This window comes from Sinohyriopsis cumingii, unplaced genomic scaffold (genome assembly GCF_028554795.1).
Source record: "Sinohyriopsis cumingii isolate HCF-2022 unplaced genomic scaffold, ASM2855479v2 utg000360l, whole genome shotgun sequence".
NCBI lineage: Eukaryota > Metazoa > Mollusca > Bivalvia > Unionida > Unionidae > Sinohyriopsis > Sinohyriopsis cumingii.
In genome coordinates, this window is record NW_028315892.1 from 2,854,348 (window position 1) to 2,915,295 (window position 60,948).

At 36.5% G+C, this 60,948-nt stretch overlaps 1 long non-coding RNA gene across 2 annotated transcripts; it reads left to right on the forward strand.

The window, feature by feature from the left end:
* The first annotated feature begins 9,978 nt into the window (after positions 1-9,978).
* Positions 9,979-55,317, forward strand: LOC149774258 (uncharacterized). 2 transcript variants are annotated; one of them, XR_016416916.1, is made up of 7 exons: positions 9,979-10,028; positions 14,449-14,496; positions 25,415-25,477; positions 34,862-34,939; positions 35,197-35,274; positions 49,939-50,057; positions 51,079-55,317. It is a non-coding gene; the product is annotated as an uncharacterized LOC149774258 (long non-coding RNA). The 2 variants fall into 2 exon arrangements; XR_016416917.1 differs by having other exon boundaries at positions 49,939-55,317.
* Positions 55,318-60,948: the final 5,631 nt, after the last annotated feature.

Sequence of the window (60,948 nt, forward strand, 5' to 3'; positions counted from 1 at the left end):
CAAGTCTGCGTTGTAATAAATGCTTTGTTATGCGATAAGACATTACAAACCGAACAAGTTTCACATCTCAAATGAAATGTAAATTTAACACTTATCCCTATGGCAGGAGAACAATGGAGAGCGTACACTCCTTGACGTGATCCAAAATGACCTGTGTCGGTTTTAGAAATTGATCTTACTTAAATCCATAAGAGAGTGAGCAAAAGTCAGGGTAAAATAGCCGTGCATATCATGTTATTAATGTCCCTTCATTGCAAGTAATTTCCGGTGAGGTACATGTTAATACAGTCACTTACCTTGAAAAGAAACTTATTTACCTTAGAAAAATAGTCAAATAGTTCTAAGGCAAAACCAAGTTATTTTTTGCCTAATTCTGTGACAGCAAGAATGTGACATTTGATTGCTATGTCAGTTGCATGTTTTTGCTTTAATTTAACGATTGTTTCATGAATGGAGTGACTCTGCCATTTCCTTGTTAACTCTTCTCTTTATATGTTTTCACACAGTTTAATGCTTAGTGTTTCTTTTTTATCTGGTATAGAAATCATGGGTGTTTACTGCCTCTTTCACATACATAATTTGACAAATAAAATCAAGAAGACCACAAAATAGTATTTTTCTTCTTCATTTGCAGGATTGCAAGAATGTGGCATTTGATTGTTATATCAGTATCATATCTTTCCTTATATTTTGTGACTGATAAACTGGCAGCAATATTTTATCTTATATAGAAGGTATGGGTAATTAATGTTGGCTTTACATACAACCATTTCACAGATGAGATCAAGTAGATCCTGAATTAGCTCGAGTTATTGCTATATTGCTGAGTTATTGCTATATTGCTGAGTGTCATTTGTGTGTCTTTGCTTTGATTTTATGATTGTGTTATGAATTGATTGATTCAGCCATTTCCATGTTGAACATTGTGCACATACACTGTTTAACATTAATTGCATTCATACAACTGGGAGCAATTATTTATCTTATGTACAGAGTATAAGTAGTTGACTTCTGTTTTACAGACAGTTTGACAGATGAGGTCAAGAAGATCACGCAAAGGCTTGAAGGTAAGCAGGAGGTCATTACGAAATATTTGGGTAATATTGCATTGTTGCTTTACTGTGCTATCTTTTGTACTCCCTTTATTTCTCAGTTTTGTTACACAGCTGTCTTCTCATTACCTCACTTTTCTGTCTTATTTTGCATCATTTGCAGCTATGCAAGTATGTTACATTTGATTGATATGTCATTTTATGTTTTTTCCTTTTGATTTTATGATCGTTTTATGAATTGATTGACTCTGCCACTTCCTTGTTAATTCTGCTCTTTATATGTTTTCACACACAGTTTAATGTTAAGTGTTTCTTTTATCTGGTATAGAAAGCATGGGTATTTACTGCCTCTTTCACATACAAAATTTGACAAATGAAATCAAGAAGACCACAAAATAGTCTTATTTTGCTTCATTTGCAGGTTTGCAAGAATGTGGCATTTGATTGTTATGTCAGTATCATGTCTTTGCTTTGATTTTATGATGGTTTCATGAGTGGAGTGACTCAGCCACTTTCCTTTTGAATTCTACCCTTATGTGTTCACGGACAGTTTTATTCTATGTGCATTGATAAACTGGAAGCAGCATTTTGTCTTATATAGAAGGTATGGGTAATAACCATCGGTTTTACATAAAACAATTTCACAGATGAGATCAAGTAGATCCTGAATTAGCTGGATGATCATAAAGGGTTTATCAAGAGTTATTATCTAATTTTGCATTGCTACTATATTATGCTGTGATTTATTTTAGCTCTACTGATCATAGACCAGAAGAGCTTATGGGATGTTCTGTTGTCCATTAGCACAAGTTTGTGATCATTACTCTTCTGTGCTTCTTGGAGGATTGCCTTGACACTTTACACACACACATTCATCTCATGGTCTGGTTCATCCTAAATGAAAATATTGCTGCTCAGACATCCAATGTGACTGTCACAGTGACCATATTGGAAATCATGTAATCACTACTCCTACTGACCATATCAACATTGACTTTTCACTGCAAGACTTCTTCATATGTGATAATGGAGCTGATTAGATATCCAATGTGGCCACCACTGTGGTAAGCTTGAAAATCTTGTTATTGCTACTTCTCCTGGATGAAAGTAATATTGCCATTGGGTTTTCACTTGAAGACTTGTGATGGATAGTTGGTCCAAAATGAAAATTGTGTCAATCTGTTGTATAATATAGTAACAGCAGAGGCCATCTTGAAAATATTATCACTTTCACATGCTGAATGGCAGGTTGTTTAAGCGCAGCTTCCTAGTCGGTCCAAATAGTGCCCTTCAGGCATTCAGTTTAACTGCTGTCATGGAAGCCATTTTTAAAATATTATAACTATTTCTCCTGAATGAATGGACATATCAACATGGTATTTTCACTGAAATACTTTTATATTGTGTAGTTGGTTGTAGATAAACATGGTGCTGAGCTGATTTCTAATAGGACTTCCATAATGGCCATCCTGAAAATCATTTTATCACTACTTCAGATAGATGGCTGATCATACAGACATTGCGCTTTCACCAAAAGATCTCTTATGTTGGTACAATACTGAAATGGATCCAGTCTGATACAAAATATTGCCACCGTAGTATCTCTCTTGAAATTCTTACCATTGCTTCTCCAAACTAGAAAGTGATATCAGTATGGAGTTTCTGCCAGCACACCTCATTTAATGCCTTATTGCTTCTAAATGAAAATGATGCCAAGTTGATAACCAGTATGTACACCACATCATCTGTTTTGAAAATCTTGTTATACTGCCAAAGAATATCAAAAATAGTTTCAGCACACTGCAATTAAAGGGAATAAATTGTTTTTTGTCTTGAATTCTTGGTAATTCCTTTCAGCCAGTATAGTGTCGGTTCTTTTTTTTTTATCCAGTTGTCGTTCTGTTCGCTTGTCTTTCAAACAAATCATGTTTGTATGAATGTGTGCAGAAATATAGCAAATCATTGCTATATTACTGAGTGTTATTTGCATGTCTTTGCTTTGATTTTATAATTGTGTTATGAATTGATTGATTCAGCCATTTCCATGTTGAACATTGTGCACATACACTGTTTAACATTAATTGCATTGATACAACTGGGAGCAATTATTTATCTTATGTGCAAAGTATACGTAGTTGACTTCTGGTTTACAGACAATTCGACAGATGAGGTCAAGAAGATCACACAAAGGCTCGAAGATAAGCAAGAGGTCCTTATGAAATCTTTTGGTAATATTGCATTGTTGCTTTACTGTGCTATCTTTTGTACTCCCTATATTTCTCAGTTTTGTTATACAGTTGTCTTTCTGTTTACCTCACTTTTCTGTCTTATTTTGGGGGCCCCGAGTGGCCGAGTGGTCTAAAGCGCTGTCCGTTACTGATCACTGCCATCTCACCTCTGACTGCGTGGGTTCGAGTCTCGGATTCGGCCAATGTGGGTATGTGAGAAAGCTTGCCAGTAGCTTCTCGTGGGTTGGTGGTTCTTTCCGGGGTTTTCCTGGGTTCTTCCTCCACCATTGATACTGGCCGCCATGTATAGCCTATCGTGTCCTGAAAAATGGCGTTAAACCCTACAACAACAACAACTGTCTTATTTTGCATTATTTTCAGGTATGCAAGTGTCACAGAATAGAAACCGTGTGGGTTTTCGAACTAAACGAATAAGACAAACAGAATGTGGGAAAGATGGAAATTTATGAAATGAATTAATAAAGAAAAATATATGATGTAAAAATACAATGATTCTCTCATGCTCTCAACACGCGATTGACCCAATCACTCTGCACAACATTCACCCATTGAAAATAAACCAAAAATATGAAATCAATATGAAGTATAGATCCAAGAAACTTCATGGACTGCAGATATGCTTCAAACAGTATTATACACTACAATAGAGATTCACATAACCTCAAATATGAACTCCGATTAAGATTGAAAATAATCTTATGAACACAACTAAGATTCAGAATAATCTTATGAACACAAGTAAGATTTAAATGAACATAAAAAATGCAATTGGAACAATAATTGAATCAAATGTATGCTTCTAGAGCCCTTGTACAGTCGCACAATTCCTTGGGTTGGCCCACACTCTTATCGGCCACTCGCACCCGTTATGGATAAACCAGATGTACAGTCATACATATACACATATAGACAGCATACAGCCATCTTTTGAATTGGCTGCGTCTACGTCCGTGGCACAGACATACGTACATATGTATCGACAGCACGCAGCCTTAAATACTCTGGAAACTTCAGACAGCTCTAAACAGCTTCAGAAAGCTGAAGACATCTCTAGTAAACTCTAGTCAGCTCTAGTCTTCGTCACAGTCACAATCACAATGACAGTCACAATCAGCTACAATAAAACCAAATTGGTTATAATAGTTTCTGTAAAATCTCTAGATATATGCTAATGCATTAACCTCTAATAGTGACTTGTAATTCAAAGTTCAAGTCTGCGTTGTAATAAATGCTTTGTTATGCGATAAGACATTACAAACCGAATAAGTTTCACATCTCAAATGAAATGTAAATTTAACACTTATCCCTATGGCAGGAGAACAATGGAGAGCGTACACTCCTTGACGTGATCCAAAATGACCTGTGTCGGTTTTAGAAATTGATCTTACTTAAATCCATAAGAGAGTGAGCAAAAGTCAGGGTAAAATAGCCGTGCATATCATGTTATTAATGTCCCTTCATTGCAAGTAATTTCCGGTGAGGTACATGTTAATACAGTCACTTACCTTGAAAAGAAACTTATTTACCTTAGAAAAATAGTCAAATAGTTCTAAGGCAAAACCAAGTTATTTTTTGCCTAATTCTGTGACAGCAAGAATGTGACATTTGATTGCTATGTCAGTTGCATGTTTTTGCTTTAATTTAACGATTGTTTCATGAATGGAGTGACTCTGCCATTTCCTTGTTAACTCTTCTCTTTATATGTTTTCACACAGTTTAATGCTTAGTGTTTCTTTTTTATCTGGTATAGAAATCATGGGTGTTTACTGCCTCTTTCACATACATAATTTGACAAATAAAATCAAGAAGACCACAAAATAGTATTTTTCTTCTTCATTTGCAGGATTGCAAGAATGTGGCATTTGATTGTTATATCAGTATCATATCTTTCCTTATATTTTGTGACTGATAAACTGGCAGCAATATTTTATCTTATATAGAAGGTATGGGTAATTAATGTTGGCTTTACATACAACCATTTCACAGATGAGATCAAGTAGATCCTGAATTAGCTCGAGTTATTGCTATATTGCTGAGTTATTGCTATATTGCTGAGTGTCATTTGTGTGTCTTTGCTTTGATTTTATGAATGTGTTATGAATTGATTGATTCAGCCATTTCCATGTTGAACATTGTGCACATACACTGTTTAACATTAATTGCATTCATACAACTGGGAGCAATTATTTATCTTATGTACAGAGTATAAGTAGTTGACTTCTGTTTTACAGACAGTTTGACAGATGAGGTCAAGAAGATCACGCAAAGGCTTGAAGGTAAGCAGGAGGTCATTACGAAATATTTGGGTAATATTGCATTGTTGCTTTACTGTGCTATATTTTGTACTCCCTTTATTTCTCAGTTTTGTTACACAGCTGTCTTCTCATTACCTCACTTTTCTGTCTTATTTTGCATCATTTGCAGCTATGCAAGTATGTTACATTTGATTGATATGTCATTTTATGTTTTTTCCTTTGATTTTATGATCGTTTTATGAATTGATTGACTCTGCCACTTCCTTGTTAATTCTGCTCTTTATATGTTTTCACACACAGTTTAATGTTAAGTGTTTCTTTTATCTGGTATAGAAAGCATGGGTATTTACTGCCTCTTTCACATACAAAATTTGACAAATGAAATCAAGAAGACCACAAAATAGTCTTATTTTGCTTCATTTGCAGGTTTGCAAGAATGTGGCATTTGATTGTTATGTCAGTATCATGTCTTTGCTTTGATTTTATGATGGTTTCATGAGTGGAGTGACTCAGCCACTTTCCTTTTGAATTCTACCCTTATGTGTTCACGGACAGTTTTATTCTATGTGCATTGATAAACTGGAAGCAGCATTTTGTCTTATATAGAAGGTATGGGTAATAACCATCGGTTTTACATAAAACAATTTCACAGATGAGATCAAGTAGATCCTGAATTAGCTGGATGATCATAAAGGGTTTATCAATAGGTATTATCTAATTTTGCATTGCTACTATATTATGCTGTGATTTATTTTAGCTCTACTGATCATAGACCAGAAGAGCTTATGGGATGTTCTGTTGTCCATTAGCACAAGTTTGTGATCATTACTCTTCTGTGCTTCTTGGAGGATTGCCTTGACACTTTACACACACATTCATCTCATGGTCTGGTTCATCCTAAATGAAAATATTGCTGCTCAGACATCCAATGTGACTGTCACAGTGACCATATTGGAAATCATGTAATCACTACTCCTACTGACCATATCAACATTGACTTTTCACTGCAAGACTTCTTCATATATGACAATGGAGCTGATTAGATATCCAATGTGGCCACCACTGTGGTAAGCTTGAAAATCTTGTTATTGCTACTTCTCCTGGATGAAAGTAATATTGCCATTGGGTTTTACTTGAAGACTTGTGATGGATAGTTGGTCCAAAATGAAAATTGTGTCAATCTGTTGTATAATATAGTAACAGCAGAGGCCATCTTGAAAATATTATCACTTTCACATGCTGAATGGCAGGTTGTTTAAGCGCAGCTTCCTAGTCGGTCCAAATAGTGCCCTTCAAGCATTCAGTTTAACTGCTGTCATGGAAGCCATTTTTAAAATATTATAACTATTTCTCCTGAATGAATGGACATATCAACATGGTATTTTCACTGAAATACTTTTATATTGTGTAGTTGGTTGTAGATAAACATGGTGCTGAGCTGATTTCTAATAGGACTTCCATAATGGCCATCCTAAAAATCATTTTATCACTACTTCAGATAGATGGCTGATCATACAGACATTGCGCTTTCACCAAAAGATCTCTTATGTTGGTACAATACTGAAATGGATCCAGTCTGATACAAAATATTGCCACCTTAGTATCTCTCTTGAAATTCTTACCATTGCTTCTCCAAACTAGAAAGTGATATCAGTATGGAGTTTCTGCCAGCACACCTCATTTAATGCCTTAATGCTTTAAAATGAAATGATGCCAAGTTGATAACCGGTATGTACACCACATCATCTGTTTTGAAAATCTTGTTATACTGCGGAAGAATATCAAAGATAGTTTCAACACACTGCAATTAAAGGGAATAAATTGTTTTTTGTCTTGAATTCTTGGTAATTCCTTTCAGCCAGTATAGTGTCAGTTCTTTTCTTTATCCAGTTGTTTTTCTGTTTGCTTGTCTTTCAAACAAGTCATGTTTGTATGAAGCTGTGCAGAAATGTAGCAATTCATGCTCACATTATTGAATGCCATTTGCATGTCTTTGCTTTTATGACTGTTATGAATTGATTGATTCAGCCATTTACATGACTAGGTATACCTTAGTATGTTCAGAAACACACTTTAATATTAAATACATTGATACAATTTGAAGCTGTTCTTTATCTTATATGGAAAGAATAGACAATTACCTTTTGTTTTGCAGGAATTTTGACAGCAGAGATTGGGAAGATCACAAAAAGACTGGATGATGATCATTGTGGTAATATTGTATTTAATGCTTGATGACATCTTGGAATTTTCTCCAATATTTTTCAGTTTTGTTACCTGTCTTATTTTATGTTTGCCTCTCATTTAGTCATATCACATAGCATTGACAGGTGTACACACTGTAGAATTTCATTGCTGTATTACTGATTGGCATTTCCATACTTTTGGTTTGAACTTATGATTATGCTATGAATGGATTGATTCAGCCATTTCCGTATTGGATTTGACCATGTAAGTTTGTACATTAAGTGTCTTGCATCACTGAGTGTTACTGCCCCTTTCCACCAAAAGCTTTTGTCATTGTAAGCTACACAGACCTGTCAACCCTTATGATTTTGCCGTAAGTCTTATGAAAATGACTCTTAACACTTATGGAAAAAAGCAAAAACTACGGATGATTTTTGGCGAAAAATCTGGATAATTGGTTCAACCTTATTTGCATCTGGGTTTCATATTACATTTAGTGGATTTAGTCAGGGACACAAACTAAATTTACAGCAGTACCTCAGACACTCTAAACTGCAGATATTTTTTCATGCAAAACATCGGCACGATCAGATTGTTGATCACATAATTTTTGTTAAAAATGGTATCCAGCAAGCAATGCATGTTGAAGACGAAAGTTAAAATAAGCCTTGTAAAAAGTGTTAACAATCAGCGCAAAAAATAAAAATGAATATTTAGATTCTTGTAAATAAAAGCAGAAGGGACACAGTTAAATTTATTGGACATCATGTGTCAATTTGAGTATGACAAGTGGCGGGAGATATAATTGCCATGAAATGGAGAAAAAAATTCCAAGAATTACATGCAGTTGAGAGATAGCAACATTGAGCTGCAGAGTGTTTGGAGCTGAAGTTTGTGCAAATGTACTAGTTGTTAATAAGGTCTACATGTACTTTACAAACTTTTCAGTTGAAGATAATGTTTACCGTCACTACATTTTTAAAATACCTTTAAATACATTTTTCAGCTTTACAATAGCAGTTTATGATATTTTGTTACACCTTACTGAAAACTGGTTAAACTTACAGAAAAAATCAACTGCCTTACTGAGACAGTTTCATTAGGGTTGGGCAGGTCTGCCTATAATTCAGCCAGAGATATGCATTGTCCTTTGACACCAGGAGTCCTGTTCTAAACACAGGACAAGTACCTGTTGAAGGAAGGAAATCCATTAATTTGTATCAGATTATGACATCTGAGCAAATTAGTACACATGTACTATTAAAAGCTTATTGTGCTGTACCCTGTTTGCAGTGAAGACAAGGACAGACAGCTTGACATAACAATGGTCATAAAATCAATGACAATTGCTGTGACCTGACTTTGGTATCCATCCCATATAGAGGGTACTCAATTCTCTCTAATCCCATCCCCTCTGACTCGTTGATGCTGATATATCATGGGTAATCTGAAAATCATGGCGCATGTGATTTTATTTGTATAAATTTTTTATTTGGTCATGGATGAATGAAATATAACAATTTTACTTGTCTGGCACCAATGTTGGACAAATTAAACTCAACATTTATATCATGATTTTCTTAGTTATGCTTGATGATATTTAAGATAGTGGTTCTAAATATAGACTCAGTGAATCTAAATATAAGGATACATTTTTGAGTGGAAACTATAAATTTACCTAGTATCATACTCAGTATTTAGTGAAAACTGTCACATTTCAGTTTGGTAAAAAAGATACAACAGTATACTAGGAAAATACAATAACTTTGGGTCATTATTTAACAGATATGGCTGGTATCTATAGGAAAAACTATTAAGATGAGACCACTATTCATCTTCAGATAAACATAACTATCCGGCCTTTGTTCTAATCTTAGTCTAGTACATCTTTTATTTTTTATGCAGGTAGCTGGGCTTTAACATTTGCCATCTTAGTTTTTGTGATTGTGTTGTTGGGTGCATCACTGCCAGTTCATATCCCTTTGGTGTGGAAAATGCTTAAAAATGGCTGGCTCAGGTGCAGAAAACGTAAGTTCTGTTTCTTTTCAAGTAATTATTAGCTAACTTGACCATATGGCCTAGTGAACATGTAGTATATTTCTGTGTCCATTGTCTTTTTAGTTCTGTGTCCACTTAGACTTCTTGTTTTCAACATCTCTAAAATCTCCTGGACCTATATGGACTAAGTTTTACAGAAGATATTTTGGCATCAAGGATTTTCATTTTTTTTTTCAGTTGATAATGATCCACATCAGGTGTGGCTGTGGACTGTAAAACTCGGAAAGGTGAAGTACAGAGTTTTTATTCTAAAAAATTAACTAAATTGAATTTGACTCATTGGACTGTCAGAACTGTTCAGTTGAAGCCACATTCTGACAGAGATATGTCTGCTGTTACTGAAAACAGAAATGAAATTGGGGGTGGGGTAGGGAGAGAGAGAAAATAAAATAGACAAATTTTGGCTCTTTTACCTTGCATAATTGTCATTTAATTTTATTCTTTTTGACTGGTTTGTTAAAATTTGAAACTTTTCTCTTACCAAAAGTAGATATAATGGGTTAAGAACAGTGGTTTGAACAATAAATATTTAGTTGCACTGGTAGGTTAGAAAATGGAAAATTTATGTAGTGATTATTGAAAATAATGTGGAATGAAATCTTCACAAACGAATTTAGAAATATAAGATTTACTGTTGCAGACTGGGTTCCCTTGTATAGAATTTATTGCAGAGATGAGGTGGTATTGGGCTGATCACATATGTCACACATACCTGACTTGTGTATACCTCCTGAAGAGTGAACCTCAACCAGAATTCATACCATGCTGGTGTCCACTGACACTGGAGCACATTCTTATCAAATGTGACCCATATTTCATGCTTCACTGACTTTGTTTGAGTTTAGTACATTATTTTTCTTTTTCAAGTTCTGTCCATGTTATGGGGAGATATGGTAGCTCAGTTTGTATAGTTTCAGACTTGTAATTCAAGGGTTGTAGGTTCAATACCTGCCCAGTTCAGCTCCTTTGTGTGTGTTTGGCAGAGGTACTGCCTCCTTGCAACAAAAGAAGGTCAGTGTGATCTGCATTTATATTTTATTGCTTGGGATAAGTTTGTATGCACCCACCTTAAGGTACAGCATATTATGTTCATCTGTCCATCCAACTGTCTGTTAACAATTTTAATTTCTGCACAACAACTTTGTTGTCTGCATTCTACAGTTAGCAGACTCATGGCTTGCACTGGTGTTAAGGAAGACCCCTAGTGATTTTAGGGTAAAATGTTCAGAGGTCAGGGTCACTTGTGACTGAAAGAAGAAAAATCACTTGATTTTCCACCATGTGCAGTTACCAAACTTTGTGGATGGCTTGCAATTGGAACCCTATCACCTGAGAGCATCAAAGTCTCTTGTTTGCTTGTATATGGATTACACTTTTCTGTTACAGTCAAAACTCAAATAAAAATAAAAGAACAAAAAGTTATTTTTGTCATTTTTATTATCATCTCGTTAATTTAACTCATCATTAAAACTTGGGAATGTTTAATAAAGGTTACATAACAATATTTTAATAATCAAGAGAGCCATATTACAGTGAAGTTATCAAAGAGTGAATTGCAGAAGTAAAACTCAAGCAGTCACAATAGACATGTTATGAAATGAAATAGGAATAGCATGGTTCAGAAATCTGTCATATTACATATGGGTGGACCAAAAGTGGTGTCAAAAAAATTATTTCATTATGTTTATTCTAATAATATAATTACATATCTACTTGCTCTCTTCTATGAAATGATAGAAAGGATATTGTGTCAGGTTAGATATTATAATTGTATTCTCAGACTTCATCAAGAAATAAGAGACTTCCATGAAGGAAATAATTATGCTAAACATTCTTGGTTATGTGAATGTGTTCTAAATTTTGTATAAAATGGGTATTGTAGAATGAAATGTAATAATCATCTACTTAAGTTTTTCACATACCATACATACAAATCATGTTTATTAGGAGCAATACCATTATATTGATAAAAGAAAGAATGATTATGGCTTGTGATGAAAATAATATAGGATTGCTGGAGTGTCTTTGCAGGATTTGAATTGTGGCATGGGAAGAATGGTTAATTTGATTAATAGCCACATATCAAGGGAGAAAGGCTACGGTCACATAGTAATTTTATCCATTGTAATTGTCTCAAGTCTGGTAATAACGAAATTATGTTAATTAGTAAGCACTCAAAGTTATTCATTATACTCAACTTGATATACTTAATAACCTTACTCTTAAGTCTCAGCCTCTCCCCCAAATATTTGTTTCCGGTTGTCCAATCATCCCAGTTTCTCATTGCTGACCTTAGTACCTTTTTCCCCAGAGGTAGGAAAAAAAAAGAAGAAATTCCTGAAATTGATTTGTGCATCTTACTGAACCAGATTTGCCCAGTACTTTGAAGCAATTCATACATTATATATATATATATATATATATATATATATATATATAATGTTTTAAAAAAACTACATACCTACCCTAATTTTAAAATCAGTGCAATAGGAAGCATGCATATTTATTTGGCCTCACCATTTGAACTAAAACAAGATGAAAGAAAAAATACTTTCTAGGACAAATATGTTATAAGAAGATGTACACAACAAATCAACCCCTGGGGAAAAAGGTGTGGGGTTATGGTTGCAGGGCAGTGGAAGCCCAAGAGTATGTGTTAATGAAAGCTTTGTTGTATGCAGATGTATTTTGTGTATATACTTCACTCATATTTTGGATATTACATTGAAATTGGAATGCATCAAGCTTGGTTATTTGATCACCTTTGTATTGTGCCTCTTGTGATTGGCTCTTCTTGCATATTTCAGCTTCTCACTTGGGGATATAGTGTTGTTGATGCAGGTATCTGGTGGGAGATATTAATCCTGGCCCAAGAGTGGATAAATGTCTCGCACATCTGTTAGGTTTTGTCTTGCCCTGCTATTTGAATATCTCATTTCAGCATGTCTCTCTGGATAATTTTTATAAACTTGACTTTTCAGAAATGCATGCTGCAAAGTCTACAAGTTGCCTAATGTTGTGATGATGACAGTAATGGATCCATCCCATTCAGTGGATCTCTTCTTTTGGAAATCTAAAGAAATTCTTAGTCTGACTCAGTACCTTGCTCAAATTATTTTTGCATTCAAACACAGCACAGAGGAACATTTATTAAATCCTTCACACACATGTCAATACAGAGAAACACTCAGTTATACGTATTGTTTCCCACCTCTTTCAATTGCAGTGAATTGACATGATAGTGAACAATATGGGACAGGTGCAATGAATCATGTAATGATGTCATGTTAAATATACATTTCTTGGTACTTGTGCAAATGACTGCATATAATGTATTGTAACTTCCTTTCAGTGCTGCTGTGTTGAATTGATCCAGGACAACTGAGTAATATAACCACAACCTTAATTATACGTTCCTTTGTTCCTTTAAGAGGCTGTTTATGCATTTCCATTGAACTTTGAGGTATAAACGGATAAAATAGAGAAAGTGACATGCCTTTCAATATACTCATATAAAGTAATGGAATTTGTGTTATACACTTTTTAAGGTGCACTGAAGTAAAGATTATATTGTTCAATTGATATGAAAAATTAAACTTTTGCTTTGACTTCACAAATATAAACATGTTGCTGCATATGTGAGGTCACCTATTGCTTAATTGGAGGGAATTAAAGAAACCCACTAATGTAATTTATTCAAACACAAATTATATCAGCATTTATCAGTAATCATTTTATGCACATATATTATTGCCAGAAAGAGAGTCGTATTGCAGGATTAACCACAGGTGTAAGGAATATTGTCATCATTTAGGTAGATTTCACATAATATCCTGATAGCTGATCTTTATGGTAGTTTTAAAGTCTGTACATTCCGCATTTTCGTCCTGTTCATTTCTTACAAAAGATCCTGGAGCTAACAAGCCAGTTCATGTACAAAGATTGCATATAATATACAGGTAACTGGTTGACCCAGTCATTTTGAAATCTGCTACTGAGTCCTGGTCAGTTTTTCCAGAAGTTGCTGGAGCTACATGTACTGCACATGCAGAAACATTTATAATTTCTATAATTTGAGACAATTGTTGGTTACCTGCTTTTTGAAAAAAAATGAATATTTTCATCTTCTCACTATTAAGATCTTTGTTTCAGTGCATTTTACAACTTCATAATTAGCAAACAAATTTAACTTTGCACACCTGTTTCAAGATTACTTGCTTTCTGATGAACTCTTTGTCAAAAGTTATTTGAAAATAGCAGACACATAAGCAGTCTCTTTACATATGTATCCTTCAGTGTAAAGAAATAGAGTAACATTTGCTTGGGATGTGTGTGTTGTTGAAGAAATTCATAGTTCAGATACATTTTGAAAGGTATGGGGGTGAAAACGTATTGAAGAGAACTGGAAGATATCTATTGAGGCATATGTCTATTATGTTTATGTTCACTTAATTTACCTTTGTAAAATATGTTTACAACCATTCCTATGAAATACACTGGTAGATCTGATGAAGTGAAGAAATGCTGAGGTCGAAGTTACCAGTTGTGAAAGAATACTAATATTATATATTTATTTTGTAATTTCTTTATCAAATAAATTCTGCATGCCTTCATTAGCACGTTAGTGACAATTCTTTTTACTTTCAGCTGTAAAAACATCAAAGAGAAAGGGAATGCAAGAGTCAAATCAGAGAGGTATATAAATTTTCAAATATGTGCTTTATGCTGACTTTTCAGTAATCAGGCATTAGAAAAATCTTTGGTGTTTCTTTAATAGTTATGAATACATAATTGAATCAAGTTGATTGCAGTTGCAAAGGTCTTGTTAGTTAAATAATGACTCTAGGTGCCAAACCTAGACTTATATTCACAATGGTTCCATATTTCCCAAGGTAGACTTCAACATTGTAGCTTCTTGATTCAGTTATAACACATCAAGAAAGGAGTTTAAAATATAATACAAAGCCAAAGAAACAACAAAGCAATGCCATTATTTTATATGAATTTTATGTTTAGTTCATTTCATAACTAATTTGGCAATATGTTTAATCTTTCTTGCAAAATGTAAATATTTTCATTAGAACATTTATGTACAATGATTGAAAGTATTTTACATAAAACATGAAGTACTAATTATAAAAAGATATATATTTAGATTTTTTGAAATTAAAATTTTTATTTTTATTGATTGTGTAAAGAAATTTAAGTGTAAAATAATTAGAAAAATTATGGTCTATGGGAATATAGGTTAGATTAGTTGGAAGATACTTTATTGGGGTTGTGTTCTTAATATAATGTATATGCCTGTTTAGGGAAATAAATGGTCATTTGTTCACTAAGATAGTTTATGTAAGCAATGTCAGATCCATTAGAACCTCTTGTTTTTTTTTTGTGGTATATTGGAGTTTATTATGATTATCTTTGGTGGTTTCAGTATATAGCAATTAAATGGAATAGAAGGAGGGAAAAAAGAGTTCTTGTCAATTCCTGTAAATTCTTTTCAGCCTTTAGTGAGATTAGTTATTATTCCTTTAGAACATTGAACCTGGTCCACTTGCATATTGATCCATATTTACAAATGACATATTTTTGGGTGTCTTTCCGGAGATGAATTATCACCAATTGCCTACAAAGCAGCCCTGCAGAATCTGCCCACATGAAATCCAGTAAACCTGTTTTTGTTTCTGTTTTAAATTATACCTGAAGTATAACATAACAAGGTGTGATTTTCCATTTCATCATCTTTGCATTTTTGGTATAGTTCATTTATGTCGATTGTGGTAAATAAAATATGCACCCAAGTTTCATTAATCTTTATAATTGCTTTATTTAGCAATACCTCAAAAATGACTATTTTTAATTTATGCAAAATAAGCTTTGTGTCACATTATGGAAGAAGTCAAGTAATTTTAATTTTGTATTTGTCACTTGTTTTTAGTATATCGAGAGGAGAGAGGTAGAAAAGATTCTGGTGTCAGTTAAGAATGGAGTAAATGTCATTGTCTAAACAAATTTGCATTAAGGATTTTGTTATAGTTTTTTCATTTTATTAGCTTTAATAGTCATAGACCAGAGGAAATTTTTTAAGGACCTCTTTTCAATCATCAATTGTCCATAGTCTGTCTGGCATCATATATCCATTAGCTTAAGTTTGTAATCACTATTCTTTCTAAATTACCTTGAGGATTGAGTTCATCCTAATTTCCTGATGAGCCTAAATGAAAATCTTGACCCTGTGACATCCAGTATTGCTAATCTACCTGTCATGGATAGTTGTATTATCATTGTTTTTATGGTGTCTTTTTGGTCATAAAAAGATTGGTGCTGATCTAACATTCAATATGGCCAACATGGTGACCATCTTGACAATTTTGTTAATATTGCTACTCCTCATGAACAGATGGTCATATCAACATGGGGTTTTTTTTGTATGCGGGATGTTGGGGTTTGTCAAGGATATCAGAGGATATTTTCAATACTCAGCTGTTGTAAAGAATATAGGACTAAACAAACAGTATTATCATAGCTTCATGGTTTCCATGCAGGTCCTGACCTTTTTGTTATCTCACTAATGTAAAATAAGTAAAATTGACACAGTATAAATTTTGCGAGATTGTTTTGACATGGTTGTATTATTACAGTTACTACATAAGTTTCATTTAAAAGTGAAATAATCACATTTTCAGTTTTATGAGCCATGTGTGGTACATTTGGAATTTTAGGGTTTTGATTTTAATCAAACTTTTAAGTACATTTATATGATAAAGTTCATGCATGAGTATGATTATGAGGAAGATCCACAACTAAATAAGATGATTTTGAATCTGATCTCTCCACACTCAAGCATCTCAGTTGCTGATCTGATTTTGATCAACTTTTTTAAAATCACTTTTTTCACTGTGTTTCATGCATTTACTGATGAGCAAGAACCATGCATATTTAAAATTTCATTATTTGAGTTTGCTATCACTCAGGAGACTGAATTGTGATAGGAATTTGCTGAAACTTGATAAATAAGTTTTAATTACATGTTCACTGATTGTATTGCAAGTTGAATCTGCCAAAATCATAAGTAAAATGGACATCCTCAAATGTGAGGTGCCATACTTAGGGTTGGGTTCCTACTATCCTTCATCAGCCTGATATGTGAAATGGTCATCTGTTAAGTTATGCAAGCTAGGTAAGTAGTATCAGGTTCACTTTGGATCTTCATTTTACTTAATTTGCTTCTCAACAATATCTCAGTTGGTTTCATTACCTAGCTGTTAAAGGAAAATTAGTAGAGTGCAAAATGTGCGTTGTCATAGAGTAGACTGTATAGCTTATGACAGCAATAGAAAAATGTATGGGGTGTTACTAAATTGAGAATGTCCACCACTGCTCTTCCTCTTCTACATTGGCATACTGGGTTGCTTCTGGCATTGAGGAGCTCAGCCATTCCATCCGTCTTCCCCTACAGTCAGGAAAAATCATGGAAATTGTCGAGAATCAGATTTCCAGGATCAGTGACTCAGGTGATTCCAAAGTCCTTTTTTGCATTGTGCAAATACTGGCTGATGATAATGAATTTCAAGCATATCAGTCTATTGGACATTGGGAAAGTCACACTGGAAATACCAGTGTGTGATTTTGAGCCCAAAATTGTTGATAGTCTCATGTATTGTTGGATGGACAAGCAGACAAGATGCTGTTGTTGTTGTTGGGTTTAATGCCATTTTTCAGCACACGATAGGCTATGCATGGCGGCCAGTATTAATGGTGGAGGGAGAACCCGGGAAAACCCTGGGAAGAACCACCGACCCACGAGAAGCTACTGGCAAGCTTTCTCACATACCCACATTGGCCGAATCTTTGACTCGAACCCACGCAGACAGAGGTGAGATGGCAGTGATCCATAACGCAGACAAGATGCCGGTTAACCTACTATAAAATGGTATTTTGAAATTATGCATCCTGGGGGAGTTTAAAAGTTTTGTGCAATTTTCATTTCTTTTTCCCTAACATTCATATGTTATTATGACTCTGTAGTCTTAAACTACATTACAGAAAAGAGTGGAAAGCAAAAGGTTTTGTAAAATTGAAATTAAAAAGTATAACTTAAAGTTTGATGAATGAAATCTTAAGGTCCTAATTGTTCTATGAAGTCCAAAAGTATTTAGTAATGCAAATTAGTTTCAGTGGTATTCTGAATGATGAACTAAAATGCATTTATATACCGACAGTACTGAAAGAATCACTGATATAATCCAACTATGGCTTTAAATGAATTCAAAGTAATTCCAATACAACTATAAATCCAAATGCCTTTAAATAGTTTCAACACCTAATAGTTCCAATGAATTATTGAATTAAATAAGTGAATCCTCTCAAATACACAGAACTAACTGTAACTTCTCTGGGACTGATGATTATTGCTAGGAATATCTAATTCTTCGAGATTCATTGCTCATATAGTTACCTAAGATGTAATACAAAGAATGAAGTACGAGGCATGAATGAATCACATTGGTATTTCAAAATCACTATCCATAAACAGATCAACAGTTTTAACTCTAACTAATCAGGATTTAGGTCAGCTTGGCCTTTCAGAACCTGTATCCTGAAAATCAGGTCACATGATGTTTACTTGGATTAACAGTATTACTAAGCTTTGATTACACAAATGACCTCTTCTTTAAAGTACAAATCTACAATGATACAGAGAATTAGTATTTAAAATATCATTAACTAAATGACCTTTTTTGACTAGAATATAAAATTAATACACATTGTATAGATATACATAACAATGTATGATGTAAAGTTTTTACAGGATGAAGTGTCTTTACTCTTTAGAGAAATTTATGCTATTAAAAGCTAGATGATCAGTCTACTGCTAAAATAAAATATGCACAAGGCTGTAAATATGAGTACATACAAAATTCATACAAAGATTGGTACTGAACCTGTGTAAAACATTACAGGTGAGTACATCAAGTAACATTGTTTTAAAGAATAGTGTAGTCCTGAATTACATAAAATCATACATAGCTTGACTCCAGAAAAAAAATGTCTTCTAATAAAACTCTAAATTTGTAAATGTGAGTTATTGTTTGAGATTGATCTTAGTACATACTTATTTACATTTTTGACAGATTTAAAGTTACATTTAAGTTAATCGGTAGAAAATCCATTTAAGGATTTATAGATTTGGATTTTGTAGCTGTCCTCTCCTGAAAACCCAATGGTTTTATAAAGATTTATTAATGTGTATATAAATCTGCATCAAGACTAACTCCAGCTGTTTTTTACTGGCTTATTTTATGTGTAAATTTCAGCATAAACCTTTCTTGAATTTTTGAATCACAATTACCCAATATTGAACAACAGTATTCAAGGGGTGGCATGATATTGGCACTGTAAAATATCTGTATCTATCCTTGAGGAAGTTAAGATTGTATTCTGTTCAAGAGATAAAGCAGTTAGTTAACTTTATTAATGATCTTGTCAGCTTGCATGTTCCTGCATAAGATATTTTCTATCATGATGTAAGTAGTTTTTAATTTTTAGACTGTTGTATATCCATTCCTTTTAGCATTACTTTGAAGCCATCTTTCTCAGCTTTTACTCTAGGTCGACTCGTATCATGGCTTTTGATATGGCTGCATTTATCTTCATACAATTTCACTCATGCCAGCTATTTACTTTAACCGAGTCATGACTTAACTTAGTGCTAAGCTCAAGGTCAGTTGATTCAGTGTTCAAAAAGATTTATTTGAATCTTTTGGACATCAAGCATAGCAATAATTATTGTGAGCTCTCTTTTCGTCTCATCCAATGGCTTTCATTTATCCTTCTAAACTAACTGTGTCTGACATAATTTTGCACTTTTTGCAGCAATATCTTTCTTAATTGATAGTTCTTCAGACTAATTTGTTGGGGTTGTTACACAAAATGCTCTGTTGACAAAGGAAGTTACATTGTCTTATGATCGACTGACTATGGTCTTGTACTCTTCCAAACACATCTCATAAACTACTAGGCAGAAGCTATGATGGGTAACATGCCATTTTTACTTTATTGTGACCTGGACAATGTGCCACTCATTTGTTAGTTTTTGTCATCTCGACTTTTATCAACAGTCAGTAGTTATTAAAATTACAAAACCATTCATCTAAGAAACTAGAAGCAGTAAGGCTAAGTGGATTTCTTAACTCTAGGGCTGTGAATTCTCCTTGGATTTCTGCTGATTTCTTCATCCCCAGTGTCATTTTTGAGATCAGTGAAATTCATGGAAAAATGTTTAGAGGGGTAAGCCATCAATTGCCTAGAGATGACAACATAAATGTTCATCAGTAATTTAGACAGCTTATTGCCTGCCTGAAAAAGACTGAAATATCTGATTGCAATTATTAACCAGTTACAGATCATGTTTAGTAACATTCCACTAACAGTGTTTTGCGTTCATAATTATTTGAAAAAAGCTGAATAAGATGGCACCTGAAGAAATTTTTGTGACTTAAAAGACATTGAAAAATGAGTATTTTAACAAGTAATGGGGAATCTAGAATGAAGCAATTAGGAAAATGTGAAGAATACATTTTTCCTCAAATGGTTTGAATGTTATGTAGAATTGAAGACAGGTTTAGACCAATGAGTATCAGTTAAACTGGTGGACACTTTTGTTAAGTAGGAATTTCCAAGGTGAGTGTTATGTAATTTGTGTATAAAGCAAATAAGTTACAGCAGCTGTGGTTCAATTGCTCGTGAAGATTATGTCAGATCAATTAAACATGTGTCACTTCTAAAACAGAAACATTCACACTACAGTATTGACAAGTTTAAACAGTTCAGTGATGAACCCAGACCATTTGGAGAAGTTACCTTACCTCTGACACTGCAATAACAACTGTCATTTCCACATATTGTTCCAGTGTGTGATAGGAATGCAAATGCTGAGGTATTTTTCTTATATTTGTATACAGTGAATGCAGCCCCTTTAACCTCTGCATACATTTTTCCTCTTTTTTGTCATAATGCTGTTCACAGCCCAGTAATTCTGTTTATGGATTAAAGCTTTATCAGCATGATGGAACAAATGTCAAAGTGTTGAACTCAGAAATCAACAAACATTCACAAGATTTGCATTCTGTTGACCCAATATGTGCCAACTCAGGTAAATATGCTGCCTACTTTTGGAGGGGTGGCCATGTTTAGAAACCTAATGTTGAACATAAACTCATGAGGACCAAGGTATTCTAGCCATAAAAAGCAGATGGTCACTGGTCATATGGCAGTTCCAGAAAGGGACCTCTGTAGCACACAGTTTGAATTTGTACATACTAGGTAATTTAATCTTAATATCGTGAATTGAATTTCTTGCTAGTTTTTTTTTAAAAAAGGCAAATTTGTGCATCTTATGTATAAATAGTCTTTCTTAAAAAAAAAACTAAGTAAGAATTCTATGAAATTCAAATTAGTTACTAATTGACAAAATGTATGAAGGCTGTACTTGAAATACTAGTCACCAATAGAGTTGATTTATTCAAAGCATCATATATTGCAGTAAAACACATAATTAATTAATCCCTAAATTTAAACTCTATATTTTATTGCTGAGGTCATCTCGCATGTGATTGGCTTTAGATTTTTACCATCTATTATCAGTACCCTCACTATATCTGGCATTGATTTTAAAATTCATGGTTGCAGCTTGACAGTATAATATTTATCTGGATAACTACATTGCAAGCATCAAAATAAATTATTTTTCCATGGAAAATCAAACAGTTGATAATCTCCTGCATCAATATGTGTCCGTCTTTAAGCTTTTCTCATGGTCCTTATAAGGAACAAACAACCCCAACCTATTTGCTTAATCAAGGGTACAGAATCAACCAGTGTTGGACAGATACAATTCAGATTCTCATAAAATTGCTTATTATTTTTCAATTCTCATATTTACTGGATAACTCAGATGTAAAAAAATGTGTTTGTGGAATCGTTCTTTGCTGCAATTTTAAGAAGGATTGAAAGAGCTAATCACTTAGAAGTATTGAAACTGTTGTATATAAAAGGATCTGAAATAGCATCATGCCTATTTTTTTTTTCACAGTATTTAATAACATCATCAGGGTATTCACTTGCACCCAGTTGTATTTGCATGCTGAAAACCATTTCAGAACTTGCAAGAAATTTATTAATTTGCCTTGATAAATTTTAAATTCTCCCAACTAGACCACTGGTTTTTATTAGTTCACCTTTTTAAAACAGCGGTAAGCACCTAGTACCATGCTGCTCCCTGCATTTACATAAGCATCTGCACAGATAGTGGCATATACATATGTATACCATTGCTAGATGTCAACCATTCTTTCCTCCTAGGTCCTAGGCAACATTTTGGACTGGTTTATAGCACTTACCACCAGGGATGTAGCAGAAGGGACTTGACCTACACACACACAGTGTACTTTATTTTTTACAATTGTAGTTGAAACTTTTGTGTTTGGCTCAGGTTGTGTTTTGCGTTGCATACTGTGTAAATACTCTTATGCCCTTCTCCTCCATTTTTTGTTGTGGTGGGTTATATTTATTTTGTTATGCCCTTAGTTTCTGAGACTTGTATGTGAGTCTGTCTACTCCGTGTAGTCCTTGATAGCATAGCCTCCCATCAGCCTCATCTCTTACTATGGCATTTTTAGATTTACCTATCTCTCATTTAAACTTTTGTTAGTAATTTTAAATCTTTCTGATTTTGTTAGTCTTTTTTTCATCATCTTATCTATCTACAAAATTGGCAGGCCTGTCTGCTTATTTTAGATGGTGGCACTTCTCTAGCATGTAAAGGTGGGATTGGGCTAGCACACCACCTCTCTTAGTGAGTGATGTACTCATCCCCTACCCAAGTGGCTATACTTTGTTCCTCCCCTTTCCTTGATGAACAGAGCCCAACTCGTAAAGACATGCAGTGTATATTATGATTATTACATGTATTATTATTTCCAGGATATTTGCATTATTTTGCATCTACATTGATTTTATTTATTTTGCATTGTTAGGAATGAAAATGCTTACTGAGTGTTATGTCCTGTTCTCACTGTAACTTCCATCCTTATACAAAACCAAAAGCACAACATTGTAGATTACAGATGAAACCTTTGCTATTGTTACTTCTCATTGATGAGGTGCAGGACCTGCCTACCAGCATGCTGGGTTGAGATAAAATTACAGCCATTCAGCTGCCAATTAACCTGTCATAATTGTCAGACCTTACTACTTTTGAGGCCAGCCTCCCTGTCAGGGAGATATTTCTGTTTGTGATGCCATTGTAGTTCTCTTAACAAGTACCAATTAATAAAATTTCAGGTTTTAAATCATTCACCTTAAATCCTGATGCTATATAAAAAAAAAATAAGTTCTTTTTCCAAATCCTTACACAAATATTCATCCCTAATAAAAGTTGGTACAGTCACCTGCATGTTGTAGCATTTTGTTTTTCTGTTTCTAAACTGGGTATGTGTATTCCTTTACTTTTTTATTTCTATTTATACTTATTGCATATAATAACATTTATAAAGATCATTCATGTCTCACTGACATTAAATTTCGTTGTCATCCAGTCATTAATCTGTACCTTTTAAATCAGTATTTCCCCAATTAGTGTTATATAGTAGTGTAATTATCCCTTCTTTCATGGATTAGTATTAACTAAATTCAAACTTTGTATTGAATTCTGCTGTTAATCCATCTGAACCTGATGATTACCCATGTTTAGTTTTATCTGTTTCTGATTTCTCTCTGTAGCAGCCACTACAGAATGTTACTACTATATATTATATCATACTTATGATATAGGTGGGTTTTTTTTCTTCTTCTATTTTTATGATTTTTCTTGCCGTTAAGGTTTATCAAGGCTAAACTGAATTTACTTTCCATAGTTTATCCTTATTTATGTTCATTATACAGTATATTATTTAAGACAGTATACTTTGTGACTTTTCTTTGCTATTTATTTTTTGATTACGTTTGCTTCTCTACTAGTTCCATATATAAATTTCTTACTTTCTGGATTAGTTCATGTTGCAGTTTTAATTCTTTGTATTGATCTACTGTCTGCTCATTTTGTGATATGCACTTTGCACCTCACCCTTTTGTTTTTTCTTGCAGGACCCATTTACTTACCAAGGTTGACCTCTTATATTAGTTATTCTTTTTGGTGCAATCTGCTTCTTTTTATATTTTGGTTCTGTTCATTTCTTTGCCCTCACTACCTGATGTCACTGGATCCCCCCCCACCCGTTTGGATTAGCTCCATGTATGTGACCAGAAGAACAGACTCCTTTAAAACATATGAATGTTTGTGTTTCTTATCTGTCTTGCTTTATTCTTTTTTGCCCTTATTTTCTTTCATTCTTCTGTAGATTTCTCATTTGCCTTCTCCTGACTACCTGCAATGGATGGGAAATTTTCACCTTTAAAACTTTTGTGTTGTATTTGGGGACTCCCTTGGAGCCTTTTCATCCCTTTCCCCATCACATTCCAGATCTCATACTCCATTTTCCCCCTCTATTTGAATCCCATTTTGTAGATTGCTGCTATTATGTTGCAACTATTAGGGGTCTCATGTCCACTGGCTATATGTAATTTCTAAATTTATTGAATGGGGCCAGCTGTTTGATACAGTTCAGTGAAATATAACCCACCCTTTCACACCTTGAATATGGACTAAAGTTAATACATTAATACAGTACCATGGTTAAAAAAAATCCCTTGAGGTAGACAATGATATCTTTTGAGTGTCTTTCTTGCCTGCCTGCAATACTCCAATTCTTGATAATTTTAGTTTTACAAATTATTGCTAAAAATTTGGTCATCCAAAACATGTTTAGTGAGTGTTTAAGGTGGTTGGACAAAATATTCTGTGATTTCAGTGAAATGTTCAAATAAGTCACTTAATAATCATGTAAGTTAGAGAAAAAGTTAATATTGTTAATGGTACAATGTATAATTTTTTGAAAATCAACCCAGTCATTGGCAAAATGATACAAAGTTTATATACATGAGAAAGAAGTTGCAAATTTTATTCTTACAGCTGTATTATTTTGTTTCATTTTTACCTCAAAATGATATAGGTTGATTTGGGTTTGAGAGTACAAAGTGGGACCTTCCTTTTAATGCCCAGCTTTGCAATGTTTGATCTGAATATTAATTATATTGAGTTATTAAACTATTTTGATATTACAAATTTCTTAAATGCACATTTTAACATAGTAATGCCTGCACTTTTAAAAATGTATTTCTGTAGTTTAAGAAGAGGCAAAGTAAATGTGATTTGCACTATTTCATGTTCTCTATGTACATAAGAGCAGTCATATTCATAAACGGACTGCTTCAGGCAGTAATTAGGATAATAACTGTCAATTTAAGTAGGTGGTGGACATATTAGTGTAAATTATCTGTGTCTACATTGTGCGAATTTTAAAGCAAATAGTTTTGCCATACACCTTCGCTCTTTTGGCATGTCCCAAAAAACCCTGAGAGGAACCCTTTAGGGGTTCTCTTTTAACATATGGATACTGTTCCCTTCCATCTTACTTCATGTTTACAATTGACATAGTATGATATGTATTTTCAGGGGAAACTACATCATTTTTGCCAGAAAATCAGGCTTCAGGTTCAGCATCCAACAAGTCATCTGGTAAACTTGATCTGTTTTGTTTCTGTTTTTATGATTCTTGAATTAAAACATAAGTTGTAGCTGTATCCATCTAATCAACAATGCAGTTTTTGCATTGACCATTGATACATCATCATTATATAAGGTTCTCCTCAACATATTAACTATACCATTGTACATGTGAATGAGTGTAGGAATTAGAAGAGTAGACTGAAAACATTTGATATGAGGCCTCATTGGTAGTGGCTAATCAGGGTAATTATTAATGTAGGAACTATTCTTCTTACACTGGCTGACACTCCAAGGTTACTCAAAGCCTGCAGCTTTCACCCCCAAAATCTGTCTTCTTGATGTGGAGAATAATACTAAATTCTGAAGCAGGTTTTAAGCATCGTAGTGATAAAAAGGAAAGAAAAGGAAATAGTTTTTTTTGTATGGTCTCACCTTCTGTGACAGGAAAGTAAGAGGGGTGGCCTTTCTGGAGGGGATCACACATATGTAATAATTATCTGTAAAAGTTAGAACGGTATAAATATTTTTTTTATATTTAATATTTTGATTTAAAAATTATTTGCATGTTATGGAATCAGCTTGAACAAACTTCTAATAAATTAAAATGTGGTTTAAGTAATTATTAATAATCAGCAGTAAAGATGCAGAACCATTTATAGACATTGTCAAATTGTTTTCAGTTTACCTTCTAAGTAGAGAATGTCTGATGACATTTTGCACTTTTTGCTACATTTTATTTTTTCATTGACAACTCTTCAAACTAATTTGTAGGGTCTACAAAATACTCTATATTTTCAAAGAAAATGACCTTGTCAAGTGATCAACTGTTTATAGTCTGGTATCCTTTCAACTGGATCTCACAAACTACTGCATAGAAACCAAGATGTCTAACATGCAAATTTTACTGTATTGTTACCAGACATCTCACTGTATCATTTTGAACAATGTTTCTCCTTCAAATACATTCCCCAGTCACATTAATATTAGGAATATAAGTCCCACTTCCTCCCAAATCTAGTCCTCCCACGAAGACAAAACTTGTCTTTTCTGTCAGTAGGATATAGAAAGAAAGCAGTAACTCTGGCCCATTACCTCCCATTGCTGCCTACAGGTTGTGCAAGTTTTTAGCTTTTGCTGTGAACAAACAACATCGTTCAAATTGCCTCCTGAATCCATTGGATTTTGTGTTACTTTTCATTCTGTCCATTGATTTTGTAATTTTCAGATGCATTAAGAATTTTTCATCAGATGGTTTACATTATTACTTTAAATTTTGACCATAATTTTGTGAATATTTTCACCCATGCAGACTTAGTTTCTTTGTTCTTGGACCACATGGCTCCACACTACTACATTGTAGTAAAACATGTCTAAGTTCATATTTGCACACTCTAGTTATCAACCCCAGTATCTTCAGTGTCTTTGGCATTGTTAACACAATTAACTAGTCATTTCTATTTTTTTTCCTTCTAACATTGATGTTTTAGGATTAACAGTGATGAATTAGTATGCTAAATGCAAGAACTCAAAGCCAGTAAGAAAAATAATTGTCTCACATGTACAAATTGTACATTGTCAGCTGTGTGCAGCATGTGTGCCAATTGGTTGGAGAATACATGGTTAACAGTGAGGAAAACTGCAAGAATGATGGGGAGTGATGTGGAAAACCAAAGGACCGAGAATACTGATGTTTTCAACTTCCACCTTGTAACGAGTCTTTGTCCAGCTTGGTCAGGGATGCGATTACATTTGGGGGAATGTAGGAAGCTGTGACTTATCCACCATCTACACCATCTCTGGAGTTACAAGTGAATCATTTGGTACAACAAGCAACAATATGATGATTAGTTACAGCCAATTTTGACTGCCCTTCCATCGGGCTCCAATTTAGTCGAGAATTTCGACACTGGAGTAGACTCCACCCTGATCCAGGCAGGTCAGGTGGTGAGTTGAATGAGCTGTGTCCTCTAGCTGCACCTCAGTTTTGATGCCGTCTCAGATGTGAAGCATACTTAACCAGCTGGCTCTCAACCCATACCATCTAGCCATAACTCAGTTTTAATGCCATCTCAACGGCTGACTTTACTGTCCAGCAATTTGGTTCGCAATTCATACTGTATAGCTGCACCTCAGTTTGGTACCATATCAGCTGCTGACCATACTATCCAGCCGTCTCAGGCTCATGAACTATAATTTTCAGTGACTCGTTGACATTAATTACATATTGTCCTATGCTACAGCAGGTTGAGCCATGTAACATTAACAATACCAGAGATCTTATTGATATATCCATCTGTCTACCTAACATTACCATTAGTCTGGCAGTAGTTGGCTGCAGTGGCCTAGAGGTGAGAGTGTCGACCTCAGTTGCAGGAGGTTATGTGTTTCAACCCCAGCTGAATCATACAAAAGACTTTTTACAAATGGTACTAACAGCTGCCTCACTAGGCAATTAGCATTTAGAGGTTAGTGTTAGAACTGGTTGGCCTGGAAAGGGGATAATGTGACTGGGCGGAAGATCATGATACATATCTGCAACATGATGCCCAAGTGTGTAGACATCAGTTAAAAGTGCCACACTGAAGACATCATAGCGATATGACTGAAAAACTTAAAGCTATTTAAAAATCCAAATCTCACACATATACACACTCTCCTGCAGTACAGCCATCTACACTGCCTGACACCTCTACTGACTGTTTTTGATTTCTACATGCCAATTTGATGACTGATTATTGAGCATATGGCTAGCCATTTATTCATGGCTATCCTATTGGACACTACCATGACAGTCTTACAAAAGATTGCCATGTTCGATGCCACTGGTAATGTATTTATATGGATATCGATTTTGATACCAACCATGACAACCTGCACACTTAATGTAGGGACAAACCTGATGATGGTTCATGCCCAGATCCCAGGATAGAGTGGAGTGGACTGAGTATAGGTTTTATATAGTTATTTATGGGGTGTTGCCAAATTGTCTGCCTCTGCCCAAACCCCTTCTATGCTAGCATACTCAAGGCATCAATTGATTTTAACGATTAGAAAGTCAGCCGGAATGGCTGGAATCTTCCCCCGCAGTCAGTAAAAATCATACAAATTGCAGAAAGTATATCTGCCAAGATCAGTGACCCAGGTGAACCCAAAGCCTTTCTTCTTTCCCAAGAGCCAGCATGCAACATCCTCTGCAATCTCACTGATATTAGATCTATTCTGAAGCTTTCTTCACAGATCTCTTGTCATTAGACAAAAGCTATACTGCAGTCAGTCTGACTTCTGTTTCTAAACAGTGAATGAAGACATTATTCTGCATACCACTTCAAAGCACATTAGCTAAATACTGGCCATGTCTTTGTTTTAGGACTTGGTGTCGCTGGTGATTTTCAGTCATGCAGACAAGTATGACAATACACATACCATGCTGACCCTGCAGATCTCCCTTCTGACCACCTCTACTGTTCGATGGCAAGATGGAGGAAGTGTGGAGGCAGGCAGTCTGAGAATTGACCCTCCATCTTGCTGAGCAGCAACCATCACCTTGTACATCATCTCCGATCACCCTCAGTGACGTGGTGATTGGAGAAAAATGGATATGACATAATCTGCTGAACAACTCAAGACCAGATCCCAAACCTATGTATGAAGACAATCCGCTAACCAGGTTTTGTGGCAATTGTATCGAGGAGATAGTAAACAAATTTTCTCTAGCCACATGCTTCCACTCTTGAGTCCATATTCACTAGCAGACCACTATTTGGTAGACACCTTGACTCATTTTTGTTTCAAACAGCATTGGATTAATTACTTTCTGCCCAGCAAGTTGGGGATCCAGATTTTTTCTGAGGAGCTTCAGTTCTCATTTTGCCAACCCCCCTCTTCTTTCATCCTCTTCACTCCTGCTGGAAGTACTGCCAGCCTCAGTAATGGACACACTTTTGCAGCAAGGGATCAGAACATATATCAGGAAATGGGCAGTGGATATTTTTCAGAATCCACAATCTCCTGAATTTTTCTTCAAGCTTTTAATAATCAGGATGGCCAGTGGCATGCTCAGACCTATCCTCAACATGATGTTGTTACTTTATGTAAAATTCAAGATGATAATAGCAAGATCCTTCAGAACAAATTTGGAATCTGTCTTAATCTAAGATGTGTATTATCATGTTCCTATCCATCCATCCTTAAGGAAATTCCTGCAGTTTACATACTGAGGAAATTGTTATTAGATTGTGCACTTTCCTAGTTTGAACATAAGTCATACCAAAGACTTACAAAGATGTGAATCATTGTGGATATAATCACATAAATCATGTATCGCATTTGCCAGCCTATAAGATGATACTTTTTTACCAGAAAATCTTAGCTTTGTGTTATACTCCAAATCGACTTATATATTATACCATCTGAATTGTTTCATCGTATGTTGCAAAATTGTTAACATGAAAAAACGTTTTCCAATAAGTATGAAAAAAAATGTGTACAAAAATATTTCATTTTGTGGGAAGAGATTATGTATGAAAAAATATAGGAACCCAAACTGAGAAGGATTTTAAACAGTTACATGATTGTCAGTATTAAAAATTAACGTACATCCAGTGTAATTGTGCTAAAGCAGCATGCACTAGTAATATATGTTTATATGTCATTGCTAGTATATATATGTGCATATAGAGAATTGACAAGTTAGAAGATGAATACCCATGACAAAGACAGATATTCCATTACATTTTTCTTCTTGCACCTCACGATCAAATAAAAATGATGCCCCATTTTGAGAGAGAGAGCAATATGTCTTGATGAATCAGTATTGTTCACTTACATATGACTGTGTTCTTATGTATAAGTGCAGTAGTATATTCCATCATCAATTCATACCACTGGGTAAGCAGTTTCTTTTAGTTTTTAGCTGGAAGTACTGCCAGCCTCAGTAATGGACACACTTTTGCAGCAAGGGATCAGAACATATATCAGGAAATGGGCAGTGGATATTTTTCAGAATCCACAATCTCCTGAATTTTTCTTCAAGCTTTTAATAATCAGGATGGCCAGTGGCATGCTCAGACCTATCCTCAACATGATGTTGTTACTTTATGTAAAATTCAAGATGATAATAGCAAGATCCTTCAGAACAAATTTGGAATCTGTCTTAATCTAAGATGTGTATTATCATGTTCCTATCCATCCATCCTTAAGGAAATTCCTGCAGTTTACATACTGAGGAAATTGTTATTAGATTGTGCACTTTCCTAGTTTGAACATAAGTCATACCAAAGACTTACAAAGATGTTAATAGCAGCTGCCTGACGTGACTTACAGCATTAAGCAGTCAATTTTAATACTGGTCGGTTGGGTTTCAGGTGGTACATGATGAAACATGTCTGCGGCAATGGCATTTACATAAATACTCCACTGTATCATATTCTTATTCTGTATGACTTCATCTACTTACACGGCATCATCTACTTACACAGCAGCATACTTGGACAACATCCTCCAGAAACATGTGATCAGTTCCATTCTAGTCACTGGAAAGAAGGATCTGATCCCTTTTACATCTAGGTTTTGTGATCAGTTGGGAATTCTGATATTTGTCCTTCCCATCCATTCTTCCATCTGGATATGTATTTGCTGTCCCACCTCAACCTGCATCTCATGTTGAAACGGGATTAATATCATTATCCAATCAATTTTCTAAGAATGATCCATTAAACTCTTCGATATTGCTTGCGCTGAACCCTTTAGAGTTGCTCATATCGGAATCGGAATCCACCATTGTTTATCTCAACTACACGTGTTTCGTAAAGTGAAGAAAACCCACGACAGTGTGTCTAAATTTAACCTCTTAGCTTTCACATTTGTATCAAAATGTTGAGTAAACAGTCCTCTCATTGGTTATCATAATCAAAAATATGTTCAACCAATCAACGTTTAGTTAACATAGCAGTCACATCCACATAGATGCGACACTGGGGTTTCAAGTACTGCTGAACTATGCTCACATAAGCGACACTGGGGTAGTAAACTAGGCTTATCGGCACTGCATATATGCATTAGTGGGGTTCAGGAGCTATCTACAGGTGACGCTTAGTTTCAGTAGCCGTAGCTAAAGGGTTAATGTACCTCCACAAATAGGATGGTATCAAATCACCCCAACTCTGCATTCTGGTCTTGCAATTCTGCCGTTGGTGCACACAGTGCAATATTTACATCCCGATCAAACATACTTCAGACAGACTCAGTATCTTGGCCAGTTCTCAGTCAAAAAGAGGACATGTTCTCAATATTTAATGGTCCCTTCATCCATTAGTCATTCATCAGATATGCAATGGGGCTGTCCGATGATCAACCTTTTGTAACCAGGTGGAATAAAAACTATCCACCTTCATTTCCCAGGTACTGGATCCTCTTCAATCAACACTGTTTGAGTTGGGAGGGTCTGTGGACCTTTGTCTACACCCAAATGATCTTAGTTCCAAAGATTATACAAAAATTGAGGGGCTTAAAGTGCGGAATGTTTCTGATTGCCCCTCTCTGCTTGCACAAATCCTGTTTAAAATATCTTATAATGATACATCTACTGAGGAAGCTCCAGGCCAGGCCAAATCTTCTCAAACAGACTTAGTCTCATGTTTCTGTCCTTGTCTGCACCATATTCTTTTTCATGCTGAACTCTCGTCCAGAGAGCCTTTCAGCACAAGCCATTCCTTCCTTCAGTTGTGGAAAGAATTATAATATCTAGGCTTATGAAGTTAAGTGGCACTTTTTCAGGGACTGGTGCAAAGTCTAAAACATTGTCCCATCGAATGCCTGAGTCCCATAATAGCTAACTCTTTTATTTGGCTATTTGAGGAGAAAAAGTTGGCTCCAATTACTAGTAAGAACTACCATTTTATGATATTAGACATTCCATCATTGGGGCAGGGAAGATTTCTGACTTGTTACTCAACTTTGACTTGCATGGGTCTAAATCACTCACATTGTTTTATAAGTGCAGTCTTCCTGCATTCTGGCTTACCGAGTTCAAACAAATCCTGACCTTTAGCAAGGGAGATCCATTCATACAAAAACCTGTTTCATGATAATGTTTGCTTTGGCATATTGCATTGTCAATGAATTACATGCCCTCTCTGTTGATCCAGCCCACCTTCAGTTTTGATCAGATGGCTTGGTAGTCCTTATAATGCAACCAGGTTTCATCATCAGAAATCATTACTGTCAGTCTGCAATCAAAATGTCATCATACAACCTCTCTCCTGTATTGACACAACCCAAGAGGCTTTCCAACTGGACGTGGTTTTGAGCTTAAAACTTGTGCAACTTGTAGTTAGCAAATAATAGATGAGAGTTATTGCCTTTTGTCCATATATTTATAAAATATTTTTTTTTTCTTTCAGGAGGGATGGACTGACTTAAAGTACATTTTACATTTTACAGGCTTATGTTAAGCTTCTGCATTCACTTTGTTGCCAACTTGGTTTTATAAACCCATTATATATTCAGTTATGGTTGCATCTATGATGCAGAATTGTTGAAAATGCCTAGGCTCAGATTGAAACTGTGCAAAGGTTTTGAATCATTGTGGATATAATCACATAAATCATGTATCGCATTTGCCAGCCTATAAGATGATACTTTTTTACCAGAAAATCTTAGCTTTGTGTTATACTCCAAATCGACTTATATATTATACCATCTGAATTGTTTCATCGTATGTTGCAAAATTGTTAACATGAAAAAACGTTTTCCAATAAGTATGAAAAAAAATGTGTACAAAAATATTTCATTTTGTGGGAAGAGATTATGTATGAAAAAATATAGGAACCCAAACTGAGAAGGATTTTAAACAATTACATGATTGTCAGTATTAAAAATTAACGTACATCCAGTGTAATTGTGCTAAAGCAGCATGCACTAGTAATATATGTTTATATGTCATTGCTAGTATATATATGTGCATATAGAGAATTGACAAGTTAGAAGATGAATACCCATGACAAAGACAGATATTCCATTACATTTTTCTTCTTGCACCTCACGATCAAATAAAAATGATGCCCCATTTTGAGAGAGAGAGCAATATGTCTTGATGAATCAGTATTGTTCACTTACATATGACTGTGTTCTTATGTATAAGTGCAGTAGTATATTCCATCATCAATTCATACCACTGGGTAAGCAGTTTCTTTTAGTTTTAGGTGCGGGCTCCATAACCATCTTGAAAATTGTATTCAGTTTCTTCTAAATGGATGATCATATTGGCATGGGACTTTCACTAAACGACTTCATATGACATTTGTATGGTCATAAATGAAAATCTTGCATCCAGTATTGCCATAACACTGACCATCTTTAAAATCTTGGTGTTGCTACTTTTCCTGAATGAATGTTCATGTCAGCATGGGGTTTTTACACTAAAAGATCGCATGATGTCTACTGGGTTCTAAATGAAAGTGGTGCCAATCTTGCATCCAACATGGCTAGCAGACGTTTTCTACACTCATCAGTAACAAAAAGAAATGTCTCAATTTTAGGTCCCTGGAAATTCTTATCATCCAGTACAGCATCAATCTCTTTGATTGATTTTTGATTGCGTATATTTCCTAAACCCCTTGATGGATTTTCTTTATCCGTTGGATAAATTATTATGAGGTTAAGACCAATTAATGTTATCCAACTACTGTAAAATAGCTAAGATTTACGTTATGTGACGATTTTGGGATGCTTTAATATGGTTGTGTTCTTACAATTACTAGATACATGCCATTAGTGAAAATGAAACATTCAGTTATGTGAGCCAGATGAGCCATGCCAGACTTATTTGGAATTTTTCTATGATCAAGCTTAGTAAAAAAATGTATATGATAAAGGTCATATCCGATGAGTAGAAATTATGAGCAGGACCTACGAATTGATGAGGTGGTTTTGAATCGTAGAGATTGTCAACACAAACGCAACTCTCTTTCTAATCTGATTTTGATCAAGTTTGTTAAGTGGACCATTTATCATCAAACTGTCTCATAGGTTTACTTATGAGCAGAACTATGCATATTTATGAAGTAACTTTTTTATTTGATTGCTTGAGCTCACTACAAGTCAGGAGACGAAATTTGGATAGGATATTGTTGAAACTTGGGAATGCATTGCTTAGGTTTGGTTTCTACAATACCACATACACCTGATAAGTGGTCAACTGTTATGTAAGCAAGGTAAGCAGTATCAGGTTCATTTATGCCTCTTTCTCTTTACCTATTTTTATGCCTTGGCATGTGTTAATTCTGGACTTATACAGACTCTTTTCAGCAAGTGATGAGAGCATCAGTCCTTTTAAGTCTTCTTTAAGATTAATGAGTCAATGCCAATAAATTGTTTTGTTCTGTGTCTTTACAGTGGAAACTAATCCTAATTCGCCAAGGGAAAATGTTCATCTCTTTCCAGGATCGCTGCCTACACCAATGAATATTCCTGGTAAGCATTTATTTCATTGCTTTTTTAAATTATTCTTGAAATATAACATGACCAAGCATGGTTATACATTCAGGTTTGATGTTAATTTTTGGTAATAATTATTCAACACAGAATTATTTCAAAAACACTGCAATTATTTTATTTGTACAAAATAAATTTTGTCCCATTGTTTTTGCCAGTTGGATAAACGTGGTTAGACATAATTGTTTTGTTTAGGAAAATGCATCGTTAATTCTGCTGACTTTGTGTCTTTACAGTGGAAACTAATCCTAATTCGCCAAGGAAAAATGTTCATCTCTTTCCAGGATCGCTGCCTACACCAATGAATATTCCTGGTAAGCAATTTATTTCATTTCTTTTTTAAATTATTCTTGAAATATAACATGACCAAGCATGGTTATCCATCTCAGTTAAGTTGTAGAGACAACATGCATTCAGGTTTGATGTTACTTTTTGGTAATAATTATTCATCACAGAATTATTTCAAAAACACTGCATTTATTTTATTTGTATAAAATAAATCTTGTCCCATTGTTTTTGCCAGTTGGATAAACGTGGTTAGACATAATTGTTTGTTTAGGAAAATGCATCCTTAATTCTGCTGACTATGGTATTCCTTGTCCACCATCATGCAGCATATTTCATGGTTATCAGTCAGTTTAAAAGAAACACAACCATTTGATTGTAGCTAGATTTACTTTGATGTGGAAAAAAGTAATTAGATTGAGAACTGTGCACCAGTGTTAATACTGGATGCAGACTATGAAAGATATTGTTGAAAATCATTATCCTGCTGAACAAAAAGTCATATATACATGGAATTTTCGCCAGACTACTTCATATAGTGTTGAGATTTTGGCCAAAAATGAAAATGAGGTCAATCGGATATACAATCTGGACTGCATGACCATCCTGAACATTTTATCCATTTCTCCTAAGTGGATCGTGATAATGACATGGTTTTTTCACCCAAAGATTCCTTATGATGTCTATGGATCCTAAATGGAAATGTTGCCAGTCTTTCATCTAAGATGGCTGCCTCATGTTTTGGACACATGGCAGTTCAAGGTCTTATTCTGCATTCATGGAAATACATGTCATCCAGTAGAGCATACTTTTCAAGGGATTCTTGTTTACACTCCTAGAGAAATGTTCATCATATCATATAGGAAAGGTATAACAGAGGAACAACAAGCCTATCATCATAATCACTTAAATTGCCTCTTGAATAACTTTATGTTCAGTATGTTTTTTCAAACACTTTGAGTTATAATTCTGGTTTTGTTTGAATCACATTCCTATGGATTTTCAACAGTTTATACAAACCTGGAACAAAATTAGGAATTGTTGGACAGATTTGAGAAGTTTGAAAGTTGATGGAATTCAGACAATTAAAGACAAATTCAGCGTTGAAAAGCAAAATTCAGAACTAGCTACTTAGGGGTACAAACTTAAGACATTTATTATGTTTAAATTTGGTTAATGTACACATGCTACCTTTCTTGATCTTATATGCAGGTTTTCTTTCATAAGAAGTGGTTTGTGGTTGAAAGGGCAGTCATCATGTGCAGTCTTAAAGTCATCGACATTTTATAATTGACAGAATGTACGAGTTAATGTTGTTAATTGGATCTAGCTGCTTATTAGGTTTTGTTCATTGGCCCATCTAGTCAGATATTGAAAAATTTGGTTTGAGAAGATTTTTCTCCTTTGAATACATTCCCCAGTCACATTACATTTGGAATATTAGCCTGCCACCTCGCGAATCCAGGCCTATTAAAAGACAAAAAAAATATCTTTTCCTGTCTAGAGCAATGGACAAAGGGAAATAACTCACGCATATTACCTCCCCTTGGCACCGCCAGCTGTTGCTAGTTTTTAGCTTTGCTGCTGTACAGATCACATGTCATACAATTCATCCTTTGACAGTCCAGGGCTGTATGCTTTATGTTACAATTTGTGCCACTTTTTTTTAGTGATTTTGTCACCTGTTGGGACTACTTCTTTTAAGCCACTGTCCCATCATGCTTTCATTTACCTTGTACAAGGTCTTATGGGTTAGCCTACCTTTGACTTTGTTTGCTTCCTCCAACCTTTACAGAGTTCTTATTACTGAAATTCTGAAGCTGATATTTATGTTTAGTTTATGTGTGTTTTTTCACACAGTTTTGATAGAATTATGGTTTTAATATTAAAAAAGCATTGTGCATAACAGGACCATAGGTTTATGATACAACACTTTCACTGCCCGGTTAATTACGACAGTGTTGTAGCAACTTCAGTACATTACTAATTTCCACCTTAAGTTGTGCTTTTTCTTGTAATCTCAGCTGAATGTCACTATAAATGATCTAGATGCAACTTCAGGGCTTGGAAGTCCCCATGACTCTTTTTTTGTTTATACTATGTATACGCCTTCTATCAGATTCAGTGTCTATATACATAGTGCAAGTATGGGCTACCATTTTAGCTAGTTACTCATATACTGATTTGCCAGTTTATGTTAGTAGCTAGTTAGCCATATACTAAGATGCAAATCTATACTTTGTTTTCTCTTCTTGTGTCATCTCAGGAGAAATATTTACTAAATGCATGAAAGCAGTCATCGTTTTGGCACTGAAGGGAAAGAAATATGGAGTAAATCAAGGAAGACAATGTACAGTTTGTTGTTGGTGATACCAATTAATGGGAAGTATTCCCCAAGTTTAGGCAGCCCACAAGGCATAAGTCCTCCCCACATGTCCTTGTATGGCCTTCGAGCCTGTAAGTCAGGGATTATGGGTTTCATACTGGATACATTGGATCTAACTCTTAATACTGCTGTACCATTACCAGCTGTCCAGCCATCCCAACATCTTCAGTCATCCAGTCAACACCAGCAGTCCAGCTGTCCCATCATGGGAACGTTTTCATTGAAATGGTCCAGTCAGATAGTGCATACATTGAGCTTAGTGATAGATCAATCCATCTAGCCATGCCGCTGGCATCTTATCTTTACTGTACCGGAAATTTCAGTGAGGAATCTATATGTTTATCCAGGTGTTTGGTGAGACCAGTACTGGTGATTGACAGACCGTTTTATATATATGCCGGCATCTGCCTCACCACATGCTGTTCACACTGGATTCGTTGGAACTAATGCATATTAATTCTGCACCATCTCTGGCTGTCCAGCTATTCTGACATGGGGACATTTTTATAAGATTAGTCCAGTCATCTATGCTTTATGAGGATCTTAACAAATTCGTCCATCCAACCATAACATTGGTGACAATTGACCTTTCTATGATGGTGATTTCAAGGACAAATCTCTCAGTCCAGTGCGGCCTTTGGAGCAGCTGGTACCAGTGATAGCTGGACCGACTTCTATGCCACCAGCTTCCAGGCTGACCATTCAGCTGGCAATCCAGCCAGCAGTGCCAGACTTATGTTTGTTCACTGCTTTTCCACCATGGCAGGACGAGTAACATTTTAATAGGGATGGTATGTCTTCTCAAACACAGCATATAGTCCTAGTTGGGCCTTAACACACAGTGAGTGTGATGGAACTCCTTCAAATAAAAAGTGTTGGTTACTTCAGAATGCCCTCCACCCCCTTAAGGAATTAGTAGATTTCAACGAGGAGGAAGAAGACACTGACTTATGGAGACTCAACACTTTCGATAATGATCTTCCGGCACTTGACAAGAATATAGTAGTAGCTGTTCTTATGTTCACTCGTCTGTTAGGGTGGAGAAATCTGCTTCGTGCCCATCAGAGCTGGCTCAGGATGTCATTGCAAACATCCAGGTTTAGCAAGGTTTCCCAGAAAAAAAGGTGCTGGAGCTTGTGCAAAGGCCTTAATCCCTGGAGTTTTACTACATTTTTTGCTTAATGTGACACATTGTGTCAGTTCACTGTTCTTCGCTTTGTCCTCGACATCACCACCTGGACTTTTAATCTGTTTATGGATTGTATTGTCTCCCTGATCTGGTTCTCTAAAATGATGCCAACATTCCTGGATGACATCCTCCAGAAACATATAGTAAGTTCTAACCTACTCCAAGGAAGGAACAATCTTTCTCTTCTAGATCATCTTGGCTTTTTCAGTGAACTGGGAAAGTCAGACCTCCATCTATCCCATCTATCCCAGAACTTTTTGTTCTTCTGGATATGGAGTTCTTAACCAACCAGAATCAGGTGCAGCTTCCTTGTGTTTGTGTTATCTGAATCATCAGACTCTTTGAGCACACTTCCAACAAGACTTGGTTTTCAGCAAGAATTATTGCAACTCTTTGGTTTATTCAGTGAGACAAGGACTTTATCCCGCTTGGCCGTCCGTCTTTTTTTATGCAGACCTTGCCAGCATAATGACACCCCTTTTCAAGTCTCCTTGATCAAACAATCATGATCATGCCTGAGATTTGATTATTCCTGCATCAGTGAGGCAACCCAGGGTGGCTGACCATGAGAATTCCACTGGAGAAGCCCCAAGTGGAAATAACAGTAGGTACCGATGCCAGCATGCACAGTAGGGACACCTACCAGTTGCCAACATTCACTGTCACCATTGACATGGGGGAGCCATGGGAATGGCCTATACCTATCAACATCCTAGAAATGAAGGCTGTCATCAATGCTTTTCACTACTGATAAGATAAACTCTGAGGAGAAAACAGTCCTCACTTGGTCCAGCAACTCTGTGGTGGTGCCTGTCTCAGGGAGGCACCAAATCACTACACCTGTTCATTCTAATTTTGCAATTTCTACATTAGTGCAACAATCTTCATTTCAACGTTCAAATCAGACACATTCCCAGCAGTACTCAATGTGCTGGCCGAAACTCAATCCAGAAGTGGTTACATCCTTCACATGGAATGGCCTCTCCATCATTTAAATTGCTAAAAAATCTTAAAGAAGCCAGAACTTCACTTGATCATCTGGAACTCAAACATTTTTGTGCTAAAAAACTACCAAACAATGTAAAGTTTGAAATTCCTGAAATAAGTCCAGAATTTGTATTGAAATATATTTTAAAAAATTGATGATTGTAAGGCTTCAGGACTTGATATGATTGGACCAAGGCTACTAAAGGTAGCTGCACCTGCAAATATAGGTCTAATAATTTTCCACAAGCATGGAAAACTGCCAAGGTTATACCATTGCATAAAGCAGGAACAAAAGATGATGTAAATAACTACAGACTCATCTCTATCCTTCCTTGTCTCTCCAGATTACTAGAAAAAATATGTACAGGATTCTTTTCTCAACTATTTGAACACTTATGATCTTATTTATGATAATCAGTCTGGCTTTCACCAGAATCACTCCTGTGAAACTGCACTTGTATCTTTGATTGATAAATGGCTGAAAGCATTAGATCAAGGAGAAATGGTAGGCACTATTTTGGTTGATTTTCGTAAAGCTTTCGATCTTGTAGACCATGAAATTTTGCTTGAAATACTAAAAATCTATCAATGCAGTGAAAACTCCCTAAATTGATTTACTTCTTACTTAACCAATAGAGTGGCAAAAGTATCTTTAAATGGTCAACTTTCTGAAAGTAAAAATATTAATTTATGGAGTACCATGGGTTCTATCGTTGGACTTCTGTTATTGATTCTGTTTGTCAACTATCTACCTCTTAAGATTGGAACTTCCATTTCTTCCACCGACCTCTATGCATATGATTCTACACTGTCTGAGATGGGTAAAACCAAAACAGTACTTGAAAATAACTTACAAGATGCTCCAGTGTTTCCCTTTACGCACATTTGTGCATCAGGGATGCATACTGAAGAAAATTGAAGCACACATTTTGTTGCTGTGCATTTTTTTGATGCAAAGAATTTGCGTAATGCAATCAGAATTTATTTAATATCCAATGCTTTGGACGAGGGATGGCATCGTTTATACATCAAGTATAGACATTGACTGTTTCCCTGCTTTGTTTGCTCCCTGCATTAGATTCCTCTGTTCATATAGCATAGTGCAATGCAGGGAGCATAAGAAACAGGGAACCAGACTAGCATAGGCAATGTTATGACTGAGTAGCTTCCCCAAATCTCGCGAGCTCTCATGCGATTTCCACTGAGGTCAGCAAGATGTCAGATCTCAATGCATGTTGCACTAGAAAGTGATTTCCAACTTAAAACAGTGTCGGCGTGCACTGTGAATCACTAGTGAAGAAAGTGAAAGAATCAGAATGCATAAGCGTAACTGTAGACCTAACTTTAGTGAAGAATGGAGACAATAATTCCCTTGACTGGAATACAGCACATCCATTAGGATTACCGGTGTTCCTTCTAATCGCATGATTGCGAAGACTGCTAAAGTGAATAATCCTTTTCGTGACAGGGTTTAATTTTTTTTTTTTATAAATCCGCCCTCCTTTACCACAAGATAGCTGGAGAACACATTATAACCCTAGACTTTGTTTCACAACAAAGAAATCAGTAAACTGACCGAGACAAATGCGTTATTTGGATTACAAAATCAGAGGGTTTTAGCTTTGCTGCAATATAAAAAAAAGATCATAAAGTTCAAGTGTAACTTATTAGAAGGAAGATGAATCATTATCCTCCTTGATTTTTGGATAAATGTGTTCTAGAACGAAGTACAATGAAACTGATGATAGTACACATTTTATTACAGGCAATAAATGAAATGCCATTTGGTTAAAAAGATTTATTTAGCTGTTTGTATTGGTTTATATGTAATGTGTTGGTCTGTAATATTGCTTCAAAAAGATTATAAGGAGACTGTTAAAAGTACAATTTTAAAAGAAAAACTAAGACAATTAACCTTTGAATGGACGATGCATTTGCTTTTTATGGTGCATGATGGTTTATTTATATGTTTAGAGAGAGAGAAAAATAGAGCATGGTGTGCAAGTTGCAATATCCTTTTTCAAGGTGAAAATGTACGGGTCAGATGAAAAATTTTCAGTACATTGTTGACCCCTGCTTTTTGTATTTGACCCCCCAGTTCTGATACCAAGGTTTTTTTTAATCCTCAATTTTTACCCCTGGGGGATACACTGATGCTCTCAAAAGACTTCAGGTATGGAGCAAGGAAAACAGTATGATTATAAATACAAAAAAAACAAAAGCCCTACTAGTTACAACACAACAAAAACGAGCAAGGCAAGATAGCGACAAACTTCAGGTTCTGTTTGATGTGAGCCTTAATATGACCTCTCAAGATATAATTCTTGGTGTATTCTTAGATCTTACTTGATCTATTCACATTAAACATGTTTCAGAAAAGGTTAATTTTTATCTTTGGCTACTGAGGAAAATCAAAACATACATTCCTCTTCAGTATAGGGTCATCTTTTATAAAAGTTATATTCAGCCATATCTGGACTACTGTAATGTAATTTGGGGTAATACCTCTAATTCAAACATAACATCACTTTTAAGACTCCAAAAGAGGGCTTCCCATTTAATTATAGATCAATGTATATACAATTTTCAGGATGCAATGAATAATAAAAAGATTTTAACAATACATGAAAGAATATTTCTTAGAAAGGCTAAATTGATGTACAAATTATTCAGAAAAGCATTTCCTGTCTATCTAAGCAATATCTTTCACCAAAGAGATGCTGACGGTACTCCAAATTTAAGGTCCATAAGAAGTAAAAATTACATTATACCAAGGCCAAAGAAGGAATTGTTTAAAAAAAGTTTTCAATATACTGGTCTACTGGTATGGAAAAACATTCCCAGTGACATAAGGCAGGCTCTTAGCATTTCCTTTTTTCATAATCAGTGTCTTAAATGGATGAAATCATATGAAAATTGAACAGTTCTAGTACAAGAAAGACTGACTGCTTTTCTGTAATTTTGTGTAATTTTCATATTTAAATTGTTCAATACTGGATGATGTTTATGTTTTCACAGATTTTAAAATTACTTAATTATTTAGTGTCAAGCCAGATTCTTCACATCATGTGTTTATACTGTATATATTGTACATAACATATAGAATTCCTCAAGGTAGATTAGTTCCGTAACTAATTGAGTTACCTTCTCTAAATAAAGTCTTTATTATTATTATTATTATTATTATTATTATTATTATCAGTTAGTCTTCACTCAGATTTGTGCACATCTGGGTGTCCAATGATCGACCTTTTGAAGATAAAGTTGAAGCACAAACTAACCACCTTCGTCTTCTGTTCCAGACCCAAAAACTTGGGCCGTGGATGCACTGTTAATTATTTGGGAGGGGTTGTGGGCATTTGCTTCCCCTCCCACAGTCCTGAGTCTGAAAATATTCCAGAAGTTACAGATGTAGGAGAAAACAAGATGGCCGCTATCGCTTAACTGGCTTGAAGCAGCTGTTCTATTTTTGTGCCGTTTTCATGATATTTGTGCTTGTTGCCTGTCTTCATCTACATTATTGTGTTCATTATGTATTGGCTGTTTAGTTCGTATGTGTTTCGTCATCTCCTTGTCTTAGAAACGAGAACAATTAGACTTTTTCTCAGCTGTCTTGCTTCACTTCTTCCATTGTTTTTGAACAAACGGCCATCACGTGATACTCGCCAGTCAGCCCGTTTATGCTATGATGGACCCTCATTAATTGCTTTAAATGACCACTCCTTGGCTCTACACACTATATTGTGCTCTAGACTAAATGAACTGGGACCTCATTCATCATTATCTAAATGTAAACAGAAATGAAAAAAGAAACGTTGTTTCAAAGCTGGCTGGCATAGAACAGGAAGAAAAATTCCAGTTATCTCCCTTATGCCCTTTTCAACTGAACAGTTTAAAAAATTTGACCTTTAATTAGATAACCTAATTCAAATCCCTATTAATTCATCAACCTTTGTGTCAAATTTCCAAGAGATACCTCTTTGTATTGCATTATTCAATGCCCAATCAGTAGGACCACTGGAAAAAACACACAGAAATAGTTAATTTTATCAGCGACCAATGGCTAAAAACATCAGGTGATGAGCCCAAGTATGCAAATATAACAACCACTAGTTACTCCATCAAATCATTCCCCCGTAATTCTCCTGGAGGTGGAATTGCTGTCGTCACAAAGAAATTCATGATCAAACGTCTTAACCACACCACAACATTGAATTTCGACCACACATCATTTGAACTAGTCCAAACCACACTCACGCTGGAGCAAGGTCAGTCCATTTCTTCTGCATATACTGCCCTCCTCTTAGTTGAAAAAACAAGCTGACTGAATCTCTCTTTTTGGAGCAGTTTCCAAATCTCCTGGAATATGAAAATTCAATAGGTGGCAACCTGATTATTCTTGGAGATTTCAACTTTAACTTTGACTGTCGCGGAAATCCAAACACATAAAAACTCCTAGATTTTATTAATGTTTTCAACCTCAAACAGTCACCTAACCACCCACCCATTAACATGGTCACATTTTAGACTCGATCCTTCATAGACCTGATGATAACATTCTACAGTCCTCCCTGGTATTCCATGACCTTGCATCAGATCACCTCTGCATTATATGCCATCTTGACGTATCAGTCCCTAAGCCTCCACCTTTATCTGCTACTAAGAGAAATCCGTATGATAAATAGAACCAAACAAATGCATGACATCCAAGCAAACCTAACAACTTGCTTACCTCCTACTGCAGAACAACTCGATAACTGCCTGCGTTCATTGCTCGACAAACATGTCCCAGCTACCAAGTGCAGAGTATCAATTCAAAAGTGTTCTCCATGATATAGCAATGTTAGGGACCAGCTTCACACTGCTAAAAGAGACCACCGTAAAGCTGAGAGACTTTGGCTTTCCAACAGACTCACTATTCATAAGCAAATCTATGAAATCGCTAAGAAGAATGTCACAAATATAGTCCATGCAGCAAAATCAGCCCACTACACTACTAAGATCATGCAAAGTTCCAGCTGCAAAGAGCTCTTTGAGATTACTGACAAGCTAATGTCAAGGAACAAATCTACACCACTTCCAACTACCTTCTCTCCAGTCGACCTTCCGGACATGTTTGCAAATTTCTTCCGTGACAAAGTACAAACCATTAGAGATAAGCTTGACACCACAATTTCAGTTGACTTGTCATCACCATACAGTTGAGATACAGCATTTGTGCGGCAACCATTAGCAGCATCTGAACCTGTCTCTATGGATTTTGTATGTACAGTCCTGATGAAGAGTGCACCAAAGTCATGTGAACTTGCTCTAATTCCAACATCACTGCTACTTGAGTGCTTAGATCCAGTATTGCCTTCACTGACTGTTGTCATTAATACCTCTCTCTCATCTGGGGAATTCCCATCATTTTTGAAAACTGCTATTGTAAAGCCTCTGCTGAATAAACCAACACTAGACCATAACGATTTAAGGAACTGCCACTCAGTTTCTAATCTCCCATTCATATAAAAAATCATAGAAAAGGTTGTTCTATCCCAGCTTGTATCTCATCTGAATTCAAATAGTCTTTTTAGCAATGTATAATCTGCATATCGCCCTTGCCACAGTACTGAAACAACTCTTCTAAAATTAGTTAATGACATTCTCTCTGCTTTGGATAGTGGAAAGATTACAGTCCTCACCCTCCTTGATTTGTCTGCAGCATTTGACACAATAGATCATGATATATTACTTCACCATCTCCAGCATGTATTTGGCATTCATGATACAGCCTTACTGTGGTTCATGTCCTACTTGGTCAACAGGACACAAATTGTGTCTGCTAATGGAATACACTCCAGCCCAGTTGATCTATGTTGTGGTGTTCCACAGGGGTCTGTTCTTGGCCCTGTTCTCTTTATTATATACACTCATTCGCTCTCAAGTGTCATAGATCATCATCCAGTGTCTCACCAATTGTACGCTGATGACACCCAATATATAAATCTAGCCACCCAACTGAAGTTGATGCTACCATCCAAGGTGTAGAGATGTGCATTTATGATGTGAAATCATGGATGACATGTAACATGCTGCAGACAAATGATGATAAAACTGAGGCCATTCTGACCACAACACAAAGACTTTCTCATTCACATACTTTCCCTCAAACAATAAATATCAGCAACACCAACATTAAATTCACACAATCAGTACGAAACCTAGATGTTACTCTGGACAGTGCTCTCACGTTGCACCAACATGTCATGAACATATGCAAGGCTACATATCTTGAGCTGAGACACATCAGCTTCATTCACAAATATCTTTCAGTTGATGCCACTAAAACACTAGTATGTTCATTAGTACTTTCAAGACTGGACTATTGTAACTCAGTTCTGTCTGGTTCATCTCAATATCTGCTCCAGAAACTTCAAAAAGTTCAAAACACAGCTGTGCAGATCATACTTAGAGTACCACGATCAGAGCACACCTCCCTGCTGCTCTGTATCCTACACTGGCTATCCATTTGATCCAGAATCAAATACAAAATTTGTTCTCTGTGCTACGTTTCACTGACGGACTCTAGTCCAACATACCTATCCAACCTCACCCATATGTACACACCAGCAAGATGCTTATGCTCCTCTTCTGACAATCATATACTCATTATTCCCATTATGAAAACAAAGTCATATGGAAAGCATTCTTTTTAATACCAGGGCCCAGCAAATTGGAATGAATTGTCCACTGAACTGGGACACAAAGACACAGTGATCCCATTCAAGAGTGCTCTCAAAACCCACTTATTTCGACTGCAAGAACAAACTTAAAGACCTAATAATGTTTCCTAACTTAAATTTCTCAGCATGTTTTTTATGTTTTCTAATTTCATGGTTTTTGTTTTTGTAATCATATCGTTATATATGTTTTTTATCTTATAGGTGTTGTATAATGTTGTAAAGCTCTTGGAGCTTCTAAAGATAATGTGCTATACAAAGTCCTTTTTAATAAATAAATGAATATAAAATGGCAAAATGACTTTGACTTTGCCCCTCTCAGAAGGACTACTTGTTCTAGCGATAGATATGTCCAGGAAGATTCTGGCCAACCTTCTCTAGCATCCATGGTCATGGGTGGTCCTTCCATGCCCAGACCATCCTCCTCTTCTACACTCTTGAGTCTTAGCTGGACAGCCTTGCAAGACAAACAATTAAAACGTTTGATTGTAGAGAGAATCTCAAGAGCAAGAAGGTCTTCCACTCTTAAGGCTTATGAAGGAAAGTGGTGTGTTTTCAGAGTCTGATGACATACCAATAACATCGTCCCTCTGCTTGCCATAATCCCTCAACCAGCCAACTTTTTATATGGTCCATTGAGTAGAAACAATTAGACCCCAATTTCTACCAAAGGCTACCACCCCATGACATTGGTCACATTCTGGAATCATGGCAGATATGTTTTTAGGCAGGATATAAACCTATCAGATTGTTTAGACAATTTTGGTCTCAATCAACCAATTTCTCTCATTTTGTCTCCAAATGGAACCAATCCTGGGTTTAACATGGCTCAGTTCAAATCCATTTGAATCTGTAGCCTACACTTTATGAAAGTCACTATAAATTATACAAGTCAAGTTTCTAGATTGCTTTAGCTTCTACTTCTACATGCAGGGTAAGAAAGCTGCATGCCCTTTATGTTGACCCAAACTTTCGGAGGGTTCAGTGGTTCTTTTGACAAAATCAGGTTTTGTAGTCCAAAATAGATTGCCACCTGGAGTCAAAGAGTCATCACTCGCTCACTCTTCCATAAACATGTGAAGAACAGCAGCTATGCAGAATCATGTTCGCACTCTCAAGCACTACTTGAAGCACACAGAGACAAGTCCAGAAGTTTTTGCAATCTCTGCAAGCTTTGTGTATGAATGCAGCATTCCGAACTGAGAAGATGTTGGCTGGCATGCAGAGTCAACCTTGTCGAGGCTCTAACTCAGAGCATTGCAAACCTTGAATCTGGTTGGTCCAGTAACAGTAGCACAGATACCAATAAGTTCTAACCTTATAAAACTCATGTGCTTTGCAATTTAAATCACAAACTACTCTGGTGGACTAGAGGTTAGAGCATCTGCCTTAGATGCAAGAGGTTGTGGGTTCGAACCGTGGCCATGTCAGTCATATCAAAGACATATACTAATGGTACTAGTAGCTGCCTCCTAGGCGCTCAGCATTAAAAGGTTAGTGTTAGGACTGGTCAGCCTGGTGTCAGGATAATGTGACTGATTGGAACATGATGCTGCATGTCTGTGGCATGACGCCTCAGTGCTAGATATCATTATAAGCTGCCACACTGCAGACATCATAGCAATATGCCTGAAAAATTGTTAAAGCTACATCAAAAATCCAAATCACACACACACACACACACATTTAAATAACAATATGTAAAATGCCTGGTATTTTGAGTGACCATTTGAAACTGCTTGTTCAGTGTCAAATTATTAGCCAAAATAACACATTAAGTTATGATAAGTGGTAACCATGAAGATAAATGTTTCAAATATACATTTCAGAATGATTCAGTGAGCATCAAGCACACCCTGTAACAAATTAATTCATAAGCAGGTTTTGACTCATAGTTGGCAGTGAAGTTTTCTTTCAGAATCTGATGGCTTTTCTGCCTGAGCTTGTAAATGATTTTGTTGTAGTACAGTTTAACACAATTTTTCAGCACAAGATAGGCTATACATGGCAGCCAGAATGAATGGTGGATGAAGAACCCGGGAAAACTCCGGAAAGAACCACCGACCCACGAGAACCTACTAGCAAGCTTTCTCACATACCCACATTGGTCGAGCCTGAGACTCGAACCCACGTAGACAGAGGTGAGATGGCAGTGATCCATAATGTTGACCGCTTTAGACCACTCGGCCACTTGGGGCCCCAGCTGGTAAATGAATTCTGTCCCGAAATCAATTGTCAGCATGTGAACCACAGGGTATTTTGTATAAATTGCATGATGCTAGAATGCAAATAAGTGAACAAAAGAAAACTGCCTCAGGGAACAAGTCATGTAACAGTTTTGTCATTATTGATGTGATCTAAATTGTGGAAATGGAAGCATGCATAGGTCTGAATTATAATACTGTTTGCTGTGGAATTCGATGTAGCTGTATACTTTTACCATTGAAATATCTTTTTGGTGTCAAACAGTGAATTAGTTTCTATGAGGCCCAAATAAATGTGTTTCATATTGTACTGTTTAATGTACTAAGCACTTCATGTTATAGGCTAAAACAGCTCAATTAGATGCACAGATCAATTTCAGGATTATTTATTTTTTTTACTCCAGGGTGAAAAAGTGCTAGGGGAAACGCATCTTTGCTTGCCAAGGTTCTGTTAACCCGTTCTAAACCTTTGTGGATTGAAAAGCTATATTGGTTCTTTGTCCTAGCGGTATCTACTTTATTTCATGTATTGCCTCCCTTATTATGTTATTCCAACCAACCAATAGCATGGTGCATTGTACATCTGCTGAAAACGGTGGTGGCAAATGACCTAAAATGGATACTTTGTAAGTTAATGTCGAAAGTATGACTATGTACCAGATGGAAGCCATTACATGCCTATTTGGCTATTTGGGGGAAAAGCATTTATGCAAACACCGACCAGCACTGGCAAAGTGATTTTTTATTAGTCCATTCAAGTTGTGTGCTTGCCACCACATCCAATGAAATTCACAGACCTGTGGCACAGAAATATATGCTCGATATGCCAAGATGTAGCTCGGGTAATATGAACCTTGGCTAGCAAAGATTGGGGAAACAAGAATGGTCAGCCAACTGGAAACACGTTTTTGCTTTTACCTGATTTCGTTATGACATTTTACTAAATAATTTCTGGTTTGGATCCTGAAAAAGTTCCCGTTTACAATTTGTGTCCACAATGTGTGGTTGTGAATGCTCACTTATGCCCCCATTTTGCAATTCACACACAGACGGGTTCAGTACGTTTTCAAAGTTGCTGGATATGCTATCAAGTAGGGATTGAAAATCAGTGGAAATTCCAGCCAAGGTTAAACAAAAAGTTTAAATCATGAAACAATTATGCTATTTCAGTGTTTTGACATTTCATTCCTGAATTTTCTTTGCAGGAAGTGAAGCTGACTTCAAAACAACAACACAAGGAGAAGGAAAATTCATATAAGAGAAACCACATTTTAGAGATTGAATTTTCACATGAGTACCTCACAGCATGACTTCAGATGACACGGTAATGGGATTTGTTAGTGCAAATTGTCTACTGTGAAGTGGTGCAGTTTCTTGAATATGTTTCCACATTTTCATTGGAGCAGCTTTATTCATTATTTAGAATTATACTATTTGTAAACTATGAATCATTTTTTTGTATGTCATTATTCTGACTTCATAGAAGAATAACTGATGTTTGGATAATGCTTTGTAAATGTACTACAACCCTTGTCTCCTGAAATATATTATTGAAGAAAAATGCTTGAAATTTAATTTCTGCATTGTTCATGTCAATTAGGGATGGTCTTGATAATTTTAAGTTCATGTTTCATGAGAATGAAAAACCATGATCTTTATTGCCTTAATCCAAAAAATGTTTCATCACTGTAAAAGTCAAAGTGATGAGGGAGTGCCATCTACTGGGTAGCCTGCTGCTGGTACTTTTTTATATTGATGTGTTTTGATGCTTATAAAGTGTACATTTTTGGTGATGGGAAGATCCTTGGAATAATGGAGAGACAAATTAGAACTTTCATTCAGCTGCACAAAGGTAAAGGTATGCATTGAAGCTGGAAGTAAAATTTCATTTTTTAAACTTTGAAACTGTTGTTTGTGTTAAGTTTGTTACTTGTGATCTGATCAGGTTAGACAAGGACACCTACTGGAGCAGATAAACAATCTAAATTAACTTTACAAGAAACCTGTAATATCAGGTTAACCAGGTTTAGTTCTACTGATAGGGACATAGCAGCAGCACCTTTGAATATTCATGAGCAGCTCTAGACAACAAAACCTAAACATGCATTTTTTTGCTAACAGAGTTGATAACTACTACAAAGAACTGAAATGCAAGCACAAGGTACTGAGATCTGGAAAACAGTGTTCAATATGTGCATCTTTGTTGTTTGGAAGCTATTGTTGACACTTATAGCATATTTAATAAGGAGCAGCTAACTGTTCTTTCAGTATACAACAGAGTAGTGAAACCTCGGATTATTGTATAAGGTGAAAACCAGCGTAACAGATTCTCTTTGTGTTGACAGGATATTAATCTGAATGAACCCTGACTGTAAAATCAGCAAAATGAAGTAAATTCTGCAAGACACTCCAACCCATAGTTGTAGTGAAGTTCAGCTGATACAAAGGTAAAGAGACCATGCTGAAGATGTAGAGATCAGGACAAAATAAACAGGTCTCAAAGGACTTGACTCTTAAAAAAAAAAAAAACAATGTTGATGAGTTAGTGTAACATTCATATGAGGAGAATTCACAAGGCTTTTAAAACTCATTATTAATGATCAGCATTTATTGTTTCACGAGCAAAACAAATACGACCTAAATGGATGCAGCAGAGAGTGCCAAAGTACCTGAAACCACTGAGAAATCAGGAAAGAAAGTTTTTCAGTGCACAGAATTGCAAAATCAAAGTGGATGTTGGCTATGACCTAGACCATTTTGACAGAATAGCAATGATTTCTTTCTGATAAGGTTACTTGGTTGGAATGAAAAGGTGTTTAAAGGTTAATGCAGAAACACTTATTATACATTATTGTGAAAGAATATGACATAAGTGTTTTGTAAGAAACACTGGCTTATGATAAAATTTAATGACCTATTGGGATAGAAATTTACTTATGTAACCATAATTTAGATAGAACTAAACGTAGTAAAGGGAGAAACTCTGGAGAGGAGGGCATTTGTATATACGTTAAAAATAATTTAAAATACATCACTATATAAAATCAAAATATATTCATCCAATGTTATATTATTTTTGAGTTTTCTTAAAAGCTTGATGTCCATGGGTAAAAATATTTTTTTTACATACATCTCTGGAAGTATAAGAACCTTGAAGTGATGGTGTTTGAGCAAAACATATGGCTGTGTGAAGTAAATTGAGTGAATGATATGTTGTATTGTAAACAGTAAAATATGTAGTTTAGAAGATTCAATAAAACATGGAAATGATACTTAAATGTACTAACTTGTACTTAAATATTGACACTTTTATGATATAATCATATATGCATGGATATCAAGAGGAGGAAACTGGAACATGGACATATCTTAATGACAGAGGTGATAAAGTGTTGTTGACTTTGTAATAGTTTCTTCGAGTTTGTGTTATACAGTTTTAATTTCTTACCACCTTCCTATCACATATATCTTTTGATATAATCATATATGCCTGGAGTCAGGGCAAGGAAACTGGAACCTGGACATACCTTAACGGCAGAGGTGATAAAGTGTTGTTGACTTTATAATAGTTTCTTCCAGTGTGTTTTATACATTTTGAATCTTTTACCACTTTCCTATCACATATATCTTTTGAGTTGTCTCCCATAGTCTGCACGTTTTGTAGAGTTATGCATACACATGTATCTTTGATGTAATTAACAATTTAGTCTTTCTGCATCCACTTTTTATGATCAGTTTACAACTTTATTGGATGTGAGTGCTGATAATGATGTTGAATATCTAACCTATATTCATGATGCTGCAACATTTGTGTAAAGAACAAGATATTTTGAACAACAAAAAACAAGTTAATACGATGGAATTAAGTTGAAACAAACTATTTTAACATACAATTTGATTAGTTATTAAAAGCTCAAGTTTTTTTTAATTTGACTGAGTACATCAGCATTTCCTTTTTATACCTTGACTAAAACTTGACTGCATCATAAGCTGTTTAAAATAATAAACTGTTTATAAGTATGAATGAACATTGTAATCCAAATAGATGTTGTAAAATGTTAAAAGTACTAGATGAAATGAAGAGTATCTTTTGGGCATCTCATGTGAGAAGTTTTGGCCATGTACCTTATATACATGCTTATGAGATGACTCAGCTCTGTTTCACCCTAATCCATTCATTTTTAGGGCTGCAAAAGGTTAATTTCCCTTTGACTCGCCTATAAGTCTAGATGTACTTTGCAAGGCAGCTCCATCCTAATTGGGGTGACTAGTCATCATTGAGTTTGAGTTGTACTTTGGAAAAATAAACAAGCCAAAAATGGATAGATTCAAGACAAAACTAGTATAAAATAAATACAGTTATATTACTGAGTGGAATGTGTCACAAATAAATTGACATTTTATGTTTTGTTCATTTTGTTGTAAGAAAATTACTAGAAAACCATAATGTTCGACATTTTAATCTAGGTCTATAATCACTTGCCAGTATTTGTTGGTTGTGATATGTTAACATGGGTACCATTGTCAGGGTGTTGTAAATATATGTTTTATTTCAAATGTTTATGACTATAACATTTATTGATTTTTAAAAAGTTGTTGACATCTTTAAAAAAAAGAAATCAAACATTTATTTTTTTGTCATTGATAGATACATGTCATGCTTTCAGGAACAATCATGAAATAGGCTGTTGATTTATAATTGTGGAGGTAATTGCTTGGAGGCAGCCAGAAATTGAATTTGCTTTTACTAGTACTTCAATGTTACTTGTTTAAAGAAAGCAAATTACAAATTTTGAGTGGTAATTGCTTATTGTGATTGATAACTACTACTGTTACTTACAGATTATTATATTATGGATTCATTTTTGGAGTAAAATACAATTTTCAATTAATAAGATTTCCCATGCTTAAAAAATGAATTTATTGATTCTAGTAAAGGATTATTTTGTGTGATTGAGACTTACTCGATAATCCTTACTTAAATTTTTTGTAATATTTCCAGGACAAAAATGAAACTATTTGACTATGGACTGTATGCGATTTAAATGACACGTTCCTAAATTTACCACTTTCAAATCCATCCATTACCACATCTTTATTTGGAATTACCCGGTAGGAAATGAATTTCCTGCTTAATTTGTGGTCATTCATACCATAGATATAACATTGGCCTTGAATTTTGAATTTTACCTAAATATATCTTCATATTCAGATGCTTTTGAAACCCAGTTTTAAATGTAGTCCTACCAGTATTTGTTTTCAGTTCTTTTAAAATTCCAGTGGTGTATGTTAAAAATATATAGATCTTTTTTTTTAGGGGCGAGATTTTTTATATAGAATTTTGAAAAAGAAAAACATGCAGAAATTTGTCACATTGTCACATAATTCCATCTCTGAAATTCAGTGTGAAACAGTAAAAAAATTGTGCATGTTTAAATCCTCATTATCCTGATTCTGTTGGGTATATTTCCTGATGACAACACAGTATATCGCTGGATAATTTGTTTTGTCATCGCACCTGTTAAAAATATCACCATCAGTTAATAGTAGCAGTAGTTGTAGTACTACCACTAATATTGTCTCTATGATGAACAGTTGTACTAAACCCAGAAACAATTGAAAATTTTACCTAAACTTTCTTGATTCGGTGAAGGCATAATCATGCAAAAATTAAGGAGTGAGTTCTGTTATTATTATTATTATTATTAAACCAACACATCCTCTTTGCAATAGGTTAGAAGTCACCAACTAGAAATAGAACTAGGTTTTGTAAAGGCTTCTGCTTACTGTAAAATGGGACTAATTTCTTGTATGTGTGTGTGTAGTTAAGATTTCTAATGTAGCTTTAACAATTTTTCAGTCATATCGCTATGTTGTCTGCAGTGTTGCAGTTTATAGTGATGTCTATCACAGGGGCATCGTGCCGCAGACATGTAGCATGATGTCCCACCCAGTCACATTATCCTGACACCAGGCCAACCAGTCCTAACACTAACCTCTTAATGCTAAGCGCCAAGTGAGGTAACTGTTAGTACCATTTTTGGTATGACTCAGCTGGGGATCGAACCCACGACCTCCCGCAACCAGGGCAGATGCTCTTAATGCTAGGCTACAAGAGCAGTCTTGTATATGTGTACTTCAGTTTTTCTTTACTCATTTGAATAAACATCTCATTGTTTTACCCAGTTAGCTTAGACCAGTTGTAGTGGAACACTACCTCTGAGAAAGGTTGATTAGGGTTTTGGTGGCCAAGAGGATGTAAACAACAAACACTGTCTTTAATTTATTACTGCATATGTTATTATATTGTATTTTATTGTACAGTGCAATGTTTTTACTCAGCATTTACACTACTGAGTACATACTGGACATGATGTTAAAAAATCGAAAATTTCCTAAGCAGTTCCAGTCTTACTAGTAGTTTGTGTTATTTTTCATACCCACTATCTTTCACACATAGAACTTTGTATTATTTTATCAGAAACTTTCAACTTTTGTTGAAAAAAGATTTAAATGGGTAATATTTAAACTTGCAATGTTACTTAAAAGAAAAATGAACAAGATTAAAATCCCTTTAAATGAAATCATTGTTTGTTTTTAAAAATTATTTGAGTGCAAGTTATTCATGAATTGTGCATGCTTTATTTTCAAGGGTTGCATAAATACCATATTTAGATTGCTGGTTATAAATCAGATGATCTTTTGGGAAGGTTGCTTGTCCTTCCATCTGTCAGCACAAGTATGCTATCACTGTTCCTCCTTAATTTGACAATTGCCATGAAACTTTATGTGCACATTCATCCTGTGGCATATTTGATTAGAAATGAAAATGGTGCTGCTCGAACATCAAATATGGCAGTTATGGCAGCCATTTTCAATCTCTCATCACTACTCCTCTTCCTTGAAGGATGGCCATATCAACATAGTATTTTCACTAAAAGACTTATTATGATGTCTGTTTTGGTCTTAAATGTAAATAATGCTGATCTACGGCTGGGGGGTGCGTGGCCTGGGCCTGACGTCCCGCTTGCCAAAGGAAAGTGAAGCGTCTCTCATAGCCTCTCCTTCCCAGGTGTAGTGATCGCCGCAGGACCACTGTCTCGCTCTGCAGGGCAGGAGGTTACTTGCATATGGCCTCTCCTACACTATTGTGTCTACAGCAGCACCTTCACGCGGTGCCCCCTGTTTTAACAGAGCCTGCTGTGTGGCGCGACCGAGTACCCGGCGGTATAACTGGGTGGGCAGACTGGGCTCATTAGCCTTGGCAGGCAACCAGTCTAAGAGAAGGGAAACTCTGACCCCAAACCCGGGCAGATGAAGCTCGTTAGCCTTGTCAGGCAGTTCATCTAGGAGAAGGAAACTCTGATTCAAAACCAACCAAGTCCCATCCATTGGATTATGGCTCCACTGCCTTGTGGATATCTTCGGGAGAAGGAAAGGCTACGGGAGTAAACCCAGACAGAAAATCAGGAGTGGAGCCCCTAAGGCGGCTGGGGGTCGACTACGACCTCCTTCCGGCAGCTCCTGCATCCAAACTGGTGCCAAATGTCATGCTCAGCATTCCTTTGGACCCCACCAGCAAGGACGAGAGGGGGATCCTGACGTCTGGGCAGCCCAGGATCTCCATATTCCACGCCCAGGCTTGCGCCCTGGAGAGGACACTCCAGTCTCGCTACTGAGTGAGGAAACAACACGGAAGCTGACAGTTTACGGGTTATAAGTCTCACCCGATTGGCGTAGGGAAGGGGCGCCACGGGTCAGCTTTGACGGTGGGAGGGATCATCGTGTCCCACTGGCCAACTATCGCCCGCCTCAAGCCGGGCAGCCCCCGGTCAATAAGGTGTTGACCCGCCATCGTCTGCCTGCTCCAGTGGGTGTCTGGAGCTCAGTGTGTTGTTCAGCATGACAAGCAGACGGTAATTCCACACCAGACAAAAGAAACAAGAAACCAATAAAGAAGACTCCAGCTCTTCGATTTGCAAGCTGGAATGTGCGCACCATGTGTACAGGCATCTCCGACGACCTCAGAGAAGTGGACAACACCAGAAAGACGGCCATCATCGATAGAGAACTCACCAGACTAAATATCAGCATAGCTGCCCTCCAGGAAACCAGGCTCGCCTCTAGTGGCTCCCTCAGAGAGGAAAACTACACCTTCTTCTGGAAGGGTCGAGAACCTGAGGAGCCCCGTCAGCACGGAGTGGGCTTTGCCATCAAAAACAATCTCCTGGCCTCGGTTGAACCTCCAACAGGGGGCACTGAGCGTCTCTTGTCCATCCGCCTCACCACTACTTCAGGTCCTGTCAACATCATCAGTGTCTACGCCCCAACCCTCACGTCATCAGAAGACGTGAAGGATCAGTTCTATGGGCAGCTGGACGAACAGATCAAAGGATGCCCCAAAAATGAACCACTATTCCTCCTCGGCGACTTTAATTCAGAGTAGGTGCGGACCACGAGTCCTGGCCTACCTGCCTCGGATATCATGGCACTGGAAAGACCAACGAAAACGGCCAGAGACTGCTGGAGCTATGCACCTACCATGGCCTGTGCATCACAAACACCTTCTTCAAGTGTAAGCCACAACACAAAGTGTCATGGAAACACCCCAGATCTCATCACTGGCACCAACTCGACTTGGTCATCACCAGGCGCTCTGCCCTTAACAGCGTCCTCTCCACCAGAACCTACCACAGTGCAGACTGTGACTCCGACCATGCCCTTGTGAGCAGCAGAGTGCGACTACAGCCACATGTGCTACACCGCACAAAACCAAAAGGATGTCCTCGCATAAACACTGCACAGATGTCAGTCCCTGCCAAGGTGGAGGAGTATGTGTCTGCCCTGAACAAGGCTCTCCAGGACCTGCCTGAGTATGACGCTACAGCCAAGTGGAACGCCATGAAGGGTGCCATCTACAGTACAGCTATGTCAACGTTTGGCAAGAAGGAACGACCCAGCCAGGACTGGTTCAATGCACACCTATCAAGGATGGAACCACAAATCGAGGAGAAACGAAAAGCCTTCATAGCTTACAAAAAATGCCCTAATGAACGGACGCTTGCTGCTCTCAGAAGTGCCCGAAGTAACACCCAACGCATTGCTAGACAGTGTGCGAACGAGTACTGGCAACAACTGTGTGAAGGGATCCAGCGAAGTGCCGAGTCCGGACACATCCAAGGCATGTACAGTGGCATCAAGAAGGCTCTAGGCCCTACAGTGAAAGGGGTCGCTCCCCTGAAATCCCTGACGGGAGAGAAGATCACAGACCGTGGGCAACAGATGGCCAGATGGGTGGAGCACTACTCAGAACTATACTCCCGAGAAACGTCAGTCACTGATGCAGCCCTCAGCAGCATAAAGAATCTGCCCACCATGGAAGAGCTCGACAAAGTGCCAACCTTAGAGGAGCTCAGCAAAGCAATCGACTGCCTTCCAAACGACAAAGCACCAGGTAGTGACAGCATCCCACCTGAAGCTATCAAACGTGGAAAACCAGCATTGATTAAACCACTGCACGAGCTACTTTGCCGCTGCTGGGAGGAAGGAGTAGTCCCCCAAGACATGCGTGATGCCACAATTGTGACCCTTTACAAAAACAAGGGCGACCGCAGTGACTGTAATAATTACAGAGTGATCTCGCTCTTGAGTATTGTTGGTAAAGTGTACGCCCGCATCATACTCAACAGGCTGCAGTTGCTGGCAGACCGTGTGTACCCAGAATCACAGTGCGGCTTCAGAGCAGGCAGGTCGACGACAGACATGATCTTCTCCCTACGACAACTCCAAGAGAAGAGCAGAGAGCAAGGTCAACCACTCTACATGATGTTCATCGACCTCACCAAGGCCTTTGACTTGGTCAGCAGGAAGGGCCTTTTTGAACTTCTGAGTAAGATCGGTCGCCCCCCAAAACTCCTCAGCATGATAATCTCTTTCCATGCAGATATGAAGGGAACAGTCCTGTATGATGGATCATCCTCAACTTCCTTCCCAATTAACAGTGGTGTGAAGCAGGGCTGCGTGCTGGCACCAACACTTTTTGGGATCTTCTTCTCCCTTCTCCTGTCCTACGCCTTCGACACATCCACGGATGGCATATATCTACACACCAGGTCTGATGGGAGCCTGTTCAACCTGGCACGACTGCGCTCAAAGACCAAAGTGAGAGCTGTGCTCATCAGGGAGATGCTTTTTGCAGATGACGCAGCTCTTGTGGCCCACACCGAGGAAGCCCTCCAGAGACTGGGAGACCGTTTTGCTGTTGCCTGCACGCACTTTGGTCTCACAATCAGCTTGGAAAAAACAAATGTCAGCGTGCAAGATACCACCATTGCCCCTTCAATCAAAATCAACGGTGTCACCCTGGAAGCAGTCAACAACTTTACCTACCTAGGGTCAACCATCAGCAACACTCTCTCGATTGATATGGAGCTGGACAGAAGGCTTGGAAAGGCAAACACCATCATGGCTCGATTAACAAAGAGGGTTTGGGAAAACAACGCGCTGACAGAGCACACCAAGGTCCGAGTCTACCAGGCCTGCGTTCTCAGCACCCTTCTATATGGAAGTGAGACGTGGAGTACCTACATGAGGCAAGAACGCCGGCTCAACTCCTTCCATATACGGTGCCTAAAACGCATCCTGAAAATCAGCTGGCAAGACCGTGTTCCACACAGCGAGATCCTGCAGCGTGCAAGTACCCCCAGCATGTACTCCCTGCTAATTAAACGCCGCCTTCGATGGCTGGGTCACGTCCGACGCATGGAGGATGGAAGGCTGCCAAAGGACATCTTATATGGACAGCTGGCCACTGGCATGAGAAGAGTCGGACGCCCCTCACTCCGTTTCAAAGATGTGTGCAAGAGGGACATGAAGGCATGGAACATTTCACCCGATGGCTGGGAAGAGCTGGCTGAGGACCGAGGCACCTGGAGACTGATGGTAAACAATGGCATATCAGTCGCTGATGCGAGGAGAGGCCAGTTGGTGGCAGAGAAACGTAAGAGAAAGAAGAACGCAACAGCAACCACAGTAATGCAGACTTCCCAGTATGTCTGCACCAACTGCAGTAGGGACTGTCACTCACGTATAGGCCTGCACAGCCACAGCAGACGTTGCCAACAGAGACAGGCAACACCCCAAGGGCGCTATTCGCATGGTCTTTCGAGACCGAGTCGCCAATGATGATGATGATGACGGCTGCCATGTTGTCCATCTTACATCCTAGCACAAATTATACTGAATGTATAGCCATGTAAACATGGGGTGTTCATTGAAAGACTTTTATACCCTTGGTAAACCCATGCAAGATGGTCACCTTTGCTGTCTCAGGCAGACCAAAATACAGGCCAATTCAAGTGCACTATCATGTAAACAGCCACAGAGCCACATGCTACTGACGAAAACAGATATCATAGAGAATTGTTTGGTGACATGTTTATAGGCAATGGGATGTTGATCAAATGAGGACTGTATGTGTGTGTGTTTGTGTTTAAATGGAGACTCTAATGTTGGATACCTTTTTGTACAAGCAGCAAAAGGAAATAAATTCTGCAAGACACCCAACCCATAATTGTAGTGAAATTCAGCTGATACAAAGGTAAAGAGATCATGCTGAAGATGTAGAGATCAGGGCAAAACAAACAGGTCTCAAAGGACTTGACTATTAAAAAGAAAAAAACAAAACAAAAACAATATTGATGAGCGAGTGATCATTTACCTGAAAATTCATGAGGCTTTTAAAACCAATTATTCATGATCAGTATGTGTTTCACGAGCAAACAAATGCGACCTAAATGGATGCAGCAGTGAGTGCCAAAGTAGCTGAAACAGCTTAGCAACCAGGAAAGGAAGTTTCTCAGTACACAAAATTACAAAACAAAAGTGGATGTTGGCCATGACCTGGACAACTTTGACAGTTATGACAGAATTGCAGTGATTTATTTCTGATAAGGTTACTTGGTTGGAATGTAAATGGATTTAAAAATAAATGCAGTAACACTTATTATACATTATTTTGAAAGAATATTTCCTAAGTGTTTTGTAAGAAACTCTGGCTTATGATAAGAAAGCATTTAGTGACCTATTTGGATAGAAATTTTCTCATATAACCATATAGATATAACTAAATCTAATAAAGGGAGAAACTATGGAGAAGAGAGCACTTGTATATACATTAAAAATAATTTATAATACATCACTATATCACTATATAA